This window comes from Centruroides sculpturatus, unplaced genomic scaffold (genome assembly GCF_000671375.1).
Source record: "Centruroides sculpturatus isolate CEXI.00-Female unplaced genomic scaffold, Cexi_2.0 scaffold54, whole genome shotgun sequence".
Classification (NCBI taxonomy): domain Eukaryota; kingdom Metazoa; phylum Arthropoda; class Arachnida; order Scorpiones; family Buthidae; genus Centruroides; species Centruroides sculpturatus.
The window spans coordinates 744,212-816,300 of NW_019384340.1; the positions used below are offsets into that span (position 1 = coordinate 744,212).

At 29.2% G+C, this 72,089-nt stretch overlaps 1 protein-coding gene across 1 annotated transcript; it reads right to left on the bottom strand.

Annotated features, from left to right (window-relative positions):
- Nucleotides 1–26,966: 26,966 nt before the first annotated feature.
- On the bottom strand, nucleotides 26,967–58,947 carry LOC111634019 (dual 3',5'-cyclic-AMP and -GMP phosphodiesterase 11A-like). Its single transcript, XM_023378701.1, has 21 exons — nucleotides 58,835–58,947; nucleotides 34,112–35,088; nucleotides 33,881–34,045; nucleotides 33,687–33,776; nucleotides 32,047–32,190; nucleotides 31,601–31,668; nucleotides 30,899–31,001; nucleotides 30,761–30,836; nucleotides 29,695–29,762; nucleotides 29,532–29,624; nucleotides 29,398–29,448; nucleotides 29,175–29,321; nucleotides 28,994–29,101; nucleotides 28,850–28,920; nucleotides 28,789–28,818; nucleotides 28,624–28,714; nucleotides 28,445–28,545; nucleotides 28,227–28,368; nucleotides 28,078–28,152; nucleotides 27,887–27,970; nucleotides 26,967–27,818 (listed from the first exon to the last, which is right to left on the bottom strand). The coding sequence occupies exons 2-21, from the start codon at nucleotides 34,919–34,921 to the stop codon at nucleotides 27,660–27,662; spliced, it is 2,676 nt and encodes an 891-aa protein (XP_023234469.1). The 5' UTR covers nucleotides 34,922–35,088; nucleotides 58,835–58,947; the 3' UTR covers nucleotides 26,967–27,659.
- Between the last annotated feature and the right edge of the window lie 13,142 nt (nucleotides 58,948–72,089).

Here is a 72,089-nt window from a genome sequence, read left to right on the forward strand (position 1 = left end):
AAGACTTTCAGCCAGAAGTAGATCCGTTTATTCTTTCTTTATAACTCTTTTAGCAATAACTTTCTGTAAAGGAAACTTGAATGCGAACGGTTTCGTTGAAAATGAGGGTGAGAAATTTTTCTTCGGCTGTGTACAATTCTATTAGTTGATACCATAATCGAGAGAAGAATACATTAAATGTGCCCACTACTGTATTCAAATCCTCGAAGCGATTTGTAAGCTGTGTGGTATTACTATTACTAAAATAGAATAGAAAATGCCTACTTTAAACCTTCTGTGTGTAACGTTAAACTATGTTCTTCATACAATTCACCAAAACACCGATATTTATTTTTCATACACGTTTCTCCTGGAATGTCATAAGAGTTCTCAAATTTCGACTAGTTTTATGAATATGTGATATCAAGATGAATAAGAAGACGGAATGATTTCTCCAAATGAGACTTCAGCTTCCTCTGGTAACTATAACGTATGCCTTTAGGATCCTTATCTATTTTGGGCCCATGCAATTGAACAGGATCCATAAATATAGAACTCAAAATCATGTATAAACATTGTGTTTGTGGCACGGTTTATGGCACATTCCATAAGTATAGTGTTATAGGTGTAGTCTAATCAGAAAATACCGTATGACAATTCGTTTATAATTAACGATTATAAGACTTTATGAAACTTTAAAAAATTTTATCTGGTTATTTTATAAGTCTATTTTCGTGCTAAAAAATATGTAACAGTATGACTTATATTTTATATATATGGTTGGCACATTTTCAATTCAAATTAAGGGAAAAAATAATATGGGAAAAAGTAAATCTTCACGATATTCAGTAAACTAATAAATACGGTATGCACTGCTTTCTGTTCGAATTACATAATAAATACGTATCATGGTCGTTCGTGTTTCGAAATAGAATCATGTCGTATAGAATAGAGTTAAGATAGAAAAGAAATCCGAATTTTTTTGGCATATTGGAATCCTTTGACAGCTGTCACTGTCTATTTCTCGATCATATGTCACTGAATTGAGTGCCGAAACCTCCAAGAAGACAACTTTTTACAATACAGAGTTGCAAAAATATTTTGATTCCGAATAAGATTTTATTAAGAGAATAAACCGTCAGAAATAAATATATATATTGACTTTACACATTATATATTGTCTTACGAAGCTATTCAGCATATAGAATGGCTTATTTAAAAACATACATAATTCAGAAGCACACTTTGAAACTTTGTCAAACATTCTTTCAGACGTCGTTGTCTATAAATACTCTTTCTTTTCTTAATAATAGCCATTTACCAACAATATATTTCCTCTTTTCTAGTTCGATACAAAAGAATTTACCTTCATTGTACGTTTCATAGTTTATTATGAGGTCGAAGACTCCTATACAGTCTCATTTACTCTTGTACTTTTATTTCAATATTATCTGAGAAAAACATGGATCAAACAAAACTTTAAATTACTATTTAAATTCCAATTGTTAACTTCAAAGTGTTCTTTCATATTTATAAATAGTTTTATTCGAATTCGATGTAGAAAATACAAGTATTATATTGTTTACTTACATTATTCATACCTTAAATATTTTTCCTTGATTAAAGAAAATAGATTTATGAAATAATAAAATAGGAATTTTTATATTGTTATGGCAACATATAACTTGTTATTGTCAACGTTTCTGTTTCCCTCCTATTCACAGGCAGATATTTTGTTGTAGATTCAATGGTGTAGAAGAATGATAGATTCTGTACAATGGAACAGATGCAAATAACAAAAGAAACAACTTTAAAATGANTCTTATTTAAAACTGTTATTTAAGTTATAGTTTTAAACAAATTACCTTCTCTCACTCTCTCTTAACAATTTTAAAATGTCACATTGTAATTTCAAGTGTAAAAATACGAAAATGAAACAATGTAAATTTATTTTAAACACGTTAACTTTACAAGAATAAATATTTACATTGTAAATTTATTCAAATTAATTAAATAACATTGTTTACATTACGTTAAAAGCTTAACTTTTTACTTTATGTAACTTAACTTATGCTTATTTATTCTGATATAATTTGATGTAATTAAGAAATATAAATGAATTTTTGCTTCGTACGAAAGTATTATTTTTAATTAGGGATAAACGTTTAAACATTAAAGAAGAATTAAGAAATTAGCTCAATGTATCATTGTTATACATTGTTTTTAAACTAATGTTGATAGTTGATTTCAAATTTATTATTATAAAAATTCTTTTCCTTCTTCTTAAACTTAATAAAAAAAACATTGAATTTTTGTATTTTTCAGTTCGATGAATTTTAGAATAACATATTTAGAATTTCAGATTTATAGGTCAAGTAGAAATGCTGTAAAAAAGGGCGTAACAGATAGACAGCTACTTGAATAGCATATAAAATATCTTAGTATTCGAGTTATTCTGAACAGTGATAAGATAAATTATAACAACGGTCTAATCTGCTAGTGTTTATGTTATTGTGAAGGATTTAAGACGATTTTCTATACCCATTTTGAAGCTTAATAACTTCCTGTGTCTTTTGTCGAATATTTCTGAAATTTTGCAGTGTGATGTATGTGTTTCTATTTAGGAAAAACAGCCAGACGGACGAACAAATGGATGGACGACAGTGGAAATTTATAAGTCTATAATTTTTTTTTTAAATTGCAGCCTAATTAACTCGGTAGTGGCCAAATAAGTAACACTACTAAACACTAGTCGTGGTCTCGCTCCTGACAAACGGGTTAGCTACGTGTAAATCATGAATTTATTCAGCTTATTATTAAACTCTTGAAGATTAAGTAACTCGTTTAACTCAGTAAATATGAAATTTTAATATAGAGATTCCGGTATCCAAACTTCCTGTATCTGAATTCACGCTACAACGATTGATGTTCTTTAGTACTTATCGCGATATCCCAATCGGATAATCCCGGTATTACGAATTTCTTCGAAGAGCATTCGTGAATAATTCAAAGACGGGCTAGAGAGTATGAAGAAAGGAGATGAATCCTTCTCAACGATCTATTTTTATTATTAATTTAGTGTTAAAAATATAATGCTTCTTCTACGAGAAAATCCTATCATTTTTCAGAAATTCTCGGAAACGGAAGCAGATAGAATCAAGCGGTTTTTTGTGTTAGAATTCTATGAAATTCTTCTGTTAACGTACGGTTTTAGAATTTTAAAAATCCAATTCGTTAATTTTTTATGAGTTTTTAAAATTTTTATATTTCTTTCAGATTTGGTTTATAACGCGACACCAGGACGATGCCGCTCGGGAGGATTTTTATGGGAAACTCGTCCCCTATTTATGTATTAGATACGTGAGGAAAACCCATTTGGGAGATGAGAAATTACCAGTCCCAAGAGTCAATTACCAGTGTTTTCTAATTTGATCCACTCGGCCACCGGTGGGACGAAATAAAGCTATTGATCAATCTGTATAATTTTCTGTTTATATAACAGAGGGAAAGTATGGCGATCAGTCAAAAAATGACCCCTCCTCTAGATTTTTACATTTTTTGGACTCTTGGGACCTTGGAACGTCGAGAAATGCAAAAAAATTCAGGGTAATTTCAATACGTGTGGATGTTAATGTGTGTGGGCTTATTCTGTTTAAAAAGCTTAATAACTCCTGTGCTTTTTGTCGAAATTTTCTGAAAGTTTGAAGGGAGGTTTGTTTATTAGGGGGATTGATGCTAATAAATTTTGGTGATTAAAGGTCGAGCGGTGGGTCTGACCCCACTAAAGAGTCTATCTCTAATGGGGTCAGACTAAATGACGATCTGCCAAGGGAAATGACTCCCGGGAGATCTTTCTATAGAAACTGCCCCTATTTAAGTGTTACATATGTGAAGAAAACTCGGAAAACGCCACGTTACCAGCCTATTGATGAAGCACGAACCCACGACCAGTATTCACTCGACTTCTGGTAGGCACAAGTTCCCTTCAGTGGCCAATTAATTAATTTTCGCGAGTATTCAAAATTTTAACGTTTGATCAATATCAGTTCATTTTATGTTACTACAAAATACAAAAAAGTTTATTTATTTATTTAAAAATAATCTTTTTTTTTAAAATCNTACTAAATTAACTTCTGAAGTATAATTTTTTTTATTGTTTTTATATTTTTCAATATATTTATTTTGTTCATACAAAATAAAAAAAGTAATTTTTAACGATACAATAGTCTTCGTTAGGCTTATCATTGATGAAAATTCAACGCAAAGCGACACACAACGGAGAAAAATGTTAAATTGATGGGATAAATTAATATATTTTTTCGTACATAATCGGTTATCCGAAACATTGATCTTCCGAACAACCCCAGTCCCCAATTGATTCGAATAATCGACGCTCTACTGTAAATGCTTTATTAAAACTTAGTTCTTTTTAAATTTCTATTCTATTATATATATATTTTTTCCAACATATCATATAAATGTTTAGATATACATGATTTACATTGACATATTCTCTCACTCTCAGGGGTAAAGATTAATATTCCCTTTATATATATATTTTTTCCAATTTGCTAAAATTTATTTCTATATTAATACTCTTTTTTTCAATTAGAAGAAAACAGATTTAAAGACAATAACTTAGCAAATCAGTTCTTTTATATACAAAGCATTAATTTACAAAAAAAACAAAGAAAATTAATTTCAAAACCACACACAAAGAAGAGATTAAGTTTAATCTTTTTAATAAAATCTTTGCCTGCAGGGATATATATATATATTTTTTTTTTATTTAATTCTTCTTTATATACTGTATTCTATCGAAGATTTTTAATACTCAATGTCACATTTATTGTAATTTCAGTCAATAGCTTTCGACACGACGTTACAGTACATAAATATTTTTACCCTACAAAATGTTCTTTAATTAAATATTAATATAAATGTAAAATAATTTTAAACAGTAATTGTTTTATCTTGTTAGCATCTGAATGTTGCATTGAATAGTAATTTTATTGCTTGTGAAACGTTCATTATGAAAATAAAAGCAATGTTTTAGAATAGAGGCCATTAGTTTATCACTTATATATGATGAAAAAATATCTCTCAATTGCCAATGTTTTTTTTTAGATTTGTTACATTAGTAGATAAAATGGACAATGTTTACACACTGACCTGACATGATAACCTGAAAGTGGTATCTAGAGCGTATGTTTCTTATAAATTATATTTGTTTTTATAACTGTAAATCTTATAATATACTCCAATTTCGAACTGAACAGAAAGAAGATAATCAATAACAATTCTACATTTAAAAAATCAATTAATTTATCTGTTAAGCTTGAAATAATTGTAGTATTATAAAAATTAAAAGAGCCTTGTTCTTATATAAATTAGTGATGCAGAAACATTTCTATATGTAGAACCCGAATTATAGAGATTTTCAATTGTATTTCTTTTTTTTATTTTATTGAGTTACGTTTTGTAAACTACTGGAATGGTGGTCTGCACAATACACAATTTAGAATGATGGATCGTAATGCCAAACTACTGCAAAAATCTCCAATTGTCTACAGATAAAAATAATGTTTTCGTGTTCAAAAGATTATCTATATCGTTACTAGCTTGATAAAGTACACTCGTAATAACGTTTTCTAGAATTCTTGGTTAGTATTTCAGTTATTTAATAAATATAAATGATGTATAGATGTTAATATTATTCCTTTTTACTACTTCTATTCAAATGGAAGTAAACTAGATAACAATAAAATAGTATTTATAAATAGCACTTATAAAATACACAGAATATAGTCATTTTGGAAAAATTTTTTAGCATTTATCTGCATCTAGATTGAGGTTATCGATTGTTACTCTATAATCAAATAACACGAATTCAGTGGTTAGAATGGCTGACTTTATTAATACGTGCTATATACATATAGCACGTATTATTTGTAAATTTTATTGTTATAGAGTTAGCCGACATCATAAACATCAATACATGAATTACGTATATAAACGATACAATTTTCTTATATAAGATAAGGGGAAAGATGGTACTATAGTGTTAATTCGTTCACCAGTCAACAGATGTCAGCGCAATTCATTAGCAAGTTCTGTTGCTGTTTACGTGTGCAGCGTAACACGCAAAGTTTCTTTTTGTTTATCATTATTTATCCAAAAAATGCCCGGATTTAGGTTTTTTTGTAGCTGATATCTCCTTCTGATAGTAAAAATTGTCGTTCCTGTGTTTGGTGTAAGCTAATAAAGCCATTTACTTACCATTGAGAACAATATGGCTTGGATAACAAAGAGTGAGTAGGCTCTTGTTTTTAAACATCCAGTTTGTGATGGTATTCTTTTTGATGTTTCATGGAACATGGTATTCGGTATAAGATGCAGTTTAAGATTTAAAAAAAAAAACAGGTTTTGCTCAGTTAATGGTATTTTAAATTTAAAACATTACTTGTTTTATTTATTCATTGATAGAGTATGCCTAGTGAATACAGAAGAAAGTAATCATGCCACTTCTTTTAAATTAGATCTTCTATCGACTTTGGAAGATGCATAAAGCAGAAGAACAATTTTATGGAGGCATTTATTATTTAGTCTACTTCTTATAGAGCTGTAAAACGCTTCAAAATCAGAATTTAAGCAAGGCTCATAGATATTCCTACCATCGTTTCTTATTTTTTTTAATGATACGCTTTATGTGTATTCAGAATTTAAAGGCAACGGAAATGATGTACTCGTACAGTGTTTTTCAAGCCATACCACCCAATATTTGAAATTCACAAAGTATTTTTAAAGCTATTAAAAACGTTTTCGGTGATAGTCAGCGGGGAACTGGGTTCACAGTAATACAAGTCGTAAGATAACTCCGATACCATTTAGAAAACTGCTGAATATGGTGTGGAACAGGGTAGTATATATTTGTAAGAGTGCTGCTGGATCTTCAACTCATGGCATTTACTTCTATAATCCTCAAAAAATTCCAGAACATGCATCAACCGTAACAATTGACGCTAAACCTGAGTAAAATAAATCATCCACAATATCAGTAAATCTGAGTAAAATATGCTTACAAATATTTCATGAAATTCATTAATTATTATATATAAGAAACGAAACATCTGCTATATATATATACAACTACTTTCAGTAAATAGTTTGATCGATATTCAATTTATTAAATTTGATACTTATATTTTTTTGTTATTTAAATAAAATTTATTATTTTAAAATCATAAATTAATAATAAATTAAAATTCACAACTATAAGAAGTATTAATTTATCGATTTCTCTTGTAATAAATTTCAATTCTTCATTGAAATAAAATATTAAAAAAACAATGCAAAAATAAAATATTTTTATTTCAATTCCTGTTATTAATGTATATTATTCATCTATTGTACTCTTTTTGTCTTCCACTCGAAGAGTTGCATTTGATGGATATTTGTTTTCCAATAGATTTGTTTTCTTGTTACTATTAGATTCCGATTTGTTCAGTTTTTGATGTATCCTGTCCCAGATTACTCTGGATCTCTTTCACCCTTCAACGCTTTCAATCTTCTATTGAATTATAATCTTTTAAGATTTCCAAGTTTTCTCTTTATTTTCTTGTCTAATAAGTTTGTTTCCATCTACCATGTTCTATTAAATTGATTATTCTTCCATCTTTTAAGTCTACACTTCAAAAGTTTCTATCCTCCATACAATCTTGAGAACAAATCTATGGCACTTGACCTGAAGAAGAAATGTCCTCGAGAAAGATAAATTTTGCCTGCTTATTCTGATTATTCGATTAACTTCGATTACTTGTTATGATTTGAAAATCACATTGGTTGTTTTAACTCCGATCTCGTAATCATAAAAGGCTTCTATGATAATCCATTCATAGTGTAGAATGAATAAGAGTAGAGACACTTCGCAGCCTTCTCACTTCTATCGTAATCAATACTTAATCGACTTCTCCTCGATATTGTGTAGATAATATAAATTAGCCGTACAATACATTATATGGATCGTATCCTACCTTATTATCATTATACTAATTAAGTTTAACTTATAAATTTACAAAATAATCCACGTATTTGACTAAAAAACACGAGAATTATCTATCTATACTGAAAAATAGACATAAATACATAAAAAGATTTGGATTTTATATAAACAATTCTCAGTTCAGTCGGATAGAAAACAAATTTTGGTTCATATCATTTGTAATTTCATCCATTCAATGCTTCTAATCTTAATTCATTCACGTATACATTTGCAACGACTCTATGTATTTGACTTTATCACAATTTACCTAATACTTACTCCTCTTTGAATTACATTACTCGTTCGTTGCCATCCTCGAATATTTTTAGGAATTTATATTATCTTTGTTTACTATGACACTTTCCAACAACATATTTATTGAACTTTTGGATCTAAAGTTCAATGACTCGTTTATCATGAACTGAAATAAATTTAATGTCTTTATTGTTGTGTTTTTATTTATAGTTGAAAAAATAAAAAAAGTATATTATTATAAAATGGCAAAAAGCTTAATTTTGAGGGTATTGATGGGTTTTAGAAAACTTTATAAATTCTAATAACGAGTAAAATCGTCATTAATTCCGACCCTACTCGAGATATGACACACAATCCTCTTTATCTCCCCATCCCATCGACTTTTAACCACCAAACTTTAACAGCATCAATCCCTTTAATATAAAAACCTCCCTACAAAATTTCAGAAATTTTGCCTGAAGAAATATTTAAATTTTTTACTTATTTATAATCATTTATTTGTGCCCAACGCTCTTAAATTATAGCCTACATAATGATAAGCTACATGTGGACAATCTTATTTAAGTTGGAGACATGAACAGTTATTAATAATTAATAATCGAGATATCGTGTATGCTGTGAATGCTTAAGATAAGAATAAAATTTACAACAGAAATCCTCAAGAGAAAAAACGATTTCATGATGTATGAGGCTCAGTGGGAACAACTCTTGTTATTAATGTGGAAGAGTGGGCACATTAGAATAAAGAGATGACCCGAATGAGGGAGTCATTCATATAAAGTATATGATGATAATCATTTATTGTATGTCAGAATCAGATGATTTTATCTATATAAATCTAAGTTTAGCTTAGACCAGTGATTCCCAAACTTTTCAAGCCACCATCCTCTTGTTTCCATGAACTTATACCCAACGCTCCCTAACACATTTTTCCTTGTGTGAGAAAACATTGGAAATATTCTTAAAAACTTCTGCAGATCTGGAAACCATTAAATCCTTCTTACCCTTTTAATAGAAGAAAGGGCAAGATTGTCAACTCGGTCCATGATCACTGTTCCATCAGTAGCCAATCTCACCGTTCGATTTGGGAGCCACTGGATTCCCATCTGTCTGCGGATTAAGAAACAACTCAAAGAATATCTTTGAGTTGTTTCTTAATCGTCAGACAGATATGTAAACAATACTATAAAACTATTTATATAAGGAGTGAGTTATTTTGTCGGCATCCTTGTCTTCAGTTTGTTTCTCCGACACAAACATGATTCTTCCATCACTAACAAGTTAGTGTAGTTTCGAACTTTTGGTTGATCAGACCATCTAACTTTAAGAGAGCAAACTCATGTATATATCAATACTTTATATGATATCGATTTTATATTTCATAAACAAACGAATTATTTTGATGACTAAAGTAGCATATCTTATATTCATAAGAGATATGGTGCTATTTTAACACATCTAAAAGTCTTTACTCGCAATTAAAACAAGTAATAATAAAATAGAAGGAAACAAATGACAGAAATAAGTCAAAAACTCATAAATTTTCCCTTTAAAATTGGGGCAGTTATCATCAGTCCAAATGGACTTTACCATAATCAATATATATATAATAAAGGTAAGTGTACAATGTGTGTGCCGCTAAAACTCAAAAACGAGTCCCGGCACGATAAAGGGAGTTATATGGTGTGGTAGCTCTCTAGAAATTATAGAACATTCGAGAGTATTCGAGAGCATTCCACAACATCCCAGATCATTGTGGAACATTCCAGAACACTCTCGAATGTTGTGGAATGTTCTGGAACATTATGGACCATTCGAATCCTTTTTTGTGTGGGTGGGACTACACATTGGTGGGGTATATATAAATCAAGATCCGTCGTGGGTTCGAACGTCGGTTTCTTATCCAGTGACGATGGGAAGAACCGAAAAAGTAGTGCAGCGAGTGAATAAAAGCAAACAGTAAAGTGTGAGTAGTCAAAGTGATACAGTGACTGAATATAAATCGAAAATAAAGTGTGAAAACTGTGTAAAGTGTACTTAGTGTATTTGTTAATAAAATGTTGATTTGATTTATATTTTATACGATGCCCAAACTTAAAAGTGGGAAAGCTCTTGCCAGTTCTGAATTTTCTTTTGAATATTAAAGTTTATATCGTCGACAATATTATTTTTAGTTGTCAAAATTGCCCTTTGAAATAGCCACTCCGAATAATAATAAGAAGCGCAGAGCCCAAACGGTTAGGAGTTGAAGGTTGAAATTTGGTACACAGTTAGGGTACGTCATGAGAACGTACACTAAAAAAGGATTTTTCGAAATTCCCCCCCGCGGGAGAGAAGGACAAGATTAAGGCTTCACATGAAGAACTCGGTTTCTATTATACTATTTTAGATGCGGTTTTTTGAGTTTTTGATTACGTTTTAATAGGGTACGTCACGAGAATGTACACTAAGAAGGGATTTTTCGAAATTCCCTTTCCATTGTTAACAATGGAAGTGGTTAAGTAACAATTGAAGTGTTAAGAGAAAGCGACATGCAAGATTTACAGGCGCAGATGTGGTTTTTTGCGTTTTTGAGGAAAATCGAACATATTTTTAGACCTATGTAAAATTTCTTTAATTAGTCTGGAAACGGGGGACTTAATTTTTGCATTCTGTGAAAACGGGTAAGATTGGCTATAATGTAATCTTAATCTTAATCTTAAATGTTTTCGAATAGTCGAAAATGTTTTGGAATAGTCGAGGACCGTTATGTGTGAGTAGTGGGGATTACTTTTGGAGACGTGTGACGCACCGTTTTAGTTGATTTTTCATAAGTAAAAGTGTACGAATAACAGAAAAAAAGTAAAAAGTAAAAAGTGAATAGTGAAGTGTAAAAAGTAAAAATAAAAAAAAAACAATGCCGAAGCGTAAGAAAGAATTTTTGCGGTCTCGAATCATATCTTAAAGGCAAAAGATAACGCGGAGAAATGAAACCACGGAAGAAAGAGAAGTACGTCTAACATTGATACGAGAAACAGAAATAATCAGACAGAAGAGCAACTTGAAAATTATAGGGAAACACATCGAATCAGAGAAAGATTACGTAGAAAAAGAGAAACAGTATATATATATATAACTATATTACATATAAATGTACGAACAAATAAAAACCCAGCCAAGCGGGTAATTGCAGCTAGTACATAATAAAGAATAAATTTCTGAAATTTCATTTAAAAAATCATTGAAATTACTGATTTCAACAAGTAAGAACTTTCAGGAATTCTCAGTGGAAGCGTTAAAGTCAAGTATTCTGAATGACTTTTTCATTTTAAATTTATTATTTATGATAAAATTCATAGGTTTGTTACTAAATTCGATTTCATAATGAATTCAGAAGAACCTGTCATAAAAAAACTGCAAAGATGTATTGTTTATATATAATAAAAAACATAATACTTTTTTATTTTTTAAATTAGATTGCAGTAATTTCAATTTTCAATTCTATACGAACGAATACAATAATTCCCAAGAAAGAGAGATTAAAGAGATTTAAAAATTTTATTGAACTTGATAACATTCTCCAAGGAAAAGATATTTTAAAATTATTGTTTTTTCTTTCCCTTGTTTAAAAGAAAAAGATATTTTTATAATATTATATTTAAATATCGTATCTTTACTTTTCTGTTGCCAGCTTTCTCTTTTAGCGCATTTCTTTACCACCCCTCTGTTTATATAACTTATTAATTAAGATTTATTTATATAATTATAGAAAATAAATCAAAATTTAGCGTTATATTCGACCAGATAAACTTTAATAAAAATTAAATATAATTAATGCTTGGAAAATATTAGAAAAGATAAGAACGATCTGATAAAGAATTACTTTTCCACGAGATTAATAAAAATTCTATAATTTAATTTAGTTCAATTATTTTTTGTATTGATTTATTATTATTTTATTAATATAATTAAGTTATTTTATAAAAGCAAAATTAATTATTAATGGTGTAAAAAATTAATTTTTAAACTAAAAATTTAAATTTGTCCAGAAGATGCTCTCTTCTTGTCATCTGAAAATGCAACATCCAGTTACGAAGTTAAGAACCGGAAACATTTAGAGTTTTGTAGCTTGACGTCAATGCCACAAACACGTGATTTCAGTTAAAGGTTAAAGGGTAAGTTTGGTTAAAAAAAAAGTTTATCTTGTTAACTTCCTGTTTTCTGTATTCTGATGTATAATACAAATTTATATTTTCTTTACTTTCTATATCTAAAAATAACTTCGAATATTTATTATATATTTATTAGAAAAGTATGTATTTATAAACTTAAACATTGTTATTAAATATATAAAAAATAATCATTGCCCCTTTTGTACTTTGAATGCATAAATAATATAAATTATTAGACTGTACCGAGTAGGAAATATTAATATTAAAGTGTAATTAAAATTTAAATTGTATAGCATTAGTTTAGAAGCGTAATTGTATTCGATGTAGCAATTATAAGGAAATTTAATGTTGTATAAATATAACAATAATGCCTTTATATTTATATAAAAGTTTAAAAAAATATGAGATTTTTATCACTTTATAATACGAGCAATTATTTGTGACATTGTCACAATGCCAGGCTGCAATTTTTCGCACAATGCTCTCAATTTTAAGTGTCTTGCCCCTGTAAATCATACTTTTCCTTTTAACAATAGAGTTATGCCAGTCATTTATATAACTCCATTCAGGAGAAAATGCTTAAATTGAAATAACGTCACTTATACTCTAAGATAGAACTTCGTATATATTTAATCAGTGTCTGCTGCGCCAAATCTTTCCATATCTGGTTTCGTGTTCTTTAAATCCACTGGGCATCTCACCCAAACCATATTGGAGAGATTCCCATTTCTATATTTTAGATTAAAATTATTAGGAGAACCTCTGACTTCGACTACAACGTAATTAATTAACCCTACTTTCACATGAAACAGAAATATTACATAATAACACATTCTATATTAATAAAATATATTTTATTCCCTACTATTAGGTCTGGTTCTATAAACATTAAATTCGCTTGAAGTTATTCATCCAGTTGAATCTGTCACAAGATCACGCAAACAGGAAAGTTACTATTGATTCTTCAAAATAACATTTGTGAAATTTCAATTTGTCATGCAATAATTAATTAAATTATAAAGTAAGTTAATGTTTATTACTTTTGATATATACGTAGTAGATGTAATTTAGTTTCTTCTGATTAATGAATTTAAATTATTAATATTTAATCAATCTACTAACAAAATTATGAAGCTAATACAGTAATTCATCACATCAAACAAACTAAGATTATTTAAATTAAAAAAATAATTAAATATTTATGTGTTGTTTATAACTTAAGACAATTATGGGGAACAATTGATGTGGTATTCGTTATTATACGTCTTTGTTACAATGTATACAATAGAAATTTTATTAAAACAAAATTCTCTTTGTATTAACAGAAATAAAACCATAAAATTAACAATAAATTATCTTTGAATAAAATTAAATTTGATTAATTTAAAAGTATTGAATATTTTAAATAAGATTTTAATTATAATTTAAAAATTAAATTAAATATTTATATACTCATATAAATAAATATACCAAAGTAACTAAAAAATATTCCTAATATTTTAGAATTTCTTTAATTATTTATATTATATTTTTATGAATATATATTGCAGTTTATATATAAAGTTTTTATATAAAAAAAAAAACTCAATTCGGAAGAGTTATAAAATTTTAATGGATGCATGAAGTCAGAAAAATTTCAAGACTATAAATCTAGATTTTTATATTTTCTTAGGCAAGTTTTAGAGTTTAAAATTTGTCTTAATAAATTTTATATGCGTTAACTTTCTTGTGAAATAAAACAGTAGAAATAAAACAATATAATATTATTATATGTCGAAGTAAGAAATAATTTCCTATCTGAAGGATTAACTGTTGAAAATATAAACTCAAAAAATGATAAAGAATAATTGAAAGAGGTCGAGTACACAGCATAAAGGAATGTAATAGTATTATGGTCTGGAATTTTCAGGCATTCTTTGTTTGTTTTTATTCCTAAAACTTGCTACTACTACCTTTAAGTCTTTAGGTAGATTCGGGAGATATTAAGAGGACGGGGCCATACCTGCCGAACAAATAGCTCGATTTTCCTGAAAATTTCAAGAAATATTTAGTCTCAATACGCAAATCTTTTTGCATAATTTCAGAAATTTCTGATAAAAGACACAGGAATTATTAAGCTTCAAATTGGGTGAACAAAGTCGTTCTCTCATACACATAATAGCATTAATACATACAGAAAAACCTCAATTTTTTTGCATTTTTCGATGTTTTAAGGTCTCCTGAGTCAAAACTTGTAAAAATCTTGTGGATTATTTTTTGATTGATCATCATACTTTTCACTATTTTATAACAGCCGGGATGATAATATTGATCTATACTCTAACGAGTATAGATCAATATTCTATACTTTTTAGAGCCACTGCCCCTTGTATCCATATATACCCAACCCCTCCTAAAAGCGCTCGATATGGAAAAATTGTATTCACAAGTTAATGATAAGCGTTTTGAACATATATAAAATTGGATGACATTCCAACAGATATTTAACAGTATTACATGTGATTAATTGTCCCCACGTGTTCATTCATCTAATAAGCTAATGAATGAAAGGATAAATTCGTTCTACAATTAGATCATGTGCAAATATCATTCAATAAAATAATCACGAATCTGCGAACATTATTCTCATTCGTAAATAAAATATAAAGTAGCTTATAATGGTCATGGTTTTTTAATAATTGAAAATAATGGTGTTTGTATAATATAATCAGAAATAATGTTATTAATGAAATTAACTTTTCCTTCCTTTCTTTACCTTCTAATATAATCGAATAAGATTTTTGTTAATATAATAATTTATATTCGACAATTATTTTAATATATCTTTATTAATTTAATAATAAAATGTAAAACCGAAACTCATTCGCATCCATTACATATTTGAATGTACCTGTATATCAATTTATTGTTTAAGACAACTCTCTAGCGAATCCAACGTAATTTAATTTGATTCATTCCACCAACAATTTTCATTTCTTTGTAATCTGTGTAAGAAATCTCTTCTAATTAAAATATTTACTACATTTTGTTTGCTGAGACAATAATTCCACCGATCAGATTACTTATTAATTGAATTTCAAGTGTTTTATTTCATAGAAACAGCACACAAGAAGTGTTGGTGCCTTTCAATGTTTTTAATTTTATGTGGAATAAATTTAATCATTGTTTTCTTTTAAATTTCCATTATACTTTAAGGAAATACATTTGTGGCCAATGCCCCTCGTCAATCCTTATTATATATAATGGTAAAACTAAAATATAATTAATGGAAACTACTGGAATAACTGTTAAAAACGTAGAGTAAAATCAGTAAAACTGTCTTTACTTCTCTCACCAGAAAGCTGAAATTGCTCTGTTAAAGTGTCAGCTTTGACAGCACAATTTCAGCTTCCTTGTGACTGATTATGATTTTGCATCTGTTGTCAGGTTATTCATCTTCATCACTTTCAAACTAGCTCTTCATCACTTAGCGATGAAGAACTAGTGTAAAAGTCAATCATTTCTAATTGTTTAACTTGTTAGTACAAAAATGTAGATTAACACGTCTGGTATCACATTCGGCTATTTTATATGTTATATAATAGCACCAATTCACACTAATGTTTTCAAATTGTAGCTCAATTAATGAAATAGTTATTACGTATTATTTAATATTTATAAATAAAATATATTATATTAGAACAAAATTTCTATAATTAATAATAATAATAATAATTCAAATAATTTATATTTAAATTATGATTTATTTTCAGAACGTATAATAATCACGAATGACCCGAATTCACACGTAAGTGAACTAATTAGACATTCACAATTAGGAGCAGACATTACATTTGTCACGTAAATAATTAAAATTGTTCAGTTGGATAAACTAGAATTTTATTTCCTCGATTCAATACAAAATGAATTTTGTTCTAAATTCATAATACATTTAAGACATTTCCTGTTAATTAACAGTAAGAAGTAATCGTGCCCATGAAAATTATCGAGTTCAAAAAACAATTATATACACACTAAACTCTTGATAATCCGTTCATTTCCTTCACAGACTTCCAGGTTAGTAAGACTGTCGGATTACCGAGAGTGCACAGAGCTAAAGCCTGTATACACTCTCGATAATTAGACATTTATTAAAGTATTTGATTTAATTTTGATTTTTATTTCAAGTTTTAAACAAGATAATTTGCATTATCTTCTTATTTTTATAACAAATTTCAGATTACAAATTTATATCATGTTTATTTATCTAATAAATCCCTTCCACTTGTATAATATATTCCCCAAAGAGTCTTCTATGTGATTCATTATGTTATAATAATAAAATCCTAATTAAAGTGAAGATAAAAGCATGCAAATTCTAATCAATTTACTTATTTGTGAATTTGGATAATATAATTAAAAGTTTTAATGAATATATTTATCAATTTTTATTTTTGTGTAATAAGTTAATTAGTCGGATTTTCTTTCTTATTTATATTTTAAAAGGATTTTTGAAAGTGCTCCAAATAATTTATATATAAGTTTGAAGTTTCTTTGAAAGAATCTCTGTATCTATACATCATTTAGGTGGACAAGGTCGTACTCCAAGGATTAACAAAGCTTACTCTTTTAATGTGTCTACACCCTCATCAAGTTAAGGTGATTCCAATATGGTAATTAGTATCGTAACTACTACACTTAAAAAAACAGCACCTATTCCAATTAATCCTACGCCCTTAACTGTTTGTCCAAGTGTCCAAGAACAATACAGTAATGCTTTTTAGACCCAATTGATCGAAACAAATCATGGATTTCCTGTGAATGGTGGTCAATCAGAATCATTATCGATATCTCAAGCTTTTAGCCAAATTGCAATAAATTTACAAGCAGGAAATAGGGAATCATTAACACCTCAGCTAAATCAATCAGTTGTCTGGCCAGGGTTAGTATGAATACTCATTACAAGTGTTTTGTTGGGACCCAAAACGTCTCAACAACTACATGAAGTTTCAATACTTATCTTGCTTTCTTGAATTCCGTTCTTTTAAGTTTACGATGGTTATATAATATTTATTTACAGTGTGTATATAGTTTTTACTATTGTTTTGAGTAAGGCTATTCATATATTTTTGTGTTACCGGGTTATATTTATTCATGTATATTTTTTATTGTTTTGTTTTGTCTTTTTTTATTTAAAAGGGTGTGTAAGGATCAGATGTTAATCACGCGATCCTGAATAAAAAGAAAAAGATATTTGAAGTTGTAATCGATTTTGAAAGGGATGCTTCGAATGGATAACGAGAGATGAGTTCGATTTGAAGAATTCCTTTAACTTGGAGAGAAAAAGTTCTTCAGGCTAAGAAAGAAAAGATGTAGAAAGGGACTTTAGAATTGTTATTTAGGGTTTTCTTTTCGTTAATATAACCGTTAGATTTACTGTATTTAAGAAATTCTCTATTCTCCTACTGCTCCTTCTTCTTTTTATCCTCCTTCTCTTTCTTCTTCTTCTATAATCTTACTTAGTTTCGTGAGTAGAATACGATGTCATACGTGATACGATTTATTACAATTATTGCATCTTAAACCCTTTTTAATTGTGTTTATTTATTTATTTTGCAATTTAATTAAGCATTTATATAAATGACTATAATTAATTTTAATAATAAAAACCAATATGATAGTATTGTAAGAGAAGACACGTAATCTCTTTTGTTCTCGGTAAGACTTATCCTTGCTCTTCTCCATTCAAAATTAAGAGAGTATTCCATAAAGAACCCGTAGTAAAAACTTGATTTTTAACTGTGTATGTTGTATATTTTTCGGTATGTTAAGTGTTGAATTAACGTAATTAACTTCGCTTTGTCAGTCGTCTCATTTGACCATAAAATCACATTGTAAAAGTAAATTAAAATGTACGAATATAAGTGTATATTTTTATATAAATGAAACACTAATTACAAATAACTTTAAATAATTTAAAAATTGAAATTAAAATATGATGAATAAAACAGAAAAAAACTTATTTAAGCTATCTAATATTTAATTAAGTAATCTTAACAAATCTTTCTAAAGGATTATCTTCAATTTAAAGATAAATTTAGATTGGTTAATCGCGTAATAATTATCAAATTTATTCTCTAAATGAAGCGTATATTTACTTATTCAATGAAGAAAGTAAACATAATTATAGTTTAAGGATGTATTAATTAATAAATGAAAGAAATATTTATTTATATTAAGGTTTAAACATATTGAGGAAAAGAAAATGAAATTAAAAATTCATAAAATATTTAATTTTCTTTTAAATTAAACATTTATATATTAAATGGAGAATTACGTTTTGACATGCAACAAAAAGTGATCATCTCTATCATTTATAAAAGTTTTCTTTTTAACTCCACAAAGTTTAACTGCAAACAATAATGATTCATCTTCTAACTGATGACACTAGTATACACCTGAGATCTTGATGTGATCCTGTAAACTCTAGACTAATAAAACGATTTCTCAGATAATATATATATATATATATATATCTGTCTGTTTGTCTGTTCAAATATCATGTGACAACACCTGAGTTATTTTCAGGTTATAATAGGTGTTCAATTTGAAAACTGCATCACAATAACTATCGCAATTATAAGTAGAGCATTTATATACACAACTTTATAAACGAAATGATCAATTTATCGATCTCATAAACACGTGAAGAATGTTCATAAGTAACACTTCATTCAATATTACACAGAAAATATTTGTATAAAGACATCGATAAGTCTTTTTTTGTGATGTCAAGATAGCGTATGATCTGCTTTTTTTTATTGATCGATAAATCAAGAAGAATGGAAATATAATATAACATCACAGAGCATTTAGAATGAATGATAACCATAGTTTATTATATCTGAAAATAAATAAATAAATAATTCCATTTTATACTAGCCCCCCTCGCTATTTTTGATAAGCGATTCACGCTTTAAACACCTAATATCTTAATAAATAATGTTATTTAAATGTAACTTTATAAATGTACAGTTGTTACATTCGTTAAATATTAAAAAATAATAAGAATTTTTCCAAGAAAAATTGCTATATTTTAACTTGTTAAACATTTATATGTTTTAAAATTATTTTTAAATTACTTACTGATACAAGGAACGTGACTTATCGCTTTTATAAGTAAGATACATCCCAACTAAAAAGATTAAGATAATACANCATTGAAATAAAATATTAAAAAAACAATGCAAAAATAAAATATTTTTATTTCAATTCCTGTTATTAATGTATATTATTCATCTATTGTACTCTTTTTGTCTTCCACTCGAAGAGTTGCATTTGATGGATATTTGTTTTCCAATAGATTTGTTTTCTTGTTACTATTAGATTCCGATTTGTTCAGTTTTTGATGTATCCTGTCCCAGATTACTCTGGATCTCTTTCACCCTTCAACGCTTTCAATCTTCTATTGAATTATAATCTTTTAAGATTTCCAAGTTTTCTCTTTATTTTCTTGTCTAATAAGTTTGTTTCCATCTACCATGTTCTATTAAATTGATTATTCTTCCATCTTTTAAGTCTACACTTCAAAAGTTTCTATCCTCCATACAATCTTGAGAACAAATCTATGGCACTTGACCTGAAGAAGAAATGTCCTCGAGAAAGATAAATTTTGCCTGCTTATTCTGATTATTCGATTAACTTCGATTACTTGTTATGATTTGAAAATCACATTGGTTGTTTTAACTCCGATCTCGTAATCATAAAAGGCTTCTATGATAATCCATTCATAGTGTAGAATGAATAAGAGTAGAGACACTTCGCAGCCTTCTCACTTCTATCGTAATCAATACTTAATCGACTTCTCCTCGATATTGTGTAGATAATATAAATTAGCCGTACAATACATTATATGGATCGTATCCTACCTTATTATCATTATACTAATTAAGTTTAACTTATAAATTTACAAAATAATCCACGTATTTGACTAAAAAACACGAGAATTATCTATCTATACTGAAAAATAGACATAAATACATAAAAAGATTTGGATTTTATATAAACAATTCTCAGTTCAGTCGGATAGAAAACAAATTTTGGTTCATATCATTTGTAATTTCATCCATTCAATGCTTCTAATCTTAATTCATTCACGTATACATTTGCAACGACTCTATGTATTTGACTTTATCACAATTTACCTAATACTTACTCCTCTTTGAATTACATTACTCGTTCGTTGCCATCCTCGAATATTTTTAGGAATTTATATTATCTTTGTTTACTATGACACTTTCCAACAACATATTTATTGAACTTTTGGATCTAAAGTTCAATGACTCGTTTATCATGAACTGAAATAAATTTAATGTCTTTATTGTTGTGTTTTTATTTATAGTTGAAAAAATAAAAAAAGTATATTATTATAAAATGGCAAAAAGCTTAATTTTGAGGGTATTGATGGGTTTTAGAAAACTTTATAAATTCTAATAACGAGTAAAATCGTCATTAATTCCGACCCTACTCGAGATATGACACACAATCCTCTTTATCTCCCCATCCCATCGACTTTTAACCACCAAACTTTAACAGCATCAATCCCTTTAATATAAAAACCTCCCTACAAAATTTCAGAAATTTTGCCTGAAGAAATATTTAAATTTTTTACTTATTTATAATCATTTATTTGTGCCCAACGCTCTTAAATTATAGCCTACATAATGATAAGCTACATGTGGACAATCTTATTTAAGTTGGAGACATGAACAGTTATTAATAATTAATAATTAATAATCGAGATATCGTGTATGCTGTGAATGCTTAAGATAAGAATAAAATTTACAACAGAAATCCTCAAGAGAAAAAACGATTTCATGATGTATGAGGCTCAGTGGGAACAACTCTTGTTATTAATGTGGAAGAGTGGGCACATTAGAATAAAGAGATGACCCGAATGAGGGAGTCATTCATATAAAGTATATGATGATAATCATTTATTGTATGTCAGAATCAGATGATTTTATCTATATAAATCTAAGTTTAGCTTAGACCAGTGATTCCCAAACTTTTCAAGCCACCATCCTCTTGTTTCTATGAACTTATACCCAACGCTCCCTAACACATTTTTCCTTGTGTGAGAAAACATTGGAAATATTCTTAAAAACTTCTGCAGATCTGGAAACCATTAAATCCTTCTTACCCTTTTAATAGAAGAAAGGGCAAGATTGTCAACTCGGTCCATGATCACTGTTCCATCAGTAGCCAATCTCACCGTTCGATTTGGGAGCCACTGGATTCCCATCTGTCTGCCGATTAAGAAACAACTCAAAGAATATCTTTGAGTTGTTTCTTAATCGTCAGACAGATATGTAAACAATACTATAAAACTATTTATATAAGGAGTGAGTTAGTTTGTCGGCATCCTTGTCTTCAGTTTGTTTCTCCGACACAAACATGATTCTTCCATCACTAACAAGTTAGTGTAGTTTCGAACTTTTGGTTGATCAGACCATCTAACTTTAAGAGAGCAAACTCATGTATATATCAATACTTTATATGATATCGATTTTATATTTCATAAACAAACGAATTATTTTGATGACTAAAGTAGCATATCTTATATTCATAAGAGATATGGTGCTATTTTAACACATCTAAAAGTCTCTACTCGCAATTAAAACAAGTAATAATAAAATAGAAGGAAACAAATGACAGAAATAAGTCAAAAACTCATAAATTTTCCCTTTAAAATTGGGGCAGTTATCATCAGTCCAAATGGACTTTACCATAATCAATATATATATAATAAAGGTAAGTGTACAATGTGTGTGCCGCTAAAACTCAAAAACGAGTCCCGGCACGATAAAGGGAGTTATATGGTGTGGTAGCTCTCTAGAAATTATAGAACATTCGAGAGTATTCGAGAGCATTCCACAACATCCCAGATCATTGTGGAACATTCCAGAACACTCTCGAATGTTGTGGAATGTTCTGGAACATTATGGACCATTCGAATCCTTTTTTGTGTGGGTGGGACTACACATTGGTGGGGTATATATAAATCAAGATCCGTCGTGGGTTCGAACGTCGGTTTCTTATCCAGTGACGAAGGGAAGAACCGAAAAAGTAGTGCAGCGAGTGAATAAAAGCAAACAGTAAAGTGTGAGTAGTCAAAGTGATACAGTGACTGAATATAAATCGAAAATAAAGTGTGAAAACTGTGTAAAGTGTACTTAGTGTATTTGTTAATAAAATGTTGATTTGATTTATATTTTATACGATGCCCAAACTTAAAAGTGGGAAAGCTCTTGCCAGTTCTGAATTTTCTTTTGAATATTAAAGTTTATATCGTCGACAATATTATTTTTAGTTGTCAAAATTGCCCTTTGAAATAGCCACTCCGAATAATAATAAGAAGCGCAGAGCCCAAACGGTTAGGAGTTGAAGGTTGAAATTTGGTACACAGTTAGGGTACGTCATGAGAACGTACACTAAAAAAGGATTTTTCGAAATTCCCCCCCGCGGGAGAGAAGGACAAGATTAAGGCTTCACATGAAGAACTCGGTTTCTATTATACTATTTTAGATGCGGTTTTTTGAGTTTTTGATTACGTTTTAATAGGGTACGTCACGAGAATGTACACTAAGAAGGGATTTTTCGAAATTCCCTTTCCATTGTTAACAATGGAAGTGGTTAAGTAACAATTGAAGTGTTAAGAGAAAGCGACATGCAAGATTTACAGGCGCAGATGTGGTTTTTTGCGTTTTTGAGGAAAATCGAACATATTTTTAGACCTATGTAAAATTTCTTTAATTAGTCTGGAAACGGGGGACTTAATTTTTGCATTCTGTGAAAACGGGTAAGATTGGCTATAATGTAATCTTAATCTTAATCTTAAATGTTTTCGAATAGTCGAAAATGTTTTGGAATAGTCGAGGACCGTTATGTGTGAGTAGTGGGGATTACTTTTGGAGACGTGTGACGCACCGTTTTAGTTGATTTTTCATAAGTAAAAGTGTACGAATAACAGAAAAAAAGTAAAAAGTAAAAAGTGAATAGTGAAGTGTAAAAAGTAAAAATAAAAAAAAANTATTTTTATTTCTTTACTTAAAAAACTTATTTATGTCATTATAAAAAGTTATGTTTAGATTTAGATAAAGTTCTTATAACGTTAATTCAAAATGTGATTGATAGTTAAGACAGAAATTTTCAGTATAAAGTCAAAATTTTACTTTAGTAAATAAACAAAATTGCGGGTTAAGTTATATAACGGAATAAATCTGTCAACGTAACCCAAGGGTGCAATATCAAATAAGAATTTATTGAATTTTTCTATTCCCAATGCTTTCAAGCATATATTAAGTGAGTTTATTAGAATTTCTTCTTCAAGTAACTTAGTAAATTAAAAAAAAAAAAAAAATACAAATGTTTCACGTATGAAAGATGCTAATAAACAAAAAATTCAAAGTAAAAATTGCGATAAATTAAGGACATATCTCATAGAAATTTACCGTGTAATGTATCCTAAATTTATCAAATTATATTATAGATGTAATTAGGGTAGGGTAGGCTAATTAAACAGATATTAAAAGGGGGCCAAAATACAGTAGCTGTAGAGGTAGCCACTATTGATATAGATGAAGAGTAAATCCTTGACTATTGTATAAGTGTGTTCGTAATATACAAATCTTTCTCCAATCCTATTTAATTTTTTTCCTAATTTATAAAGGTAAGGAGCCGAGGCCCCTGCGGTTTCCTAGTTACGCTACTGGTATTAGAAATGCAATCTAAACTATATAATAACACAAATAGCCAGCAGAAAAATATAAAAATTAAGAAATAAAACACAAGGACATGTCTATTTAAATGGATATATTTACAGTTTTGTTTGCTTTTTTATATTAAAATTAAATAATTAACTGCACTTAAATTGCTGATAAAAAACATCTGCATGTTATATTTATAGCTTATTTATATTATATTATTTTAAAGAAAACTTTTAATAATATAAAATAAAACACTATATAAAATTAAAAATGAACAAAATTACCTCCATGCCTTTATAAGCAGAACAACGAATTAACTGTTAATGTCATTATTCATTTGTTTTGTTGTCAATAAACTTTATTACAGAACATTTATCATGTATTTAATACATAAACTCTTCACATAATCATCTTATTTGAATTCCACGCCATTGTTAAATCAAGCTTTTATCCTTCCATCATCCCAGCTTTGTACTTCATAAATGGCATTTAAAACGTTAATTCTACTCTCTCAGAAAAGTTAAATAAAGATTTATAAAATTGATAACTCTAATTTCTATAGAAAATTTGAAAATTGAACAGTATATTTTAATAATTTCTTCGCATCTAAATATAATTTATTAATACAAAACGAAGAGGATAAGCATTTTATTAGCACATTTCCTAATCAGAAATGTTGTCAGAAATTCTGGGTTTTCTTCACGTATCTAACACTTAAATACGGCCCAATTTCTCATAGAAAGTTCCTCCTGAAGTACCCCCTTTTAGGGATTGCCCATGTGTTGAGCAGTCTTATTCCATCAATACGTTTAAATCCATTCTCTCGTCTTCGATAATTAGAGAATTAGAATGTTGTAACATTTAAAAAATAAAGTTATTTCATAAGACAAGACACTTAATTAATTTCCTAAACAAATTATCAGTTTTAAAATCTAAATCAAACGACATAACAATACATTAATAGTCCATTACAAAAGTAGTATAGGCTCTTCTTCAATTATTATTACATTCCATACGTTTGAACAATTTATTTGCCTTAAAAATATCTAAATGTTTACAGTTATACAAGGTTTATTAATTTTAATACATAACTTTTTTTTTATAATATTTAAAATTTGTATTTAAATTTATATAAAATTTAACATATTTCTTTCGTTCTCTTATCCATAACTACAATTTAAATCCTACTAAAATCGATCCAGGACTTAAAATATTTCAGAAAAATCCCACAGAATGCATGAAAGAAAAGTAAAGATTTCTTTCCTCTATAAATACTTCCTTTTTTATTAATACTTCAAAAATACAAACAGGGTGGATCTTATAAACGGTATAATATATTGTAATACCTTTTAATTAAAAAAAATAAAAGCTGTTCATTGTAAAGATTAAAAAATTCATTAAAAATTTACTTCATAATGTTTTAAATTACGTATACTTTAAAAAAAATACATAAATTTTTTCAAGTAGATTGCGAATTTAATCAAAAAAAACAATAGAGTGTTAATTAAATTTGTTCAAGCATACAATTAATACATTACATAAAATATTAATTTCTGAATAGAAAATAAAATATAAATAAATAAATTATTGTATTCTTTCTATAATACACAATAATCTTAGCAAACTAATACATTTTTCGTGTTAATCTCTCATTATTTTAGAGAAAGCAAACTTTATTAAATGAAACAATAACTTTTGATTAAATAATATATTAGCAAATAAATATAAACTTATTTAGTTATTATATATATATATGCATGGATTTTCCATTATACGAATAGAATTTTAACAAATCCCAATGACTTTAACTGAAGTTTAAATTAGAAATAATGAGAAAGTTTCCTTCACGCTAAATTGAGAGTTGTAGTAATTTCTAAAGGCATAATTAAGAATTTCTTGTGAATAAATACATTCTAAATACATCTGTTATGTCTAAATAATTGATTGAACGATCTTTTACGCCATTTTACTCATAACTATAACTAAGTAATTATTAATCTGAAAAAGGGGTGAGTATTATACGCAGGTAAATACAGTATATTCTTTTATACATCATTGAAAATCTCATAAGATGACAGTTTTATGTACTTATTTTTATTTCTTTACTTAAAAAACTTATTTATGTCATTATAAAAAGTTATGTTTAGATTTAGATAAAGTTCTTATAACGTTAATTCAAAATGTGATTGATAGTTAAGACAGAAATTTTCAGTATAAAGTCAAAATTTTACTTTAGTAAATAAACAAAATTGCGGGTTAAGTTATATAACGGAATAAATCTGTCAACGTAACCCAAGGGTGCAATATCAAATAAGAATTTATTGAATTTTTCTATTCCCAATGCTTTCAAGCATATATTAAGTGAGTTTATTAGAATTTCTTCTTCAAGTAACTTAGTAAATTAAAAAAAAAAAAAAAATACAAATGTTTCACGTATGAAAGATGCTAATAAACAAAAAATTCAAAGTAAAAATTGCGATAAATTAAGGACATATCGCATAGAAATTTACCGTGTAATGTATCCTAAATTTATCAAATTATATTATAGATGTAATTAGGGTAGGGTAGGCTAATTAAACAGATATTAAAAGGGGGCCAAAATACAGTAGCTGTAGAGGTAGCCACTATTGATATAGATGAAGAGTAAATCCTTGACTATTGTATAAGTGTGTTCGTAATATACAAATCTTTCTCCAATCCTATTTAATTTTTTTCCTAATTTATAAAGGTAAGGAGCCGAGGCCCCTGAGCTTTCCTAGNATATTTAAATATCGAAGAGTTATTTTTAAAAATATTTTAAAGGAAATATATATTATTTCTTAATACAAAACTCCTCCATCTTGTGCTATTTTATACTTTACTGTTGCATCACCTTCACAAGACTTCTGCAGAATATTTACATAAGATTTATGCAACATGTAAATAATGTATTAGCTTGGGGTATACAAAAAGCATGAGATAAATGTCATTGCTGCGATTATAATTATCTGAAAAAATTAATTAAAATCCATTTTATCTCTCTATTTATTTACATGACTTTTATGGTTAACTATTTAAGTATATAGGCGTATATACCGCTTATTTAGGTATAAGATATATAAAACAACCTATATTATGCGTTATATAGCGTATTCATTGTCGTTAATGATGCATTGGGCGTATTATAATTCTAGATAATATGGAAAAAAAATCTTATTCTGTTGTTTAAAATAGCGTAGTAATAAAACGCTTTGGTAGCATTATTAGTAAAAGAATTAATTACAATATTTGATTAGATATAATGTATTAATATAGAACATTCTTTTTCGTATAATATTTATTACTAGGAATACTCATTGCTTTGAAATGTCTTCTTCTTGCATCATGCAAGGCACGCATAGGCTTACTGGCAATTTTATTTTATTTTTTTCTTCCTCGTAGTCCCGTATTTTCCTCAGCTATTTACATAAAACAACACCAACTGAGGTACGGAGACGACCATCTTTGTCATACACCTGTCTCTTTTATATACACCTCAGAAGTCCCATTTGTTAATTTCGGTCTAGATTCTGAGATATTCTGTGCCGCTATAGCTGCCCACATTTCTCTATTGGCAACTGCTCCATCCACCATTTCCATAAATCTTGGATTAATTTTAGATAATGCCTGAGAAAAATACATAAAATCGTATGAAAAACAAACGGACGACAATAAAATTTAAAAAAAGTAATTACCCTGTATAATGGTAAACATATTGTATCTATCCAACGATATTGCAGTTGAGGAAGTTCGTGTTTCTTTTCACGATCCATTAATGCCTAATAATTTAAATTATATATTATTTATTTCTACTCGTGTAAAAGAAACTATACTTTATAATTTATTAGATTTTTATACATTGAAAGAAATTTATTTTATATCTTACCTGTGGTTGTATTTTCAGCTGCATCTTCTCTTTATCTCCTTGATCAAAAAACTCGCTCGTAACAAGTTCAGCTATCTTAAAAAAGGGACATAAAATAAAGTTATTTTCGGATATAAAAACTTCTTTTATACTTAAAAAATTACATTTACCTTGTACTGAACTTGCCAGGGTTTTGTACTAGCAGCTAAATCGCAAGCAGTCATTAACATGTTTCTTACAAGTGCTCTATGATCCTCATCGGACCAATCAAACTCACAATTATCAACCAAAGAAAAGAATTTAGTTCTGGACCTGTTCAAGAAGAATTATCACTAGAACTGTTATAAGTATAATTAAATTATTAGCTTATATTTATACATTTACTCACTGAAAATAAGTTGATAAATCGGTTGCTAAAATTGCTTGTTTTAATATATTCATAACGATGCTATATTTTTCGGATGATAAAGAAGAAAATATATTTTTGTTCTGAAAAAAATATACGTATATTTTTAAAAAATATATGAAATTATAAAAATGTTTTTGAATTTCGTAAATTATCTTTACCTGGCTAGTTAATATCATGACAGCGTGATTAAAATGATGATGCTCCATCGTTCCTTTATTACCATATAATAATGCTAAAGCTGAGCCACTTCTGTATGGTATAAAATATATTTTATAAAGTATAATTTTATAAAAATATCATTTTTAATTCATATTATCACATACTTTTCTTGGAAAGAATTGTTTGTACCCAAAAGAAATTTTTAATATTTAATGAATAAATTGATCATGGCAAAGACATCCTACAATCATTCCCAACATTTCAAAATCAGAGAAAATAGTTTTGAGATTGCATTTCTGCCAAATAGATATATTTTAATTAATTTTTTAAAAATAATTAATATAGATTTACTTAAATATAATTACTTACAGTAAATATTGCAAACATAACTTGGCATACGTTGAAAGCGTGACGCCAATTATGATATGGCAAGTTTCGATAGTTCTTCCTCACGGTACATAGAAACATACACAACGCCTAAAACATAATGTAAATATATAAATTACACTTATAAATGTTTATTCAATGCGTAGATAATATAAAGTTTTACCTCATAATCTATATTAAACCTAGAAATTAATCCTAATTCTGAGAAAATTCGTATAGATGCTAAAATCATTTGTTCAGAATTTAAAGAAAAGTCATCAAATTTTAAACTGTTCAAATTTAATTCTTCCATTTCTGGTATCGTTGTAGCCTTTAAAATAAAATACTTTTATGTAAAATTTATAAAATAAATTAAAAACACAGCGTATTTAATTGATTTTGATTACCAAAATTTTATTCACATCGTCTTGACAAGCTGTAGCATGATATGAAATCACCTGAGAATAAATTGTATATTAAAACGTAAAAGTCAAGTCTGTAATTAAATTATCAATTTTAACATGTATATTATAGATTTTACCTCGAATGCTACTTTTTGCCTCGCCATAGCTCTATCCAGTTCGCTGTACATAAGTGTATTGTTGATACCCAAACCACAGAATAACGTGAAAGCCTGAAAATGAATAATGTACAGTACAGTATATATAAACGTATAATAATAGAATTAATAATGTTAATTTTACCTCAAATAATTGTTCATCGTAATCGTCAAAAGGCATTCCATCTGATCTGTTGATAATTGTTGATACACCTGCAAACACAATGTAATTTTGAAGCAATTATCGTTATTAACAAGAAGTTCAAATTTCAACCAATAACCGTTAAGACAAACACATCTCCAACCAATAGCCGTTAAGACAAACACATCTCCAACCAATAGCTGTTAAGACAAGCACATCTCCACCAATAGCCGTTAAGACAAACACATCTTCCACCAATAGCCGTTAGCTCCAATCAATTTAAATTAAAAATAAATATATGTACGTACAGTACGTACCATATTGTGATATGTATTATTAGAGAATAAAATAATTTAATTAGTAATTATGGCATTTGCGTTATTAAAGCGAACGTGAAGTATAAATCAAATGTGATAAATATGAGGGGGAAAAGTTAAATAATTCCAATTGAAACGATGAAGAAACGTAATCGTGTGGTCTATCGATCGAACGTAGTCGTAACCAATCGGAAATATTCAGAAAATTTGAATTTTATAGCCAAAATAAATAAAAAAGTAAAGTACACGCTGACTGACAGACTTACAAACAGAAAATGGTAATCGATTTTTTTCAAAAGCGCTTAAAAATTGAATGTAGACGGCACAAATCCCCCGTTGTAAGAGTGAAAATAGAAAAGAAATCGAACGTATAAAATCATTTTCGACATTTCTGATCGAAAGATGCTTCGATTCGAACCGATCAAAGTAGAAAAAGCCCTTCTATTTTTATAGAGTAAGAGGTAAAATTCTATTCGAGTTTAGAATTTCTCTCAAAACAAAGAATTTTATTATCTTAAGAAATAAAACAAAAGTATAAGAAGTATTCTGCTTTTACTCTCCTCTGAGAGGTATTTTTAAAGTAAATCTAAAAGAATGTTACAATATCTCGTATAAATTTTCAAAAATTTATACGAGATATGGCTTATAAACTCCACTAAATTCGACTAAAAATTTCAAATATTTTTATATGCTTATAAACATTACATATATTCAATTGAAAGTATAATAGCATACCTCATAATTAACCTTACCTATTATTTTATTTTCTCTGTTTCTAATTGGCATGCACAATAGCGAACTAATATGTCTTCCTGCAGTTTGCTGAACCTTTAAAATATTAATATTAATAAAATAATTTTATTAAATTAATTATATATCAATAGACTTACTTCAGGTGGATCTGTTAAGTTTAATACTTCCCCCGACAAAGCTACACGTTCGGCAATTTTTAAAAGTCCAGATGATGTCTGCAATTCTGGCCATCTTTTGGATCTTGATGAAGAAATTTTAACACATACATAATTAACTTATATGCATTTACTTATATAAACTGGTTCGAACTAAGTTCTGAATTAATAATCAATTAAGTATAAGATCTTCTACTCATTAAAATGCATCAATCTAATCGGAAATTGGAAGAGACGAGCAAATATCGACCTATATAAATATATTACTTCCCGAAATATCTATAATTAAGTCTCCACGTTTATGTCATATCCTTAAAATGTTTATCAGAAATCCATTTACTATCGATCGTTTATACTAAGAAATTGCATTTACCCAAAAGAAATTTTTAATATTTAATGAATAAATTATTGAAAATGAACCTGGAAAATATAAATCTATCTAAAATTCAAGTGTAGAAGAGATAGAAAAGTCTTCACAATGATCCTGTAACACTACAGGGAGAACTTTATACCCCTTTATTTTGAGGCTCTTTATCAGCAAAAATTGCCTAAAAATGGCAATTTTTTAAAACAATTTTTGCATATTGAGGCGGAGAAGAGTTTCAAAATAAAGGTGACCTTTATGAGAAGGTGAATTTTATGAGAAGATAATTATCTTCTCATAAAAGTTATTAATAAACTTACCCAAAATTTGTAACGTGATTGCCTTGTGAAGGAGAAGTCAAATCAAATGTTCTTGAAAATTTGACAATCTAAATTATAAATATTATTAAAAATTTATAAATTATATTTATTACACTTAAAACAATAAATATATTTATGATTTATTAAATTTAATTCATTAAAAAATTATTAAAAGAGTATCAAAAGGAAAAAAAAATTTCTAATTAATGTACTGTCAATGCAGTTACAAGCAGGAAGGAAAAAAAAAAACACTATTGATTACAACAGATTCATCATTACTACTTCAAGAATTCTTTATTTTAAATGTTAATGATGCAATTAAACGTTATGTTTTAATTAACTGAAGTTATCTTCGTGCTTTAAGAAGATTCTACTTAATATTTAAAAAAACATTTAATATAATTTTTAATTCTTTTACGATGATTTATTACAGGATATTAACTTACATCATCATCTGTATCTTCTCTTAATAAAAGTACAGCTGCCCTTTCACATTTTAATAACTTTTGTGCCCTTTGCATAATTTTCAATATAACTTTTTCTAAAGACGTTTGCTCTTCAAATAAATCGTGTACCACTTCTAATAAAGACTAAGGAATATTATTTTATAACTTTTTTATTATAAAAGATTTTACTTAAAAACAAATTGATTTATTTAACAATTTATTTTATTTACTTACTCTATTTCTTTCGTACTCCTTCCTAGATAAATCGAATATTTGCGCATTAGTCAATGCAATTCCGCAGAATTGTAGATACGTTTGGAAAAGCTAAAAGAAATAAATCAATTTACACGCACTTAGATCCTTTTTTCTTTTATTCCAAGAAAGACGAAAGTTTTGTTTAAATTTACTCGAAAAATATGCGGTTTTACCTTTTCGTCTTCCTCTACAAACCTATTGCATCCAGACATGGGTGACTTATTAATGACTTGTGCAACCGCGATCACTTCATCATCCGCATTTCTAACGGGCATACATAATAAAGTATTTGTGGAATATCCACGAATTCTATCGACCTCGTCGTCGTATCTTGGATCCTAATGCAACGACCATAAAATTTCAAGTTAAAAATATAACAAAATTGTCGTTAAATCCAAACTTACCTCGGAGGCTTCAATTAAATTAACAGTTTCTCCCGTTTCTGCGACGTATCCGATAATTCCTTTCCCNAAACTTATTTAAATATAATCAATTTACATGTTTTACTTTATTAAATACATTTTAATTAGAGAAATTTAAGAAAAATTTTCAATCGTAAAGAGATTTACGGTACAAAATTCCTGTAATTTATCTGTATTTAATTACAGCAACTACTACAGTCAAACCTGTAAACCACGACCACAACGAACATCAAACGTGGTCGTTGTTTGGAGGTTACGTTGTACTCATTTTTAAAAAGGCCACCGTTTACTTAGAGGTGGCCTTTATTGCAGGTTCCACCGTATAACATGAATATACGTTAACTAGAATTTTTTAAATAAATTTATTAAAATATGCATTCTGAATTAAATTTATCCTTGAAAATCAATGAAATATGCATTAGTATTTACTTCTTGAAATAATTTTTTCATCGAGAATTACAAATTTTTGTAAATAGTTTCCTTTTACTTTTAAGTAAAAAACACCTTCATTAAATGACAGAATATTCGTTTCTTATATAAAAAAATCCATTAAAAATATAAGGTATGAACCTCGGTATCTCCCTACTCCGGCCACCTAAAACCACCAAAATTTAACAGCACCTGTCCGTCTAATACACAAACATACCCGCAAAATTTTAGAAATTTACGACAAAGGGCACAGGAGTTATTGAGCTTCAAAATGGGTAAACGAAATCGTGTTACCCGAACACACACATTAACGCCCATATATACATGAAAAAAATCGAATTTTTTTTTTACATTTTTCGATGTTTGAAGGTCCCCCTGTGTCCAAAAATGTAAAAATCTTAAGATTTTGACCGATCGCCATACTTTCCCTTATATATAACAGCCGGAAAAGTAAAAATCCAGCCATGAGTTGCTTATAAAAGATTTTACTTAAAAACAAATTGATTTATTTAACAATTTATTTTATTTACTTACTCTATTTCTTTCGTACTCCTTCCTAGATAAATCGAATATTTGCGCATTAGTCAATGCAATTCCGCAGAATTGTAGATACGTTTGGAAAAGCTAAAAGAAATAAATCAATTTACACGCACTTAGATCCTTTTTTCTTTTATTCCAAGAAAGACGAAAGTTTTGTTTAAATTTACTCGAAAAATATGCGGTTTTACCTTTTCGTCTTCCTCTACAAACCTATTGCATCCAGACATGGGTGACTTATTAATGACTTGTGCAACCGCGATCACTTCATCATCCGCATTTCTAACGGGCATACATAATAAAGTATTTGTGGAATATCCACGAATTCTATCGACCTCGTCGTCGTATCTTGGATCCTAATGCAACGACCATAAAATTTCAAGTTAAAAATCTAACAAAATTGTCGTTAAATCCAAACTTACCTCGGAGGCTTCAATTAAATTAACAGTTTCTCCCGTTTCTGCGACGTATCCGATAATTCCTTTCCCCCACGGTACTTTAATTTCGCTATCGTCAGTGACACTCGGTAGCAACAAACTGGTCCCGCAATGGACATCGAATACTTTCGAAACCAAGCACTGATGAGATTTGGGTCCTTCGACTAAAAACAGCGATGCCCTATCCGAATCCAACAACACGCATAAATTAACAATAATCTTTTGGCTTAGGCTCTTAACGTCTAAGTCGTGAGCGATTTCTTCAACGATTTCTAGAAAAAATTGCCTTTCGTTTGTGTCTCTTAATTCACGTTTGGATTCCATGCATCTCGACGGTAACCGAGGTAGACGGATTTTAGATTCGATCAGTAGATTTAATATATGAATCGAACGAGAGGGAAGTGATAAAAATTTCCTCATATCCTTCAGGCTATTCCTTCTTGTATGCGTATCAGCACTTTGACTTAGAGGTTCGTTTCTCTTAAAAACAGTCCTGGCTTTCGATCTGGCGAAATCTTGCCTTAGAGCTTTCTTCGAGTTGTTCCTCTTGTTTGCTGCATCACCTCCATCGCTGAAGTATCCAGAATTCTTCTCAACTGGCGAATCTTCCTCGCTGTTATTGAGAGTTGTCGAACCTCTTCTTGAACTGACGTAATCTCTGATTGTTAAGAAACCGTGTGCCATTAACCAGCGATTAATCAGATCAATGTCTGCTTTACGTATAAAATAATCAGCCACGCTTTCTGGATTAGCATCCAGCCAATCTTCCACCTCTGACAGACTTAAATTAGTCATTTTTTATTTATTTATTTATTTTTTCGATTTTCTTCCCTTTTAAACTCGTTGCTACATCTCCAATTTGAAGAAAAACAAATCAAACTAAACAGATGCTAATGAAGCATATCGAAAAATGTAAACGTCAAGAAGTTTTTTTTTCTTTTCTTTAATCCATTTTAATGAATCTGTAAAAATAGAAAATAATAATAATAATAAAATAAATAAATACAATAAATTTTCGTGTCTTTCACTAATTAATTGAGTAATAAAATCGATATTTTTTATAATTTTTTAACAGTTGGAAAATATAATTAATCGACTGTACGACTGTGTTGTTATCAGGAAAAGTATGATGTACAGGGGCAAGACACTACTAATTTGAGGTGGAGAGCATATATTTTAATTGTGTATTAAATTATTATGAATTTAATTAATTTACAATAATTTATGCTTGTTTTTTAATATATAAAATCGCGTTAAGATAGAATAAACTCTTTTTTAAGAATAAACTCATTAGTTTGTGTTTAAGTGCAGCTTGGGATGAATCCTATTCGAAACAGAAGTGAGGAGAAAAGGGTAAAATTCTAAATACATTGTAATCTCCAACCTGTAAAGTTTTCGGAAGCTTTATTTGAATAAAAATACACCAGAATAACCTGCAAATAACGACCATTTTTTAAAAATGTTTTCATTATTCGCGAGTTTAACATCTCTCTCTCTCTCTTCTTTACTATAAGTTTAATATTTTAACGAAATTTTCTGTAAATTTAATAAATTATTCGTACCTTTCATCACAATTAAATATTTAAAAGCAATTATCATAATTGTGGAAGTTTCTGTTACATAGAAGCGAAATGATTAGGTGGAAACACGAATTTATTTTTCATAATAAACCATTCATTTTGCATACGTAAGTAAATTTTACTGAAGAGTAATTATTATAATAGCTTAATTTACTATGAACTTAGAAGCTTTATGGAAGGAAAATTCAATAAACTCATATTTGATATTGCACTCTTGGGTTACATTGACAGATTTATGTCATAGCTCAGCGTTATATAAACCGCAATTTTGGAATGTTGTTTACGTATGAAACTAGAAAAAAATTGATATTTAATACCAAAAAACGTCTACATAAAAAATATTTCAAGTTTTTTAATATTTTGCACTGCCTAACGATTAAAATTAATGTTATTTAAAGACCACCCATAGCAAAAGTGAACAAATTATGCTTATTCTGAGTATTAATTTTAACGAATATAATAAAACGAATAATTTTCTTGCATTTTTCACGAGTAAAATGTAATTTTCAAATTTTAATTTATATAAAAAAAACATAAATAAAAATACGATACATTTATTATATAGATACGTTTTCAATTTTATAACACAAAGCACACGTCTCTGTGTCTACAGTGTACAAATATTGTTGTTGGAGTTTGAGTGAGGAAGACCTCATATGATGTTTTGACGTCATAACCACCCATAGACAATATACAGAGAGCAAATTCTTTTATATAGAAATAAAATAGACTATATATATATATATACTATTGACATATGGATGTTATTAAGAGAAGATAGAATATTTATAGATATGATAAAAGTAAGTTTTCGAGTTTATTAAAGAAGCCATTACGTGTATATAAATCTTTCAATACATGAAATAATTTTAGGTAATCTTTTAAATAACTTTATATGTTTAATACAAGTTGTTTGGTTTGATGGGATACGCAACACGTGTGGGCTTTTTTTGGGGGGATATTAGTCTGTGTTTAGGTGTTCTTTTTATGAAAAACTGTCTATTGTTTAGGTTTCTTTAAGTGCTCTTTCAATGGAAGACGGACTCCTGATTAGGTATTCTTTCTATAGGAAATGGGTCCCTGTTGAGATGTTAAACACGTAAATAAAACCAGGAAAACCACGTTGTTGAGGCGCATACCTACGACCAAATTATCAGCGATTTACTACAGATATAGAATTTCATTCTTTCAATATTTTTACTAAAATAACTTTAACTTGATTAAATGAAACTTTGAGTAAAGATTTCAATATTTTCAATATTTTAAAACATTTATAATCTTCGTACTTTTTTCAAGTTTTATTTAAAATAACTTTCCTAATTAACAACGTTCATTCACTTATATAATATAAGTTTATTTCTCAATTTCTAAAAACAGAAACTTTGATTAACATCGAAACGATAAAAAAAATACACGTTTTAATCAAGAACGAGTTCTTATAAAGAGGTAAATTAACTTTTCTCGTCAAGAAACGTAAATAAATAAGTCTACTTTAAAGCAATATAAAGGAATCTGTGCTATAAAGGTAACATTTTTCGTTTTATTTTCCTTTAATTCTTCTTATCTATAATTATTTTATAAAAGTCTCTTCTTGTAGTTAAATTATTCGTAATTAATATAACAATATGGCATTGTCTTTTCAAGTATTATCCAATTGCAAATCCCATCATCATCTGAATAGCCTAATGGGAAATTACATAGGAAAAAGATGAAGTTAATACAATCAACATTGTAATTAAATAATATTTCTAAACTTATTTAAATATAATCAATTTACATGTTTTACTTTATTAAATACATTTTAATTAGAGAAATTTAAGAAAAATTTTCAATCGTAAAGAGATTTACGGTACAAAATTCCTGTAATTTATCTGTATTTAATTACAGCAACTACTACAGTCAAACCTGTAAACCACGACCACAACGAACATCAAACGTGGTCGTTGTTTGGAGGTTACGTTGTACTCATTTTTAAAAAGGCCACCGTTTACTTAGAGGTGGCCTTTATTGCAGGTTCCACCGTATAACATGAATATACGTTAACTAGAATTTTTTAAATAAATTTATTAAAATATGCATTCTGAATTAAATTTATCCTTGAAAATCAATGAAATATGCATTAGTATTTACTTCTTGAAATAATTTTTTCATCGAGAATTACAAATTTTTGTAAATAGTTTCCTTTTACTTTTAAGTAAAAAACACCTTCATTAAATGACAGAATATTCGTTTCTTATATAAAAAAATCCATTAAAAATATAAGGTATGAACCTCGGTATCTCCCTACTCCGGCCACCTAAAACCACCAAAATTTAACAGCACCTGTCCGTCTAATACACAAACATACCCGCAAAATTTTAGAAATTTACGACAAAGGGCACAGGAGTTATTGAGCTTCAAAATGGGTAAACGAAATCGTGTTACCCGAACACACACATTAACGCCCATATATACATGAAAAAAATCGAATTTTTTTTTTACATTTTTCGATGTTTGAAGGTCCCCCTGTGTCCAAAAATGTAAAAATCTTAAGATTTTGACCGATCGCCATACTTTCCCTTATATATAACAGCCGGAAAGTAAAATTCATATTTTAAAATATAAGTTTTAATGATAAATGACATATTTAATATTAAATTACTGTAGAAAATGTTTTATTAAATTATTAGTTTTGAATTTAATTTATAAAAAACAAAAAAAAATCGAATACAGGACGACTTTATGTCCGAATTTTTTATGTAGGAAAGATTATTAGATTAACTTTTTGTATAGGCTAAATCAGTGGACGTTTTAGTTAATATAATGTATTTTTTTTAATCATTTTTTCCTAAACAAAAAATAATTCTAAAAATCCCTATAAGTTTCTTATACTCGAGACTTTGGGTAGACCTTTTGACAGTGTTTTTAAACAATTAAATATTCGTTTATTAATATATATAACATTAATTTATAGGGACATAAAATCCTTTTCTCCAGACCCGAGAAAAGACTCCAGCATCCCCCCTCTCCAGAGCTTCACGTCCCTCCAACGTGGGTCTAGTGGAACCAAGGTTGGGTAAGCCAAGCAACTTTTAATAGATATAAAATTAAATTAAATAGGAATACACAATAAAAATATATCAATAACTTTTTATATAATTAAAAAAATTCTATCTAACATCTGGGTTTGGACCCCTCTTACGTCGTCCACCCTTTTTCTGCTGTTATAAACCATAGAAAATCAAAACATCCAATAGAGATAAAAGGGTTTGAGCTTAATAATTGTTAATATTTCTATTTAATAATTATTTTTAGGACTTATAATTTTATATTAAAATCAACAAGTAAATATAATTTATAAAACAAAAGATGTTTAACTGTTTTTAACTCATTTAATTGATTTAAATCCCTTTTAAAAATCGAACAAATTACTTCTTAACTTGACAAAATTTAATAGAAAATTAAGTTTTAATTATCCCATGAAATAATTAATTTTTAGTTTAAATTCCAAATTAAATAATTAATTTTAATTAATTAATTATTTTAGATTTTTATCATAGCAACAATTCGGCTAAATTTACTTTGATTTTTTAAAGTCATTTATATTTAGTGTAATTAATAAAAAAATATATATATTGTTTTTAACTGTTTATTTTATACTAATTTTAAAGCATATTAAAAGGATAAATACAATAAATGTAAGAGAAAATAGTGTTAAAAATGTCGATAAATAATGTAAAAAATAAAAATAACAATGCAAGTAAAAGTGATAATAAAGAAGCTAATTTATCACTGTCTCCATATTGTTATTTGAAATAAAATTTATGTAGATAATAAAAACTCATTGAAAATATTCTTAGTTTAAGAAGATATAGAAGAATTTATGTAGTATTTCATGCATAAATCTTCTTTCCATATGAAGAATCGTGTCTATTTTTAACTACGCCGATAAATAACGTGTTAACAACTTCACACTTTATTCAGAAAAGCATCACTCTTGGCCACGTTTGGGGCCTCACCTTACTAAGATTTTTCTTTAATATCTGTATAATTCCATTAAAGAAATTAGGGCCTGGGCCTCAAAAGTGTTTTAAAAAACCCTGCATATTAGAAATCTTTCATCAGAATTGATTTTTAAACACAGATAAGAAGAAAACATCGCTAAGTAGTTGAAAGACGGCCGGATTACCAAAAGAAATTGTTACTCGTACCTGCTACTTTGAGAAAATTAGATTAGTTTGATGGTACACGGTAAGGCAACAGGTGGGCTATCTGCCAAAAAGAGGAATTTTTATGAGAATCTGAAAGCTTAGGAGGCCTCTCTCCTAAGCTTTTCATATCTGGTCTCGAATTTCATTTATCTAAACCCATTCTCGAGAGCAAAGAGGATAAGAAGGAAGATTCCATTAGGATACAGAGCAGAAAGGGTGAAAAAAGTGTAGAAAAGACATATTTTCTGTTCTTATATCTGTATAATATTATTAGTTTATGGTAGAAGTAATATATACTTCAGTAATTTTGCTGATTAAGGATGTTTCCGTTTGACATTTTACATTACATTCATTTAACAAATAAGTGATTACGCTAGTCAGATTCTAGCAATATTAATTTTGTATGTCAACCTGTTTAAAATGATTCATTCCTATGTTTATCCAGGTTTATATTTATCATTTACATTATTGACATAGTTGAATTAGTTACAATACTACGTATTGCACATATACAAACTCTATACATAGAGAAATATTTTGTGTAATTTTACACTTAAACGATTTTATATTTCATCAAATATATTTAAGCTTCCATTAGGGATTAAATTATAATTAATAAAAGTGGCTATAGAATTTTCTGTCTGTGGAAATATATTGACATTGACTTATATAAATTAGATAAAATATCATTTGGAAATTCCTATGAGGCTGAATAAAATACAAAGCCCTAAATGATAGGAACCGCAATTATCTGCAGAGTGGTTACACCCTGTAATTATAATCATGCTTTTACACTAATTTACATCAAATTACCTTTAAAAATTGCTTATTTTTTCATCAATTTTAAGATAAATACGAACGAATATTTGACATTTTGAGCTACAATTTGAAAAAACTGTACGCATCTAAATTCCGTCCGTTCGTCTGTCCTTCCTTAATCTCAGGAATGGAATAAGATAGATTAAATCCAAGACCTGATATGGAACGTATCGGTAGAGTAGGTCCGGATTAACTGGATATAAACTTCCGTTCTACACCGAAAATCATGTGACTTCAATTCAAATATTTCCCCCTGAATGGAGTTAGATATAGGACCAGCATGACTCTGTTGTTTTCGGGAAAAGCCACTATTAATTTCAGATCGCGAGCATATATTTTGAATTAAATAAATCAAAAATATAATTAAAAACTGCATTGTGACGGATGTAATTTTGCTCCTTAATAGAAAATTTTAATATAAATAATAGGAAAAGAATAAAAAATGATAAAATTAATTAATTAAATATAAAATTTCAAGTATATTCTTGCACTGCATTATTATTTTATCTGAAAAGATAATTGAAAGGGGGAGAAAGTTAAATAAAAGGTCACATTCATCAATGATGTTATTTATGTCATTAAGTAAATTCGATATGAGGTATACAAAAGGTTAATTTGTTTTAATTTATCTCTTATTCCCACGAGAATTGATAGAATAAACCTAATCGAAGAACAATTAAATTAATTAATGACAATTTTAATTAAATAAATAAACCTAGAAAATTATCATTATTATTTTTTTAATTGTTAATCTAACTCACATCTATTATTAATAATGCTTTATCAATTAATCTTTGATTATATAATCATCATTTTATTTGAGATGTATAACTTCAATAAATAAATGAAGAGAAATTAATAGTTGAATATAATAAATGTACAGTCAAACCTTGATATAACGCTCCCCTCGTACAGAGCTAATGATTAGTTAGCATCAAATCTTCATACAATGCACATTATTAATGGACAAACGTCATTATCACCAAATCATGCGATTTTCGAACTTGACTTGTGTGTAAACCTTATTGTTTTATAAAAAAAATATTTGATTTGAACACAGTGAACTAAAACTATCAAATAATTATAATAATGGGTGAAAAATACAGTCGAACCTCCCAATAGCGACCACTAAATAGCGACTATTTCTTTCAGGAACGTTTCTTTTTGTACGCAGAATAACCTCCAAACAACGGACATTCTTTATATCCCCATCCTTTGTTAAGAGGTTTTATTGTATATATGCGATAAAAATTGAAGAATTTCAACTATAAAAAACAATTTATATGCAAAAACAAATTTATTCAGTGACGTTTTCACTATTTTTTTTTTTTTATCAAAATCGATAGTGTTTGTAGGCAATTGTTAATTGTAAATGTATTTTATATAATATAAAAATAATATAACATTAATTTAACAATAAATAATAAATTTTACGAGATTTTTATCAGAAAACAAAATCTGAAATAATAATAATAACAATTGAGTTTGAAGATTTATATATATATTTATTAAATATTACTTTTAATAATAGGAGATAATTCTTAATAAGTGAAGCAATTATTGGCTCTTTTTAAAACGATTTTCACCCTTGTTTTACGTAACACCCAAAGGCATTGTTACTAAATCGAATGCACAATTCTGGTTGCTAGGTTACGATCTTCCAGAAACTAACTGAGAAATGAGGTTCAGAGAATGAGGCAATCAAGGTTACAGGACACACATTAACAGATGAAAAATCGTTATTTTACGTGTATAATATCATTTATAAATTTATATTTCTTATAAATTAAATTTATTTTTATATATAATTAAATCTTGTGTTTTTAAAATTATGAAACAGTTGATTAAACTATATTCTAATTAATTCATAAGTCATTTTATGTTGAAAATTTTAATTTATGATTAATTTTATTTAAAAATAAATTATTGATTAACTTTAAATGTGAATAATAATAATAATAATAACAATCATTTCTGAATAATTATTACTGTTTTGCTTGTTCATACTGCATTTATGAATATAAACTAATCTTGTTACATGATTACTCAATTATATTTTTATTAAAGAGCGAATAAATACATAAATAATTTTCTTTCGCTGTTAGTTAAGTTGTCTTATTTAATACACACACACACCTACCTACACACCTATTCTTGAAAAATGGTCGTTGTTTATGACTAATCTCTATTTAGAGGTGGTCAATTGTTTAGAGGTTATTTGTTATTGAGAATTGTGTATTTAGGAAGGAACATTCCTCCCTAACACCTTACCTACAAACCTACCTACGCAGCTACCTACATACACACCTAGCTTTACACCTACCTACACACCTACACAAGCACGTTCATATGCAAACATCCAAATCTCGATATAACGCCTTCCTATATAGCAATGTATACTTCTACAAATAAATAAATAACAGCATAATAACTACGATTTACAGCTACCATTTCTGAGCCTCTAAAATTGGCACTAAATCGAGTGTAACGCTAAATTAAAGTACCTGAAGCCGGAATTCTACATAATCACAAGATTTCAGTTTGAAAATTTGAAATTCACACATACGGAGACGTTCATAACTATTACATAAGAAACCTCGCTATATAAGAAAGCTTTATAGCGAGGTTTGACTATATTATATCTTAATAAACCTAAAATTTTATAAATTAATATCGATAAAAGGTATAATATAGTTATAAGAATAAGTATTTCTTTACGCAACTTATATCAGTCCAAACTTGTGTGTAGACTTAACTCATTGTTTAGTACAAAATTTGCTACCGTTCGAGGTAAATATTAGTATTTACACATTGAAGTACAGGAAAAAGCTGGCTATATATTACTTTTAAGTCTTCAGATTGATTCGGAGGTAATAAAGGGGTAGGGCCATATCTCCCCAACCAACAGTTCGATTTTCCTGAAAATTTGGAGAAACATTCCACCCTAACACAGAAATGAAACTGCAAAATTTCAGAAATTTCCGACAATAGGAACAGGAGTAATTAAGCATTAAAACGAGCGAAAAAAATCGTTCCACCATACATATAGGAAAAAAAAAACACTGACCAGTGTTTGCATTCCTCAACGTTTCAAAGACCCTCGACTGAAAAAAATGTAAAAATTTTAGAGGAATCGCCATACTTTTCCTCTTTATATAACACTAGAAAAGTAAAAGAATACAATTATTCTAAGTATACGTCGAAAGCCATAGAAGAAAAAAAAACACATTAATGGATGAAGAAGATTATTTTTATTAAGAACCTATCAATTTCACGATATGGAAAAACGATACAGAGAAAAATCGATGGGATTGGTAGAAAATAACACTAATGCACAGAGAAATTCTAGTGTATTGATCAGGTAAAATCAATCAAAGTTTTGGTCAACAAATAAAAAATTTATTTATAATAACTTTTGTACATCTTCAATATTTTTTCTTTAAAATTTGCATTATTTTCGACAGAAATTGCTAAAAACAATTTATATTCTTTATTAATAATAAACTACACTTATTATTTATTCTATACACACGCCATATTGTTTATCCATTCTTCCTGATTTATTCATCAATAGAGGCGAAAATAAACTAGTATAAACAGAATAATGTATCCTGTTTTATTTTTTAATTGAGAAAGAAATTATTAATATTTAAGTATTTGTTCTATATTTGTATACGTTATTGTTATTTTTAACATGATTTACTAGAATAATCTATCTATTTAGTGTATTTTTTGCAATTTTTCTTACACGATTTTTTGTGGCCCTAAGCTGTAACACATAACAGGCTCTTCCCCTTAAACAAATAATGACACACGTAAAAATATAAGGCTGAGCTTGTAAACGCTGAGCTTGTTTAGCTTACGTGCAAATCCGGAATTGGGTCTATTGGTGTGAACCATTGATGAGGATTAGTGGTGTGGGTTCACACCACTAATCCTCAAATCACAACTCTGAGTATATTGCCCCTGCCCTGCCAAATGGCACTACAGGGTACAAAGAGACTGTAAGAAGGTCGAACACACAGTAATCACTGAGGTGACTTGGACAATAAAAGTCGAACCCAAGATAAGTGCTCGGGCTCTAGCTCTGGCTCTGGCGATACAACAAATGAGGCCCAACATTCCATGCCTTCCTCGCTCTCGAGTTCAACCTTCTAACATGTGCATACAGTTTTCACAGCTTTAAGCTGTTTGTACACACTCAACCAAGAACTGAGTGATCCCTCCCCAAGGGGTTCGTCCGGCGTATAGCCGAGCTATAGGTCTTTAGACCGCTTAACTATATTCCATCAAATCCTTTAAGTTTCATGAACATTGCGCTTCTGTTGCGGGCCAGGTGGGTTCTAGCCATCATCCTTGCCTAGCCTTTAATTAAATGGCCTTACTACATTGGCCGTGCAATTAGTGGGGACAGAAGGTCCCACATTTACTTTAGAACGAGCAGAGGAGCGTTAAGTTAACCTTGTTCAGTTAAACTCCGAGTTTTAGTAACTAGCCGTAGTCGGTATGAGACCGGACGACAGCTAGTTCCATCGGGTAAGAGGGGTAGCTGAGACTTGGGCAGGAGTGGCCCGTCTCCAGCTGCAAACCAAACTTCTTTGTGGCTTTGCAACAATTGCTGCATTTCGGCAACTTCGTTTTGCACTCTTTATGGGAGTGCTCCATCGAACGGTGGCTACAAGTCTGGCTTGCCGCTCTACAATGGGAGGCAATATGGCCAAACTCAGCATCCGTAACACCTGATGAAGGCAAGATGTTCCTTGACCCGGTTACTAGTCCACCCAAAATGGACCTTGCCAGTTTCTATATGCCTTTTGAAGCCGTCACTCCACAGACCCTATTGACGAGGCAACCTTTCCCTTTAAGAAAAAACTTGGACTTTAGATCATCGATCTTCATGCTCAGATCGTTTTGGACGGAGATAACCTCTGCCAGTTTGTCTTTACTGATGTCCTCTTGGACATCATAAATTATATCTCTTGGAAGGCGCTTCTTTGACAGTCGACAGACAACCGCCTCGTTCAGCGCTTTCCGTTCCGTGAATTCCTTCTGGTATACTTCGACGTCTTTTCGGGATGTGACTTCGATAAGAACACCGTTTCTCCTGACCCGGCGAACATTCTTTCTCCTACCTTCAACTTGGCAGGGTTGATATTTTTCTTGACACGGTCACGAACCGCGTCACTACTCTCCTTTCTGTCCTTCGGATACAGGAGGAGAACGTATTCCAACAAAGGCACGGAAGGCTCCCGCTTTGGCTTAGGAGGTCCACGTGCTACCTCAGCATAAGTCCCCTTTTTCGCTGTTGCAGGTCTTTTGTTCTCTGCTCTACTGGGTCTTATTTGATCGGTTGGTGGGACCAGGCCAGCTTCCTCTCTCTCAGTGCTTTAACTTTGATGCGAAGAGCTCTAATCTCTCACTCTTGCTTCAGCACAAGTGAGGTTATCTTGCTGAAGAGGTGCAGGATGGCAGAATCTACCATCTTTTGACAACGGTTATTGGTCTTGCTAGAAGACCAATAACCATCTAGCCTCAGAGATTCCCTCGATCTCCTTGCTCACTTCTGAGCATTTTAGCTGCACCTTGGCAGTCCTTCTTGCCTTTCAGTACAGGAAGAGTTTCCTTCTACACTTGCCAAAGCGATCATTCGTCCCTGGTCCGTATGGGACATCTTGACTTCAGCATCTTGGGAGGCAACTCCTCTGGTTGTCCTCGCAGCCTCGTCCCCAGCCGTGGCAAGACAGCCATCGTCCGTAGGGACGGCATGAGAACACTGGGGTCACCACTCCCCCACGAGGAACAGCATCTGAAGACGCCTCCTCTTCAATGTGCAGCTGTCTGCACATTGCCTGCTCACTTTGTGTGGCCGCCATGTTACCGGCCACTACTCCTTATCTGTGGCGATCAAGTCACTCTCTTCAGGGCATATCCTGAAGAGAGTGACTAGGCTAGATCAACGATCTCCTCGGCCCTTTTGATAACAACAACTGGCTTAGATCCAACTTTCCAGCTTTTTTCTTGCTGGCGTTTTGCTTTTTGCGGACTGCCACTTTTTGATTGTGGTGCTGGAAACACCACTTCCTCCCTTTTTACCAGTCAAAGGCTTCTTAGTAGCTTCTGTTAGCTCAGGAGTCTCGGCTTTGCATTGCTGAGAGTATAGAGTTGCATGCACTAATTCTTTTTGATCAGCCATCATAAAGTAAAATAAGAAGAAGAGGGGTTGAGGTCACTCCCAAGCTTCCACGGGCACCCCACATCCTTTCAGGCATCAAAGTAAACATTTAAGAGCCACCCCATAAGTGGTTCAGCCTGCTGCCGGAACAGTTACTCATTTAATTGGCCACCTATCCAAGGTCACCCCAGCCTGATTGGTTGTTTGGCTTGGGCTGCCTTCTTATTCGTCTAGGACGCTTTCTTTCCGTTTTTGGTTCTCCGGGGCAGTTACAGGTCATCCAGCGCATGATGGACCTATAAGCACCTCCCTCCCCTCAAGACATAAGGAAGTTTGCCCTATGCCACAGAGAGGCTTTGCCAACCAAACGTCATGGTAGACAGCAGCTAGCATGATCCTGTGAGCCATTATGTGCTATCCCCTGGCCACCAGCGAGGCTTCGGATAAGGGAGTACGAGTCTTCTCACCACTGGCTTTGGCATGCACTGGGTGTGAAAAGTCTAGTCTTCCTCCTAGGAAACTGCTTCTCTTTTACCGTGTGAAAGGCTCGAGCTGCCACGGGCTGAGGCGGTATTGACTGCATTCGGCCGCCTTTTTTAGCGTTCAATCATCGAACTCGCACCACCGAGAATGGGGGAGTTCACGAGAGTGTGTCTCGAGTTCCAGAGGGTTTGGATTGTCAGATCCATAGCCTAGCAGACGCGATGTTTGAATCCAGGAGATCCAGCATACAGCAACCTCAGGTTCAAAAGAGACACTGGAAACTTCACCTGTGAGTGCGACAAGCGGGGGGGGGGTCGTCTTGCTGCCATCGAGAGCGGTGCTCGATCGAGGGCAGGGGAACTCAGGCCAAGCCGCGCGATTAGCGCAGCAGGGATCTTTACTTGCATTTCAGCAGTGCACCTGTCAAGTAAGGCCCCACAAGGGGCACCCGCTTATGCTTTCACTTCTTATTGGCAAGTCTACCAATTTGCGTCAGACAAGCCCAATCAACTAGACTCCTTTTATCTCGTCCGAAGACAAGTCCTCCCTGAGAATCTTATTAGTAGCGGCTACAGCGACCATCCTCCGGAATCGGACTTACTGAGGGACCTCTTGCCGCTAGGCCCCCATCACGTCCAGGCCGGTTCCCTACTTGGGAGGACAAACCACTAATGGTTGGCTACGTGGAGTTTTCCGGGTTATGCACGTGTTTAGCAGTTAAACAGGAACAGCTTCCTGTAGAGAGTACTCTCTGGTGGCACCTCCTTGCGTTACCTTGCCTTATCCCAAGATAATTCTAGGCATTAGTTTATCAGCATCACGCTCTAAATTACATTTATACACAGCAATATTATCCTATTTTAACGATTGTTTACCGTTTTGTTCAATAGATCAAGCAAAATTTGGCATAAAAATTTCATTTTATTCGGTTAGAAAGCGAAAATATTCCAGCTTACAATATACACAATTTAATGTTAACTGTACAGCAACGTAATAAATATAACTAAGCAGTGTCCTGCCTACAATATAAAAGGAAATTCTTTAATTAAATATGTGTAAGTAACGTTTGTTCAAGCCATTAATGCATTTGTTCTATAGCTTCCGGGATTAAACTCTTGTACATTATTTAATATAGGGTCTATTACCTTAAGGGTCATCGTTGTTAATTTATTAATTAACTGTAAAATTCTTATTTGTATAATTTATTAAGAAAATTTATAATAACTCTGAAAAATTTACTTCGTTATTTATATTAAAACTTTCGAATTACGTATAAAGTTTTAAGGTCAAATTTCAAAGTCGATACAATTGCTTATGATTTATGCTTTAATTATCTTTTTTGAAACAGTTTTATTGAGTTTTTTTACAAAATTTTTGCAATTTTTCTCTATAAAATAATTCAAAAAATAATTTTTTTAATTAATTTTATTTTTTTAATTGGAATTTTCATATATATTTTTTTTACGTAACCATCTTCAAATTTCAAGATGCAACGAATTAAAAACAAGTTATAATCGCTTTACGTTACCGAACACTCGTTTCATTAATAAATTAATAAAGTTTTATAATTAAATATTCTAAAATTTATATAGTTGAACCTCCCAACGACGGCCACCCGTAGAAAGCAGCTATTTCTTTATGAACGTTTCTTTTTGAATCGCGTACAAAATAACCTTCAAACAACGGCCATTTCTTACTGTTACTTCTAGTGGTCGTTGTTCAGAGGTTTTGCTGTCTGTATTTATAAATATTTTAAATACATTACTAATACTTTACAAGGGAAATAAGACCTTCCTTGGCCGTTGTTTGGAGGTTATTGTGTAGTAATTCTTTTTCCAAAAAAATTCCTGAAAAATGTCCGCTGTTTAGAGGTGGTCGTTGTTGCAAGGTGGCCGTTGTTTAGAGGTTTCTTTTGTGAATTTATATTGAATATATACACTTATTCAACTTACAATACAAGATGCAACCTCTTAAGATCCCTTTGAAATGATAATATCTTCAGATTTAAAAAAAATCTCTACGTCTTCCTTACAGCATAAACAGGTTACCGAAGATAAATTTAAAAATAAAATAAAATAAATTATATAAAAATCCGTTCATTTTAAAGTGATTTTAATTAATAATTCAAAAACTATTTGCCTTTATTATTTTATTATTTCAAAGAAAAAGAATAAATACATAAATAAATAAATTATCAATTAAATTACACTAGAAATCAATTTAAACAAATAATAATTAATCGATTAAATTAAAGTATATATTAATTTAAAATTTAATTAACATCTTCCGTGGTTTAATTATATTTAATAGAAGTTTAAACGATTTCAATGAGTGCTATCATTTAATTTACTTAAATTTTTATTGAAGTTTCTATAAATTATAATTATTTATATTTTTCTACTCCATTCGAATGGGTAAAAATGCTCATATTTTTATAAAATCTGTAAAGAAAGTGTGGAAATTCTGCAGATGTTTTATTATACATGAAGAGATCAAAGGAATATCTATACATAAAGTAAAGTGGAAAGATGAAGAGCAAGAGAAGATTGTGGAGAAATATCTCATAAATAAAAAATATTTTTCCTCTTCCTTTCCCTCTCTTCCTCCTCTTTCATCAACGTATTATAAAGCAATAAATTAAAAATATTAATTAATTTTTCATGATTAAAACGCATAATTAGTGAATATTTAACGAATTTAAGCGTAGAAATTTATTCTATATTTTTAAATTCCTACTTTATTAACTATTTTTTTACTCAGTACACGTACATAGGCCTAATTAAGCTGTACAGTACATAATGCTTGATAACGTGAGGTTACAGCTGTACGACTTGTCAAAATTAGGTCCATTATGAGCGTTTATAATCTTAATAGAGTAAACTATGAAGATCAATGTAATAAACTATAGGAATCTAAAAAGAATTCGAACCAGGACTCTCAAAGTCTACAGGATAACACCTTGCAGTGTGACACTCAACCAGGATAACACGTTAAAATCGAAATTAAAAGCTATAAAACACGTTTAATATTCTGTGAAGTAGGGAGGGCATGTTGTGTTATAGCATAGAGCCCACGAAGCAACACTGCAATTATGTTTACAAGAAAAATTGTTTAGGACGAATCTTCATTGCACGTTTATCCAAGTGAAGTTGAGTTTAGAAGATGAGAAATATTCAAAAATTAAATTTAAAATGTACATATTCTATATGTTTTGTTTAATATTAGCATATTTATCACACGAGACTGACGTAATCAATAAACGTGCCCCTGTATCAATGGTACGAGACATAACACTAAATTTTATTCTGTAACATTTCATTCGATGTTGCTTACAATTTCGATTAAATTTTATAACATTTAATGCCCCGTTCATCGATTAAATTTTTATTGTGACGCCACAAAACACTTATAATTTACGAATTTTCGTTACAAACTTTCGTCATACAATAAAAAATTTAAAAATTTTAATGCATTTTCTGCAGTTAACATTTTAAAAAAAAGTACAAATAATGCTGGAATGGAGCAGAAAATAACTAAGAAATTCGGTTTTTATTATTATCTGAAAGATTTGAAGGCTTTAAAATCGAAAAACCAACGATTTTCTGCTCTCAAAATTTTCCTTAAATAAAATTAAATCATTCTCATAAACAACACGCTTAAACTTAATGTTTTTTAACATGAAATAAGTGTAGTTAACGCAATTAAATAACTGTCGAACCTCCGATAACGGCCACCTCCCAACAACGTACACCTGTAAAAAGCGGCCCCTCTTACAGCAATAATTTTTAAGAAGAAATATAACAACGACCATTCGATTACAACAGTAGTCAGTGGCCGTCGTTAACAGGTTAGGCAGTATTTTTGCTATTTTGAAGATAAATCAATAAAAATCGAATGTTTAGAAATAATTTAAAAGATTTTCTAACGAATTTTTTCTTTTTAAATTTGATAAAAAACTCGATACTCGATACAAAATATTCTTAGAAATAATTCAGAAGAATAATAAATAATAAAAAAAAGTTTTCATAAATTATGAATTATGATGGAAGAAAGTGTTGACTTTTTTTCTTCTCTTATTTTATTTTCAATAACAAGAAGTAATGATTATTTTTCCAATATGACGTACACGAATTTACTTTTACTGACGTCCAATTTAACCTGGTTCAATCATATTCAATTCTTTATTCGATCACAACGGAAACAAAATAAAAATTGGCAAAAAAAAGAAACCATAATAATAAAGAATATTCCTGTTCAGCCAAACCTCTAAACGACGGCCACTGACGGAAACATAAAATATTAATGGAAATTATTTTAGAGTATGTGCATTTCAACAGAAACATTGCTAAATAATGACCGTCGTTTAGAGGTTATTTTGAATGCATTTCAACAGAAACATTCCTAAAAAATGACCGTCGTTTAGAGGTTATTTTGAATGCATTTCAACAGAAACATTCCTAAAAAATGACCGTCGTTTAAATGTTATTTTGAATGCATGTCAACAGAAACTTTCCTAAATAATGACCGTCGTTTAGAGGTTATTTTGAATGCATTTCAAAAAGAAACGTTTCCCCCCAAATTACCGCCGTTTGGAGATGTCCGTTGTTAAAGGTTCGAACGTATATCTAAATCATAAAATCCATATAACTTCAGATTTACTTATTTAAAAAATATTTCCTTATTAATTAATTATTTTATACTTGTAAATATTTACAAAATTAATTAAAACTTTAATAAATTAAAAAATTCTTAACCCCCCAAAAATTTATTATTTTTCTATAACAAAATTTTATATCTTAAAGAGTTAAATTACCGAAAATATTTATTAAATTTTCACAAGAAATAAATTAATTTTTTAGATCTAAACAGAAACAATTCATCGAATAATAATAACAATAAAATTATTGCTTTATTATTCTGAAAATTATACGCGTGAATAAAGAAAATTAAAAACAATTTCTATTCAAATTAATCTTTTTATTTCCCTTTTTAAGGAAAACATTTTTCTAAGGGATTCATTTTTATTCGAGTGTAACACTTCATTCGAATTCTATAACATAAGCAACAATACTACAAAACAATATAAAAACCTTTTTATATCCTTATTTCTCATTAAAACCAAGTTGTTATTGCTCATTTGAGAGTTATAACGGAGATTTCTATACTCGTACAGTAGAGAAATTCTCGAGATTTTTGTATACGGTCAAACCTCGATATAACGCATCAAAATTTGGCATTAAATCGAATGTAGTTGCTAAACTGATGATCCTCCAAATATAAAACAATGTAACGTATACACAAATTCGAAGTTTGAGAGGTTGAAGGTCAATCGATTTAGTGATAACGTTACCTCTTTATAACGTAAAATCGCAAATTAAGTAATTCGAAGAAGCCCTATTTAACATTTAGGAAGAAGATCCGATCGCCACGTTATACAAGAGAGCGCTATATCGAGGTTTGGCTGTACGAAAGTAGTAAATGAGATTTGTCACGTCCTGTTTAATACAATCAAACAATTTTCGAGAAATAATTTAAGAAATTCCAATAATTATATTAAGTTGTAACTAAATCTTGAGAATAGAAACGAATTTGACAATATTTAATTAATTAAAAAAAATGTAAAATTAGTTTTAGTAAAACGTAGAAGAATTTTCATTATTCATTAAATATTTTATTTAATTATAATTTATCCTTACGCTAATTCGAATTATCGACTGTTTTATTTTATTTATTCTCGTTGAATTTACTTGTAAAACTTAATTTTTTTTCTTTTTCTTTTTTATTTTTTCGTAAAGAAACAGAGAAATGATTCCTTTCTTCTCCATCCTCACCTTAGGGATTGTGCAGAGATCCTCTAGAGATTACAAACAAGATGAACATTTCTATCTATTTTTTTCCATTTCAGTATATGTATAGAGTATTTTCTTTGATTAAATTTCAAAATTAAACACTTAAACAAGAATAAAATTTCAAATTTTATTAATTTATCTCAAAAATATCTTCCAGAAAATAAGCCTCAAAAGCCCTTTCGCACTCCCTTTAATCGCCAATAATCTGAATGCTCGCTGTTCAAAACTCGATATAACGACACCGCTCGTCGCTCCGAAATCGAATTCGGCGCTAAACCGAGGAATCTATAACGATAAGAATCAGATTTGAAAGTCATGGATTTTAGTGAAGTAAAAGAAGCTTAGTCGGCGCTTTACGGGGGTAGCGCTATATTAAGGTTTCAAAGGAAATTTAAGAGCCGTTTTCAAATTAAATTAGAGTTAATAATTGATGATATAAGTGAAAAACGAATTAATATTCTTCACGAAATGGTGGAAAATTTCGATGTTTTTCATGGAGTAATATTGATAAATCGGTATCGAAAGAGTATTTTTGAAAATGGATGCTTATTGCAGTGTAAAGGGATGATATCAAGGATCAGATAACTTCTGTTTCTGACAGTTAATGATAAGAATATCCGATGCTGTAATCGTGTGTGTGTGTGTCTGTCTACGACATTCTTATTTTTCAAGCTGATAAATTTTTCAACAAACTCGTTACTTCTATTAATAATAATATAATTAATTTCTTATATAAATCTCAAATTAATCTTTTTGAAATATTCATATAATGAATACTAAGTCTGAATTTTAATTGTTCGTTTATTGACGAATTTAATCGTTATTATGACGTAGATAATTTATAAATGTTAAAGTTTATTACGTGGAGCAGTCATGGGGCTACTTTAATATGATTATAAAATAAAAAGTATTGGATATTATCCTCTTAAATTTGCCAAAAATATATAATGATGTTAGAGTTGTAATCACGAAATGTTTTATTCATTTCTACAAAAATTGCATAAAAGAAATTTTCTGTGCCAATAGATCAATAGTACATGCACTAAATCGATTTTTTTTGTACTTTTGTTAACTTAATCACAATTTTCTACTCGGATATTATGAAAATTCATCAAAATGTCTTCAAATAATTTTTGTAGATGTATTAGAAAATTAAAGAAAACATTCATTCTAATCAAAACGTTGAAGTGTTTGGCTGATCTATACACGAAAAAACACAATTTTCTACTGGAATATTATACAAATTTATCAAAAATCCAGAAATATTCTTCGTGTACGATATTAAAACATTAATTTTAATAAAAAAAAATTTAAGTGTTTTGATGATATATACACAAAATCATACAATTTCCTACTTAAATGTCATCAGAAATCCAGAAAGATTCTTTGTAGAAGACATTAAAAACATTAATTCTAATCAAAACTTTCAAGTACTTTGTTGATTTATATACAGAAACACACAGTTTTCTACTTAAATATTATAAAAATCCATTAAAAATTCACAAATATTCTTCATGTAAGCATTAAACACACACACAAAAAAAATCATTAATTCTAATGAAAATTCTGAAGCATTTTGCTGGTATGTACATAGAAATCTATGGAATAAAACAATTATAAATGTATGTGCATTTTTTTACTTATTTTCAAATCTTTTATCCTTTTCAGGAACAATATAAAGCTTATTCTGATTTTAAAATTTTCCCTCGGGTCAACTTGATTGAATTTTTTAAAGATAAACATTGGAGAAAACTTCGCTAAAATACTTAACGAAATTCGATCGATATAAATAAAATAAAGTAAATATATTTTAAAATAATTTTTTAATAAATTTTAGAATAGAATTAACTTTTTTACAGTTAGTTTTAACGACGTAAAAATACAATTTCAAATGTTAAATCTTAAAAAAGAAAAATACTATAAATAAATTATAAAAATTATGTTTTTTAGTTGATATTTTATATTTTTATTTATAATATCAAGTAGAGAAATCAAGAACATTTTATTTTATGATATAAATATAGAATTTCGAGTAGAAATTTTTTATAAAATAAGATTTTTAAAAGGGGAAAAAAACTCTCTATTCTTAATCAATCATATCTCAAAGAAAGTAGGTGTCTATTTGTCATCTCAATACTTTCCACCATATTGAAGTAAAAGTCTTCAATGTTCTTTCAAGCTTAAACTTGTCTAAAATTCAACAAAGTTTTCCCTTGAACATAGAATTTTTAAGATTTTTCTTTAACTTATAAAAGTATCAATTGTAGAGTTATCAATAAATCTTCAATGACAAACCATCTTGTGAAAAATCCTATAAAAATTTACACTACAGCATCAAACTAAAAATATTTTCAGAATTATTTATTTTCTATTTCCCCCTTTTTTTCTCATTTAATTTATGTCCGCATTTTGAATNATATACACAAAATCATACAATTTCCTACTTAAATGTCATCAGAAATCCAGAAAGATTCTTTGTAGAAGACATTAAAAACATTAATTCTAATCAAAACTTTCAAGTACTTTGTTGATTTATATACAGAAACACACAGTTTTCTACTTAAATATTATAAAAATCCATTAAAAATTCACAAATATTCTTCATGTAAGCATTAAACACACACACAAAAAAAATCATTAATTCTAATGAAAATTCTGAAGCATTTTGCTGGTATGTACATAGAAATCTATGGAATAAAACAATTATAAATGTATGTGCATTTTTTTACTTATTTTCAAATCTTTTATCCTTTTCAGGAACAATATAAAGCTTATTCTGATTTTAAAATTTTCCCTCGGGTCAACTTGATTGAATTTTTTAAAGATAAACATTGGAGAAAACTTCGCTAAAATACTTAACGAAATTCGATCGATATAAATAAAATAAAGTAAATATATTTTAAAATAATTTTTTAATAAATTTTAGAATAGAATTAACTTTTTTACAGTTAGTTTTAACGACGTAAAAATACAATTTCAAATGTTAAATCTTAAAAAAGAAAAATACTATAAATAAATTATAAAAATTATGTTTTTTAGTTGATATTTTATATTTTTATTTATAATATCAAGTAGAGAAATCAAGAACATTTTATTTTATGATATAAATATAGAATTTCGAGTAGAAATTTTTTATAAAATAAGATTTTTAAAAGGGGAAAAAAACTCTCTATTCTTAATCAATCATATCTCAAAGAAAGTAGGTGTCTATTTGTCATCTCAATACTTTCCACCATATTGAAGTAAAAGTCTTCAATGTTCTTTCAAGCTTAAACTTGTCTAAAATTCAACAAAGTTTTCCCTTGAACATAGAATTTTTAAGATTTTTCTTTAACTTATAAAAGTATCAATTGTAGAGTTATCAATAAATCTTCAATGACAAACCATCTTGTGAAAAATCCTATAAAAATTTACACTACAGCATCAAACTAAAAATATTTTCAGAATTATTTATTTTCTATTTCCCCCTTTTTTTCTCATTTAATTTATGTCCGCATTTTGAATTTAATATATTTTTTTATCTACGTAGAAAAATTGAACACGCATTTCTTATATATAAACTATACGTGACACATGTAGAAACACTGTATATACCGTAATATATATTATAAAATAGAATAAAATGACATATTCACAATGCCAGGCTGCAATTTTTAATTTATTTACTTTAAAATATATGCTCTCGATCTCAAATTAGTAATGTTTTGCCCTTGTAAATCATACTTTCCCTATTAGCAGCAGAGTAATGCCAGTCATTTATGTAACTCCATTCTGGAAACTTTTTTTAATCTGTTTTAGTGGTTAATTCTTTTTAATAATACCTTTAATTATAATTTAAAATAGAAAATTAATTTCGTTTCTAGACATTTCTCTCTAAAAATTAAATTTAATCCGTTAAAATTAAAGGCTAAATAGTGTAAATAATATATCATTCACACATATATTTTTTAAAAAATCTTCTTCTTTAACTACTGTTAAAACTTCTCCACCCAAATCAATAACACTTTATCTTATGATATTATCTGTACTTTAGTATATAAAAAAAAAAACAAAGTAGGACCTACATTTTATGCCTAGATATTATAGTAATTTTTTTTACTAGAAGTTTATTATCACTTTTAAATTAGATATAAAAAATATATATATATCAGAATTCTTGTATTATTTGTAAATTAGAAGAGTTTATATTCTCGTAGTACATGTGACCTACATTTTGTTGGTAGGAAAAATTTTAACTGTCAGATGAAAATGAATAAAATTTTATTGTTTGCGTGAAAATTCATTTTATCCTTCTTTATTTAAAAAAAAATAAATACGAAATTTATTAAATATAATAACTTATAACTGGTTCACTGACATACATAAGAGAGGAATATCGACTTTTATAATATCTTTTTGTTTTTTTTTTTAGCATTATTAACCAAACACATGAAAATCTTTGAATGTATTTGATAAAAATCACTTTAAATTACGATAAAATATAATAAAATTGTATTAATTTTTATTTAAAATTTACATAAATATATCTTAATATTAAAATAATATATTAACTACGAACCTTAATTATCGACTTAATTAGACTTTAATGTTAATAAACTTTGACAGAATATATAATTTTTTCGAGCAAATCCTAGTCTACAGACTTAGAAAATGAATTTATTAATAATTAATTTTTGCTTAATTATAAAATAATAGACAATAATAAACAATTATCGAAGATCAAAGGAGATTATTCTCATCAACATATTAATTAGAAAATCTATTATTTAATCAATGTTTATGGACTTAAGTAATATAAATTACAATTTTTATTACACGAATTTTATTGTTAAAATAAAGTTGTAGGAATATATATGTATTTTTTATTTATTTATTTATTAATTTAATTAATTTTTTGGGTTTTATAACTAGCGCAATTCCATGTTGCACATGTCACTTATATTTCGTAATAGAAAACGAATAATCGAGAACGACGCACATTAAATTTATGACAATATTACTGTTGACAACATAATTAAATTTTATAGCGTCAATTGGATATAATTCAGCTAACAATATGCTACTAAAGATAATATAATTTCTTATAATATTTATACTTTCCTCAACGTTGTATGATATTAAAAAATATATATATATATATTCTTTCTAACTTAAAATTTCATCGTTTACCACTGTAAATTTTATATATAAAAAGTAAATTTAGTAAATAAAATCATTGTAAATTGTTATTGTATTTTATTAACGTATAAGAGATTTAATAAAAGTTACAATTCGCTAATTTAATGCATTCACAATCCATTAGAATTATGATGGTTAGAATAAATTTAATATTGTTAATGTTGCAAATGAACTAATAAATTATTAAAGATACTTGAACTAATAACTAACTTAATAATTCGAGATGAAACTGATTAAGAGGATGCGCATTGATATTAAGAAATCCCCCTGTAAATCACTCTTCCTTACATTACAATAGTCTATACAGGAAAGCTAATATAAAAGGGTTTTTTAATATTTTTAATACTTTAAAATCTAACGTTATAAAATAAATATACGAAAATTATTCTTAATAAAATTTTTTTTTAATTATTTCGAAGATTTTAAATCATACTTACTAATTTATGCAACTGTATAAAGGAAGGATTTCCTGCTGTTAACAGAGAGAAGCTGATAGCGAGAATGCTATCTGATCACCAAGCACACTTCTTTCTGAGCTAACCACTGCGACGTCACCATTATAATGCGCATGCTCTGCCAAATGATAAACACACGCAACTGTTCCTGAGAGTAAAATTTGTTGTGAGAATTGCATACAATTTATAGTAATATATTCATTTTTAAAGCGACAATATCTTTACTATTACACATAGAAAATTACTTTTTATATGTATAAAAACTGTCTCTAAGTCTATTAAAAGTAATTATTTAATTTAAATTCTCTTCTTTTGTTAAATATTCTCAAAAAAAACTATTTATTACAGCTAATTTTTTTTACTTTAGATTTACTTTTAAGTGAATAATACGATTATAGATGCTTTAGTTTTTTTTTAATTAAATTGATTTTACAGGCATTTTTTTTATTGTATACAGTTAGTAAATTATTGATATTTTTCTTTATTATTAATAGTAAATTTTTAGTATTAAGGTGTGACCTCAAACGACCCAATTTACTAATGCATCGAAAAGAAAAATTTGATAATTATTTAGATTTTTTTTTCCTAATAAAAGTAATTTAGGATTAAGTATTAAAATTATATACAAATTTTTGAATCTAAAAATAGTTGACTTAATAAAATATGTTTTTCTGCAACCCAATATAATTTTGTGCATACATAAAGCTTATTTTATTTAACTAAATTGTTAAAAATAGCTCGAATATATGTTTTTTTTTTAAATTCGTTAAAAGTTAATATTGTCGAATGTATTTTTCAACTTAATAATAGAGGATTTTCTATACTTAATACCAGAAAATATTCATATTCTGAGTTTAGTAAACATGTGATAATAGGTGTAAAACTTTTAATAATGTAGAAATCTAGCATTTATGTTTTAATAATTGTTAACTACACGTGTCAAGATGAAGGTCAGATCATAACTCTATTAATAAAACCTTCATAGTATCACAGAAACTACTTATTTTATAATCATTTTTTTATATTAAGAGTAATTAATAATATAAGAAGATTAATAATTGCCATTTTGTGGAAATTATTAAAGCTACTTCATCTTTTAACACTTCATTTATTGAAACCAAAAGTTAAAATTTATTATTATTATTTTTTTTTTTTCGGAAGGAAGTGATATCCATTTTCTTAGAGCACGTCATCTCCATCAAATTAAGTTTCATGCATACATATAAAAAAGTAACAAGCTGTGGAACTCAATCATTTCATTAAATATTCAACACCCTTTCCCTCTTAAGTGGTTTCTCAACACTTTTGAGGAAGTGACAGTGAAAAGGGTTCAACGACCTTCCTTTGAATTAACTTTCACATTGAAAATTCTGCTTTAACTTTTTATCCTGTTTGTATATTTTATCCCTATTGTGTTGGCGTGGGAATGGGAATTTTTATCAAAATTCACCCCAGAGATAATATTAAACAATTGTTTAATTAATTCTAATAAAAGCTTTAATAATAATAACTCGAAATAATCGTATATATTTACAATTCTATATATAAATACACCTCACGTTCGAGATGAAATTCTACAGTTATTGATTTTATGATCTGTTTTATAATTAAATTTAGAAGAGTTAGATATAAAAATATATTTTTATAACCGGAATCTATGAAAATTAATATGATTTTTGTGTAAAAAAATTGAATAAATAAGTAAAATTTTGGTCGAAAAAAACGTGTTTAAAGTATTAAAATGCTTAGAATTAACTGAGTTTTGAATATAGAACTACAACTTTAATTATAGAATTATAAATACCTAACGTAACATAATGTTATATAGATTAAAAAAACTGAAGATATTTGATAGGAAAATATATAGGAAATAAGAAAATTTCCAAAAGGAAATGATCAAAGTAAAATCTTGATTAAGAAAAGTAAGGAGAAGAATACTAATTAGTTAAAGAAACCAGTAAAAATGTTAGAATTTGGATGATCATTAGATAAATATAATAAAAAATTACTGATTAAATAACTTAATATAATATTTATTAATTCAATTATAAATAATATATTAAAGTATATATTTATATACGTTATTAATCTTTATTATTTGATATATTTTTTATTGAATTAATAAATAAATATATTCAAGTTTTATTTTTTTCTGCCAATAGAAATAATGTATATTTTATTATAAGCTATAAAAATATATTATACGTGTCATATTATAGTATAAAAATCGTGTAATTCTTTACTGTATCATTATTTAAAATTTCAAATCGTGCAGATTAAATATTTATCTTACCTTGAAGCAAAATGCAAACACGAAACTTCGTATATGAGTTGATATAAATGAAATTAAAAGGTTATGCAAACAAAATAATAGAAGACTTTTTTAAATTAAACGTTCATTACCATAAACAAATAATTTTATTCGTCTTTACGATACATTATTACAGCAAAAAACACGATCATTAATCATCTTTCTGATAATGTAGTCTACTTACGTCTTTTTCTATATATTTACAAGCAAGAAGACACGTATAAAATATTTCTCTGTAACTACAGCTAAAGTTTAATGATTTTATTTATTTATTTTAATTAATTAATGAATAATAACGTTATTTATTTTGTATTAAAATGAAAAAAAGGAGGATATCTTCGTGTTGAAAGTCTATCTTGAGTTTTTTATATATTAAATAAAGGATGGAAAGTGATGTAAATAAAGAAGGAAAATTGCATTGTAATTAATATACAGATGCTGGAAAAATAAAATAAAATTTAGAATTTATCATTATTTTTATTTATAAATTTTACTTAAAAATTAATTATTTATTTTTTATCAAAACAAATCGTTATTATTTCAGGATTGTGATTAACTTCTTGGCAATTCTCTTGTTTACTATATAGATTATTCGAAAAAATGATTATTTCATCTTATTCAAACGTTAATTTCAAGTATTAACAAGTGAAATTTGTATAAAAAAATTATATTAATATATTTAAATATTATAATAAATTAATTATACATAATTTAATATTCTTTTTCTCATTATAGATTATATTATTTTAATTTGTAATTGTTAAATTAAAATTATTTATAAGATTGATTTAATATACATAGAAACTGTAATGTACTGTAATTCTTTACTGTACTGTATTACTATACTACACTGTATTATACTGTACTGCAGTGTTTTACTGTATGTAATTGTACTGTACTGTAATGTTTTATTATGCTGTTCATTAATGCCACTAACTTTATCAGGAAAAAGACCTAGAAATTAGAAACAATTTCGTGTAATTTTATGATAATTAATTTAAATTTTAACAGAAAAACATTCCATCATTTATAATTATGGAATGGTGTGATCTTATGTAATATTATCTTTTTATTTTCTGAAAATGATAACTGAAACAAATCAACTAACTAAAGTGGATATTGATTTTTACATTATATTTAAATGACTTCTGTATTAGAAAGAATAGAATCTTTACAACTTTCTCCATTTTAACAATTACAAGTTTAACGATGTCAAAAAGTAATTTTATATTATATAAGTCGGTACACGAATTAAATGAATCTTATTATCGATCTTTTCAGTTGAGGATTAAGTTATTTTCTGAGAAATAATCACGTAAAAAAAAGGAATTAATCTGTTAAATTCTTACTCTTTGATCATCTAATCTAAAATGCAAGAACTTTCTTCTCTAGTATTTAAATTCTGCTAATTTAAATGTAAATTATTTTCTTATAATTGTAAAATAATAAAGTTAAATATTTTCATATCTTTCTTATCAAATTATCTTTGTAAAGTCATCAATCGAATATTGTCACACGGCAGTTTAACACTGCCACGTGTCTTTATTCTATTGTCGAGGTGTGTGAAAAATTAAATTGTGAAGTCACTCTTTCAACTTTTCTTTTTGGAGTGTTTCTTCTATTCTACAGAATTTTAAATACTTCAATTTTAATCTTTTTTGTAATACAAAACAACATTCTAAAACTAAAATTTATTCCAGAGAAACATCAAGTTCAAGGAAATTCAAGTTTTTATTTGTTTTCTTCGTCCCACATCTAATAATAAAATAACATTTTAAAACTTGAATTAAAGCTTAAATATAAACAAAAATTAAATATTTTAATCCTTAAAATTATAAAAAAATTATATTGTTAATTATTTATTCTATAGAGATTTTTTAAAAATGATTTCTACTCCCACAGTATGAAGAGCCAAATTCTTAAGTAATGTCTCGTCTTCTCCATACACTAAAATGAGGTCGCCTAGTAAAGTAATTGATCCGAAATACTAATTTAAACAGTATATAATAAGAAATTTATATATTAATACACATAAATAACATAGCTTATACAATAAATTGTCTTCCTTTCTCGGAATTATGACTGATTAACGAGACTAAGTATCGATAGCCTTACTTGGGTGTTGTTGGAGATTTGTATCAGAGAAAAGTAATACAATAATGTAGTAAAAATAAGCATTAACTGACAATAAATTATGTTCACGATTACTTTGCCAGTTTAACGTTATATAAAATACATTTTATCTCTGGCAAAGAAGTCACCAAGCAATGTACATTGGAAGAGTTGGTCGGAAATGATGTTTGCCAATGTTGACCTTCTCTTCCATTAAATGGTCCAACATACAATCTGTCCGCTTTCTTTTTCTTTTATTCTTTCTTATTTCACTTGTTCTAACATTTCTTATTTATTTTTAACAAAACACAGCTTTATTCTATTCCATTCAACAAACGTTTTTAACGTATAATTACAATAAAAATTATCATAATTTTTTTTGGTACAGTACTTGCTCAGTTTTATCATTTTTAACAATTTAAAAATATAAATTTTTTTTAAATTTATTAAAAACATAATAGTTTCTCTTTCCTTTAAAATAATTATTTAAATTAATTACTTCTTTAATGAACGACGTACTTATTATAGAAGTAACACGTAAATTAGTTAAATTTATTATACTTTTAATTATTTACTAGAATGTAGCACAGTAAAACCTGTCTAAGACGGGACCTGAATAGAAAGGAAACGGAAAATATGACCGTTTACACAGGTTTTCCTTATATAAAATTAATTGTTGGTAATGAAGACAATTGAAGTGTTTTCACGTGTTTACTTTATCTCCTTTTATCATCATCATCATCCTCATCCCACGAGCATATATATATTTTTTTAATTTTAGAATTATTTAAAATTGATTATTTTTAATGTTTTTGTCTTTATATTTAGTAGATTTTTCAACGATAAATTTATGTAAAAGGTCAAAGTATCTCGTTTCTCAATATACCATTGTTTGTTGATTTAAAAAATTTATATATATATATATTTAGGTGTGACTTATTTGCAAAGAAGATAGACGAATTAAATATCAAAGGTTTATAAATTGTAATTAAAGATAAAATTTTCTAAAAATTTATATAAATTTTTAATTAATTACGTATCTAATTTAAAATATTTTTAACTTTTAATGAATAAAAATATTTATTAAAAGTTACTCGAGACTTAATCAATATTTAAAATTATAAATTTATCAATTTTTTTAAAATAAAAAAACACCTTATAAACAGGAAAATACACGTAAACATATTAACTATAAATAGATATAATTAGAAGTTCAAGTGTGTTAAAAAGTCTAAAATTGTATCGTTGATTTAGAGTTATCTTTTCTCTTTTTTTTCCTGATATTAATTAAACCAAAGATATGAAAACCTTAGGGGAAGGAAGCCCCAATTAACTATATAAGAATATTCGGAAGTAACCTTATTTCAATTCATTAATGTAATAAGAATATTTATTTAAGCACTATTACTTTTTGCTATATCAATCGCATCCTCTGATATACATTTTGATACAAAGGGCCCTAAAATTAAACCAAAGGAAAATTAGGCATTTAGGTAATTATTAATTACATATATTTTAATTTTATTAAATATAAAATAAATTATATATCATTATATTGATGATTGTAATAAAGTATATTTATTCTAAATGTAGCTTACAGTTACAAGATAAGGTACATGAGACATCTGCCATGGAGGATGGTCTATTTTAGGGAAATTGGTCCTAAGACCTTACACTTCTTAGAGCTTAGGGCCTGTTACGTAGGCCTTATAAATTCATACAGAGTAAAGTTTACAGGAAGGATGCCTTTGCTATCGTTATAAATGATGATGATGATGATTAAGTTAAGCACAATACATTCGTATTTATTAATTTTAAATGAGTACTTAAAGAGTTCTTATACGAAAAAAAATAAATATATATTTTTACTCATTAATTTATTACCGGGAAGTTAATAATTAATGTAATTTTCTTTTATAATTTCTCTTGTCTACTAATTGATCTCGACAGAAGAGGAATTTTGAGTAGATAACATCAATAGTATTAATATGTAATACGTTATTTTCACTTAACAATATATTTATAATAGAATTTGCGTAATTAAATCCTCCTGTTTTCTATTTTTGGAAGACCGAAATAACCGAATTATACGACAAAACTAAACACAAATGGAGGGTTATCTAATTACTAATGAAATATTATATACTTGTCTTATTAATTAATCGCATTAGACAATAATTTAATTCGAATTTATAATATTTATTAAGAAAAAAATAATGTTTTAGATGCTTTAAAGCTAATAATATTAATTTTAACTTGTTTTTTTTATAAGATATATGGCATTTTCTAGTAAATTCATATAAAATGTAAATCGTAATTAACCAAGTTATTTTAATGTTGTTATTAGTTAAACAGTGGAAAACTACGCAAAATTTAACACATTAAATGAGTTTTAATTCTAATATTAAGTATGTAATAATAGTTTAATACGAAGTGAAATATTTTTAAAAGGTTTTACTTGGCAAAAATAAAAGGAATGTAATAAATCTACAAAATGTGTGGATAAAAAATATATATATATATATATAAAATGCTCGACATGAAAATATTTTAGGAATTTATTCTAAATTCTTAAAATATTTAACTTCTAGTAACTTTTTCTTCTTAAATCATTCTGGAATTAGGCAATTTTTCGAACGTCTTTTTGAGTCTTTTCTTGATTTATAATTGAGCAGTTATTTTGGTATTGTTTGCCATTCTGTTGAAATGTAATTAATGAATAATGTATCAAGCTCTTTTCTTAGTTCTTCGTTGCCTATTTGATCCAGTGTGGCGAGGCCTTCTTGTATCCAAAATTCGCTTTCCAGTTACACGAATTCTGCTTATGTCTGACAATAAAGAGTTTCGTCTCTTTCCTTCTAAGGTGTTTTCGATAATAATAAACACAAAACAATAAATTTTTTTACTATTTTAGTTATAAGTAAATGTTTACAAAGAAAAAACACCCCTGTTCTCGTTAATACAACGTGAAAAAACATATAATTTAGGTTTAACGAGTAAAAACAATAGCGTGTTTTTTCTTATATCGAAAGAATGACAGATTGTCCATGATTGATGTATGTAACTTTCCATCTATGATCTTGTGTGCTGTTAAAGTGTCTTTGATTTTTTTTGTGTTGTATTCCTGTCTACTTAACAGGAACATAACACGAAGAATCAACAGACATACAGAACTGATTTTTCGACGTTTTTGAATAGTTTATTTATTAATGGTTTATCTGATAAGATTTTTCTCATTGCTTCTCTGTGGGGAATATGTTTGTTTCTAGTCTTTCTAGTCGTTAGTTTAAAATAATTAAGGATGTATTCAGTAAATTAATGATTATACACGGTAAAAAACTAATTATTGATCTAAATTATATTCTAATAGATAGTCGAGTAGGCTTTATTTACAAAAATTTATTAACGTTAGCAAATACTGTATTTACAATCAGGTTAGTACGTATGATCGAAGATTACGATACTTAATATAGTAAGAAACTTATATTTACGAAAAAAAATTAAAATTCTAAACGTAAATGGGAAGGATTAAAGACATTCTATTAAATGTTTTACGACTTTTTAGTATAACAGAAGAGGTTACGTCAAAAAATATTAGTGTAACCTTTATTGGCTTATCGAACTAAATCGAATCATTCAGTTATAACTGAATTAAGTTAAATAGAGCCGTCAAACGAATTCCAAAGTGTCTTGTACTCGCTTTCAGAACGTATCTTCATTTAAATGGAGTAAATGATCTTTAATTCTGCTTCACACAATTCCATAGGTATTGGGTGTGGTTGAATCTCACCATTATACTATCAAAATCGTTATTTTCATTTTATTTTTCGTTGAATAACTTATTCTCTAAGCGAATTAAAATTATTTTCGATGTTTACTAAGCTACGCTAATAGATTGCTGACAAACAGTTTACTTGTACTGTCAGTCTGTCAGTCAAAATAATCTTTATTGTCTACACAGCCAGGCAGAAATACAGAAAAATACGTATTAGATACATGCTGTTAGTCATAGAAGGGATATAATAATATAATGGCAGAGAAATGGGAAAGTAAAATAAAATAAAATAAGAATAAAATTTAAATATTATAAAAGATTAAAAAATAAAAGGATAAAAATAAAAGTACACTATAACTAAAGTAACATTGTTGTACATCAAAGTCTACATGCTGTTATAGTAGAGCAAGGCGTGTGTATACATTGGCATCAAGGCTAGAGTGAATCAGATTACAAGAGATCAGGTCAACAGATCCCACATCTAATAGAGTAGAGTGAAACAAATTCCATTAACAAGTTAAAGTTGCTGTTGTTTTGTAAGAAAAAATCAGACTTTACTGGCCAGTCAATATTGTTCATATTGGCATGCTGTATGCACTGATACCTGATGTCATCCAGCATAGAACAGTTGTATAAATAGTGCATGACACCGTATCGCACCCCACACAGCTGACAGCAGTCAGAATTACAGTGGTGAAACCTTTTCGGGTAAACACGAAAGCGCCCGTGTTCTGTCAAAAATTGGGCTAAATCATGTGTGGGCTGAATCCATTTGCTGTCAACGCGTTCCTTCACCTTTGGGATAAAACGTCTTGTTATGTGTTGTTGGGTGATCTCGTCCCAATCCGTTTGCCAGGTTTCCAAAGCATTGTCCCAGATAAGGTATTTAAGTCTTGACTTAGGAATGAGATTGTAAACAGGAGGAGTAGCAGGATTAGGCGCTACATTTCGCGCCAGAAAGTCAGCCCGTTCATTACCCGAAATGCCGCTGTGTACTTTAATCCAATTGATGGCATACTCGTTAAAAGACGTAAAAGCTGCAGCGAAGATGTCGTTCGCAACAAGGTGACTATTGAGTATCTTTATTCTCCAAAGCAGCAACAGTCGAAGCACTGTCTGTGAAGATGTTTATCAGTTTGTTCACAACGTTAGAGTTGCACCAGTTGATTGCCATCAATACAGCGAAGATCTCAGCTTGGAAAACAGAGCATTCCGGGTGTAGAGCAAAAGAATCATTGTAAGCCTCTTCACCGCCTGAAAGATCACAATGGCACTTGCCGTGCCGTCCGTTGACTTGGATCCATCTGTAAAAGCTTCAATCTCTGTAGAGGTAGCACGATAAGAGAGTCCCTTCCTTAAGGCAGGATGTGGGAGTCTAGATACAGTCCTGTCTAATTCAAACATGGTGGCATTAAAGATGGTTCCATTAATATCAACATCCCTCCCTGCCCCTAGAGATATAGAAACGTTTGCTATTAAATTGGAGAAATTCGAGGATGGGGGAGCTTCCCAGCCATCACAGGGAGGGCTGCATTTAAAACAGTGGAATAGCACCTGGTAAGTCGTAATATGGCAATCCACTGTGCAGACCTCAGAACGCCGATTGTTATGAGATTGAGAGGCTGCAACGCTCCAAACAGCAGATGCATGTGAGATAGTTGGTAAAAACAGGCAATCATATATCGCATTAGTTACCTCAAAACCGAGGCCCCACTTGCATCTGGAAACCCTTAAAAGACCATTAAAGGTCAAGTTACTTCGACTAGTAATGTGTTTTATATGCTGTTTCCAGGAGAGTTTATGATCAATCACAACCCCAAAGATAGTGAGATGACTTACAACTTTTATCGACTCATTACGAAACCTGATATAAGGCACACGTCTGTAAAGGTCAGGGGCTCCCGGAGAGAAGAAAAGGATTCCCTTAATCTTTGTCATGTTAAAACTGAGTTTATTTCTCACACCCCAAGTTATACACTTTTAAGAATGTCAGTGGCTGCCCTTTCTATGTAGTTTCTTGATGGGGAAGGGAAAACCACAAAGGCATCGTCTGTATACGCATAGACACGACATTGGTAGCTGAAGTCGGTACGGAAGAAGTTATCGAATAAAATATCCCACAACAGGGGCCGACAAACCGACCCCTATGGACAGCCGCGTTGTAGCTTACGTGTAAATTGAAGATGCTCCAGAGAGATAATTGCTTCTCTATTCTCAAAGTAATTAGCAGCAAGATGGAATAAGTTAGCCGGACAATTGCACTCTCCTAATCTGCGTAAAATTTGCGGCCACCATGCCAAATTGAATGCATTCCTCAGATCTAGGCTGAGGCTGAAGACAAATTTATAGCTTCGTAGCAGATGTTTGATATGCCCATCTAAGTCCATCAATGGATCAACAGCTCCACGCTGGCACCGGAAACCATATTGGGCTTCATGGAACAGTCCTCTGGACTGTTCCATGAAGCCCAATAAATACCAACCAATAAATACGATTAAAAAGGAGCATATCGAAGATTTTCCCCAAGATTGACAGCAAGGAGATATTTCGCATGTTTTGAATGTCGAGAAGTTTGCCCAATTTTTCGGAATTAAAACAAAAAGAGCTCTCTTCCATGGCTGGGGGAAGATACCAAACTTCAGGCAAAAGTTGAGAATGTTGAGAAGTAGATCTGGGCAGGTTTTTCATATTGTTAGAATAATGTCTTTGTTTATCACATCTAGACCCGTGGCTTTGTTCCTTGGGAGACGGTTTATAGAGTAATTGACCACAGAAAAGGTAAAAGGTGGGTCATCCTCCGAGAGCTCACCATCATTCCTGCATCCTCTAATTGCAGAGTGCTCGGGAGTGTCCTCCGCGAGGGAATCAGAAGGGCAGAAATAATCAAAAAGACCAGAAACTGTGGTCTCAAGACTGGCTGGATTGTCAATACTGCTACTAAAAAAACTACGAGTTTTGAGTTTGTTTACACAGAGCTTATATATAAACCCATTTGGGTCTCTACCCGCACCTGCGCAGAAAGACTTCCAAGAATCTAGCCTTCTTAATGGTCTCCTTATACCCTCTCTGGTAAGAGAGGTACTACATGTGCAGTTCCTTCCTCCTTTCATCATGGCATCTCTGAAATATCCTGTGTAGTCTATTGTTGTTCTGGCGCATAAGAGATAAATCCGAATTCCACCATGGAGTTGCCCGTTTTTTGTCCTTCTTCCTGGGAATGGATTCCACGCATGCGAAAGAGATTTGGAGAATAGCTGACTCAATATAGGCCTTAGCCTCAGTATGTGATACAATCCTAGAGGAAGGCATGCTGAATAGTGTCCTGAAATTTGCACAAATCAGCTGCCTTGGTATTCTTGTTGTTCGAAGCTTCTGTATCCTGCAAATTATTGCAGCCTAGGCTTAACCACCAGAAGGCCATGTGCAGCAATAAAGTTCTCCATGGTCTCACCCCTGTAAAGTTCACATGGCCTCACCGTCTCTATACTCGCCCCCCCCCAAGTAGGCGAATGCGCATTAAAATCACCCGAAATTAAAAAGCTACGGTTACTGAAATGAGCCACAGCCAACTCCAAGTTCTGGATGGTTTCATCCAGATCTTGATCTACTCGAGCAATAGAATTGAAGATGATAATGTGTAAATTAGGAAGGCAAACCTCGATACAAATGCAGGTAGATGAACAAAACTTTGGGTGGGAGATAATGGCCAAGGTAGGGTAAGGTAGTAACAATGACTGTGGCCCACGGTCGTTCATCCTGGCTCTGAATGATAATGTCGTTGTTGCTAAAGCAAGCTACCATATTCTTGCGACAATAGGGCTCCTGCACTAAAGCGATATCATAGTTGTTAATCTCCTGTCGGAGTTCGTTCCAGATTAATCTGTACAATACGTAGTTGAGAGTTCCTACGGCAAAGCCAGTATTTCTGTTAGATGCCACAGTCTATTCTGGCAAGGAGCTGTGTTCTTGATCGAATAAAGGCAGGACAAACTTTATCGAGCGCATTATGATCTATTACCTTACTATTCTCTCTAATGCAGTTCATACATTTTGGAGTTTCTGTTTTCTTATCGCAATCTTTGAATGCATGATTGCCTCCACACTGACTGCATGTACGATTTTCTGCATCACAATTCTTGGCGAAATGCCCAAATTTTAGGCATTTTAAACATTGATTCGATGGGAGGAAGTCTACAACTCTACACCTAATCCACTGCAAGTTTATCTTCTCCTCTTTTAGGAGGAAACACTTGAGGTCCGGTGAGACCTCAAATGCAACCCAAGAAACGAGAGTGGTACTATTCTGTCCAATTGGGAAACGCACCCTAATCTTCTCTAGAAATTCTTCTTTGGAATATAACGGCTGTTCTGCTCATAAATGGCATCTAAGAGCTGGTCCCTCTCAATAGATTTAGGTACCGAAATAATCTTGATCAGTGGGCGCCTCTTTTTCGGGATAATCAAACGTAAACCGGATACCTCAGAAACAGCATTGCATAAAATTTCCACATCTGTTCTACACCCAAAATCAACAGCAATCTCTCCTTTTTGAATACGGCGTATTCTCTGAACACCTATTTTTAAGCTATGCGGATTAATTCCGGAAGTTAGGACCTTTCTGGTAAGCTCAGAGTCGCTAGACGCAGGGTTACTGTACACAAGTACAGTGAGACAAGACTTGGAGGGCACCGAAACCGAATCCAAGGGTAGAGCAGGACGTTTAACAGCGTCACTATAAAGCCCGGGTGTCCTGGACACCACCGGCCCTGAAGCCGGCGCAACCTGCTGCACTCCACGAACGGTCTCCAACACCTCAGAGATAACCGCGTCTATTCTCTCTGCATGTGCAGCAAATGCATCAGTGAGATCACCAACTGCCAACCCTGACGCTGGAACAACTTGCTGCAAGTTTACTTGTACAGGTCACTTATTTTATACAGAGACCTTAGCGATACAGGAGGTACTGTACTGCTCAATGTGGTCTCCATTTTGAATGCGATGAACAGCATGTTCAACAACTGACATTAATTGATCTATGA

What these genes read in the sequence shown, in the direction of transcription:
- LOC111634019 (XM_023378701.1), bottom strand. Translation starts at nt 34,921, where the DNA reads ATGACTAATTTAAGTCTGTCAGAGGTGGAAGATTGGCTGGATGCTAAT. An exon ending in ATTTAATTGAAGCCTCCGAG is followed by an intron (nt 34,046 to 34,111) that starts GTAAGTTTGGAT and finishes TCGTTGCATTAG; the next exon opens with GATCCAAGATACGACGACGA. An exon ending in TTGTAGAGGAAGACGAAAAG is followed by an intron (nt 33,777 to 33,880) that starts GTAAAACCGCAT and finishes TATTTCTTTTAG; the next exon opens with CTTTTCCAAACGTATCTACA.